This window comes from Camelus ferus, chromosome 9 (genome assembly GCF_009834535.1).
Source record: "Camelus ferus isolate YT-003-E chromosome 9, BCGSAC_Cfer_1.0, whole genome shotgun sequence".
Taxonomy (NCBI): Eukaryota; Metazoa; Chordata; class Mammalia; order Artiodactyla; family Camelidae; genus Camelus; species Camelus ferus.
Window position 1 is genome coordinate 36447835 of NC_045704.1, and position 64835 is coordinate 36512669.

Consider the following 64835-nt stretch of genomic DNA (forward strand, 5'->3'; position numbering starts at 1 on the left):
CTGTGGCTCACGGGGTGCCTGTGCCCCATCTCAGGGAGCTCCTGCCTCTCAGCCCAGCAGCTGCAGCCACACAGGAGTGTGAGCACAGCAGGGTCTGAGTGCTGATTTCTCAAGAGGAGGAAATCCACATTTTTATGAGAAAACTTCCCATTATTAACTTTAGCAATGCATTAAATATAGTTTTTAAAGCATCATGTGAGCCAAAGCTGACGCTTCTATTCGCAGATGTTGCTACCACGACCAGCGGGACGAAGGGCTGTGAGCAGGGAGGCAGCATGATTTCTAGGCCCAGAGAATCTTGCAGTTCGGAGTCTGCAGCTGGGCTTCCCCTCCCAAGACGTTGATTTTCCCTTGTACAACGGAGGTGGGAGGCCAGACCCTCTCCTCACTGCCATTCCCAGGAGCGGCCCCGCCCGCCGCGAGGGGCTGTAATGGGGCCCCGCTCAGCACTATCTTGCTGGAGGTGCCAGGGAGTCTAGGGGATCCTGCCGTGCCGGACGGTCTGCTCCGTGTCTGGAATGGCAGGTCCGCCTGGGGGCCTGCTCTCAGGGCTGCTGTCAGTGAGCGCCTGGCTCCTGGCTCCCAGGGGTCAAAGGGCAGCACTTTCAGCCTCTTCTGGGGCCTGCTTCCTGTTTGGGAGAGAAAACAGAAAGACCCCTTGCAGGAAATGGTCCTCTTTCCACAGCACCTTTCTGCTGGCCCTGGCATGTGGGGACAAGCCCACCAGGGGAGATCCACGTGGCTGGGTCTCACCCACTCCATCCTCCCGCCTCAGAGCCCAAGCCAGGACCTGGAGCCTCTCTGCCACAACAAACCCCATGTCTTCAGCATGGTTAGTTTATGCTCCGCAACAGGGGGCATGTTCAGTTCATGTATTTATGACCCCCCGTGCTGGGTTCCTGGGCCTGCCTCTCCCCTCCTCTCAGCCTTCAGGGCTGGTGGCACCTCATGGGTCCCAGTACCACCACCCCAGGGGTCCCTCAGGCTGGGCCACGACAAGAGAGAAAGTCATTGAGTACAGCTTCCCACCCCAGGTAGGGAGCCCCTTTATCCACAGAGTTTAACTCCTCTTCGGCGCCAGGCCCCTGCTCCAAGCCCAGCTTCTCCATGCTCACCTCTGAACACAGGGAACTCACCATCCCCCGCCCGCTGGAACCGCTCCGACACTGCCTCCTCCTGCAGAAGGCAGGCCCCGCTGCTGAGAATTCATGGAAAGCTCCCATCAAGGGCAGGTGTCTTGAATGCCACCTGAACTTGCAAAGATGCAAAAATGTATGCTACCGTGTTTTTAATAACATTTCTCACCAGATTTAATATAAATCGGCTGGTTATAGAAGGTTTCAAAATTAAGCATCAAAAATAAAATTACCTGTAATTTCACTACCTAGACCAAGGCTAGGGGAATAATAAAAGAATTCATTATTTGTTGTGTTCAAACCTACCTCTGGGTAAACTCCTACCAGTCAGTGGCCTGAACATCATCCCTTATGGCAGAACCCAGATGGCAAATCCCTCCTCTCCAGGGCATACCTTCAAATATTTCAATAACAACTAACCTTTACTGAGCTCCAGATGAACTCATCTAATTCTCATGATGGCTCTATGAGACGTCTAATTTATAGGTGAAGAAACTGAAGTTCAGAGAGGGCAAGTAATTTCCCCAGGGTTGCACAGCCAATAAGGAGCAAAGCAGAGATTTGAGTTTATTTGGTGCCAGGATTGAAGTCTCCTTCAGATTAGACATGGGCCATACCATCTCCTTCCCCTCATAGGAGCTGGATTCCAGACCATTCAGTGGTTGGTGTTCATTCACTCATTCTTTCTCACAGTCATTCATTAAGTCATTTAGGGACTTAATAACAACATTCTTGAGCTCAGGGTCAGTGCCAGGTGCAGGCTAATCCTGTCTGTCCCCATGCCACCTGCCCACATTTGCCACATTCTCAGGACTCTGCCCTGAGAACCCAAACTCCATTTATTACAAAAGACTGGGTTTATCACATTGTGCTGTGTAACAGCCACAGTCCCCACCTTACCCTCAAGGCTCAGAGAGACAGCCTGGGTGGAAGCCCCAACAGCCTTCCTTTGATGCCCCTTCCCCCTTGATGAAGGTTCTGGGTGGAACAGGGCTCCTAGACTGAGTCTTGGAGAGGTCCTATGTTTATAAAACCAAATGGGTCCAAGGACCCCAGGCACATATATATATAAAATATATATATATATAAAATATATATATATATAAAACATGGGCATGGCTTCCTTTCCACGGCGGGTAGGAAGGTAGGACCACCCATGCCCACTGTGGGAGAGAAGGAAGTCGTCCGTGGCACAGACAGGGGTCTGCTCTCAGAATGAGTACAGGCAGCTGCATCAGTCTGAGTGGCTGGTTGGCCTGGCCACCCAGAGGCCTGGGCTGTGGGCCAGTCCTGCCCAGCCCTGGGAGCTCTAGGCCACCTGGATCTGCAGGTCCTCATCCTCGTCCAGGTCACTGGCTCCGTCTCCCGCCTCCTCAGCACCAAAGCGAGCACTGCGGATCTTTCCAAAGAGGGGGGCGTTCTGCTGCTGCCTGCGGAGCCTGTGGGGTGGGGTGGCAGGCGGGTCAGGGACGAGTCTAATCAGCTGGTGCTGACAGCAACTACGTCTTCCCTAGCACTTCCCTGCTGCCAGACACCAGACTGGGCCTTTTACAAACATTACCTCATCTCACTTCATCCTCCTGGGAGCCCCTGGAATGAGGGAGGTGCTACCGTCAGCCCCCATTTTACAGACAAGGAAACTGAGGCACAAAGCAGTCAAGGAATTTGCCCAAAGTCCCACAGACAGCAGAGCATGGGGCTCGGCTCTGAGAGGTGAAGCATCTGGCTCAAGGTCACACTACTGGGATACAAACCCAAGCCAGGCTCCAAAGACGATAGGGAGAGAGTTGGGGGGTGGGGGTCCTGAGTGGCCTACATCCCCAATGTCAGAACGTGCTCCACCCTAGTTCTTCCCCACGTTAAAATTCCCAAAGCCAAAATTTACGAGGCAAACTTCGCCTCTAAGAAGAGCTGGTAGAGGAAGCGCCCATCCCCCCTCTCCCCTGGCTCCCCACCCTCCAGCAGAGTAGCCGCCCAGGATGCATCTTACTGGAAGGCATGAATTATTAACATGGCAGGGAGGGGCACAGGCGGGGGCCTCCATTACTGCACTGTGATTTAGTGAGCTGTCCCCGGAACATTAAAGCACAAAAAGTTGGGAAATAAAACAAGGCAGCGGTCCCGGGCAGCCCCACCCTCCCTGATGGAAGCACTTGAGAGGCCAGGCAGAGCCAGCCTGCCCATTTTGGGAGTTTATGACTCCCAAAGAATGTGGCCAAGACTGCGGGAAAGCCCCAAGGCTAGGAGGCCTTTTGAGGGGTGTGTGCTGGGGAGTCGGAGTGGGCAGAGCTGGCCAGACCCTAGGCCTGACTTGGACTCATGCCTGCACCCCTGCACAACCCTTTACAGGCAACATCTCAAGCAGATGGGGAAACAGCCTCAGTTGGCCAGGTCACCCAGATGTTAGGTCTGGCTCCGTAGCCTGCACTCTTAGCCATGGAAACTCAGCACACGTTGTACGTGTACTGTAAATATAAGGGCTCAGGTGACAGACGGCCAGGGGCCGGGCGATGTGGCCTGACCACTCACTAGCTATGTGGCCGTGGAAGGACTTACCTCTTGTGCCTTAGTTTCCTTGTCTGCCAGCCCTCCAGGAAAAAAAAAAAAAACGTTCCCTTCCCTTCTCTCACAGGAGCGTGGTTCTTGGAGCACAATATCTGACCCAAATACAAAAGCCCTGCTACTATTTGGCATTTATTATGTGCCAGGTATTTTTATAAGCACAGATCAGCTCATTTGAGTCCCACAACCAAGAGGTAAGAATTGTTATCAGTCCCATTTTACAGGTGAGGAAACTGACACCGAGAGGTTAAGTAAGTGGCCCCAAATGACACAGCTACTCAGTGTAGAGCCAGAATTGCCACCACCCAGGCAGTCTGGCTGCAGAGCCTGGGCTCTGTCTATTCTGTGAAATAAGGGAATATAAGTAAGTGCCTCTGCTGGGCTGGCGCAGGAGGAGTTAGTCGTGGAGATGGCGTCTCTCAGATGGGGGCTTGTGAAACGGGGAGGGGCTTGAACTGAATGTTCTCTGACATCTCATAGCTCTAAGGGGAGTCAGGGAGTGTTGGGAGGGAGGCAGGGGAGGAATGCAGAGTGGGTCCCCCAGACCCTCTGGTCCTCTCTCACTGAGGCTGATGGGGCCTGCTTGCAGTTGAGGTGGGGGGCAGGGCTCCTCCATGGTTCCTTGCCCTCCAATCCCTCAGATCCTAGCTGGCCTGGGGTTGCCCCAGCCTGGGGACCCTGGGGCTGCTTGTTCTTTTTATCAAGACTCCCCAGACCAACTGGCCCTACCTGCTGCCCCACCTTGGCCCTGACCTCTTCCTATCCTCTGGCTGCAGGAGACAATTCCAGGGCTCCAGCTGGTCTTACTTCCTGCACTCCCTTCCCAGGTTTCCTGGAGGGGGCAGGATTCTGGCCCCAGGGTGCCCAGATCTCTTCCTTCTCTGTCTTCCCCACTAGCCCAAGAGTTCCGGGCTCCAACCCTGACCCGGAGGCTTCCCTCAGCTGGAAGTGTCTCTGCCCTGGCTGGGCATCCTCTCCCCAAGGGGCTGCAGGCTGGGGCCCACCTGGACTGCACATGCTCCAGCTGCACTTGGAGGTTCTCACTCTGCTCCGTCTGCTCGTCCAGCGATCGCTGCAGCTTACGCGCCTGGTTGTGAGCCTCGTCCAACTGGGGGGTGAGCAGGGCAAAGAGCATGGGGGTCACCTTGGGTTGGGCCAGCCCAGCCTGCCACCTGCTTAGGACCAGCCACTCCTGCCATTCCTCTGTGAGAATGTCCTTCCTGGAGAGTAATTCCTCTCTCTCCTTTGAGGCCCAGACCAAGGCCCACCTCCTCCAGGGAAACATCCCTTTTGCTCCTTTTCTTCCCTGTTGCCCCTCCCTTCCAAACCTACCCAGCCTCCATTGCGCCAAGCCACTGATCCATCTATCAACCCACCCACTCATCTATCCCAATGAATCTGTCCATCTGACCATTCATCCTTGGAAATATCCATCTGCCCAGTGATATACCCAACGATGCACTCATCATTCATTAATCTATTTAGCCACCCATTCATCCTACCCATGTGTCCTTCCACCCTCCCATGCCTAATTTTCCATCTATCCAACCTTCTGTCCTTCTTTCCCTCTGTCCATTCATTCTTCCATCCACTGACCCAGTCAGTTGTCTGTCCATTTTTCCACTGTCCACTCAGTCATCCATCATCCATCCATCCATTTACCCATTTTCCTAGCCATTCATCCATCCATACATCCACCCACCTATCCACTTATCCACCCAATCACGCATCAGACATCTGTTGTTATATTTCATCCATCTATTCTCTCTCCCTCTCCCTTCCATCTGTCCACCTATTCCTTCACCTATCAGTTTATCCAACCGTGGAGTTATCCTTCTGTCCTTCTACTTAACCACCTCCACATTCATCCACTCATCTATTCAACCACTCATCCACTTTATCTGTCTATTTTTCTTCCCATCCTCCTACTCACACACCATCTGTCACCCACCCACCCGCTCTACCCTGGGTGCCTCCTGAGAGTTAGGCTCATGCCAGGCATCAGGGACCTAGCACTGAGTGACCCAGGAGGGCCCTGCAGCCCATTCCCACCTACCCCAGCTGAGGTCTGCGGGCTGCCCTTTGGGCCCCAGAGGGTGCTCACCTCATCCTCAGCCTGGGCGAGCTCCTTCTTGAGCTCCTCCACTCGCAGCCGCAGCTTCTTCACCTCTGCCTCATGCTGCTCCACCCGCCGGTTGGCGTGTGCCAGCTCTGCCACCTTCTCCTGGAACTGTTTCTTCAGTTTGCCGTGCACGTGCTTCAGGTCGGCCAGCTCCTGCCAGGGAGCAGAGATGGGGGTAGGGCTCCATGGGGGAGGGCACCATGTCAGGGAGCCCCAGGTCAGGCAGTTCTAGGGGTGCTGGTGTCCCTTCTTCCCAGAACCTCTCCACCTGCTGTCTGCAATACTAGCACTGCAGTTGGCTGAGCAGCTAGAGGCTAGAGGGGTCATCTAGTGAGGTGAGAAGGCTTGGGGGGCAATGAGGGGAGAAGTGGGTGGAATCAGGGGCTCCATTCTGGACATGTAACTTTGAGGTGCCGACTGGAGATGACATGGAGGTGTCCAGCAGCCTACGAGAGCTGAGTCAGGTTTTCTGGGGAGGGATGAAGTCAGGATTCTTTGGTGTGCATTTAAAACCCTGGGTCTGGGGATGAGTGAAGCTGGTGAGTGGATATTGGAAGAAAAGATATTAGAAGCCAGAGTGTCTGGGAAGAGGATGAGCCACCAAGAAAGGAGCTGCCCACCTCTGAGCTCTGTGATTTCTCTGAGCCTCAGTTTTCACATCCATAAAATGGGGGTAGGCACTACCTAACGGTCTCTTGAATCCAGCCTCTTTGTTCCATCTCCACCAACCTCAGCCCAGTCCTGGCCTCCATCATCTCCTGCTGCCCCAGGAAATGGTGACAGACTCCCCACTGCCCTGCCCCTCTATCTGCCTTACACACAGCAGTCAGTGAGCACTCAGAACCGCAACTTGTTCACACTTGCCTCTTACTCTTCACAGGTGGTCCCCAAGCTTCTGCCTCGCCTAACATGTCCCCTTTGCCCACTCCCCTCCAGCCACACTGGCTTCCCTTATTCCTCCAAAGCTCCATGTATCTGTCACCATGGGATGTGTATCCAAGTTATTTTTAAATCTTCTCCCCAATCAGTTCGCCACCAGTCAATTTCTGCTTTTTCTTGAGATCTCAGCTCAAACGTCACTGCCTCAGGGAAGCCTCCCCAGGACACTGGACCTAAACCAGGCCCCCTGGTATTCCCTATCCCACTTCCTGTCGCCAGCCATGGAGCTGTGTGATCAGCGTGAGTGTGTGACAGAGAGAGCGATGTCTGCGTTCCCCTGGGCCATCAGGTCCATGAGGGGAGGCCATGTCCATCCTGTCTGTTCACTGCTCTGTCCCCAGCACCCAGAACAAGGCCTACAAATAGCTGGTGCTCAATAAACATTTGTTGGGTAAATAGAAGAGATGTTGAGAGGGTCAAGTGATATAATGGACAAAAGGCACTGACCCAGAACCTGGCCTATAGTGGTGCCCAATAAATGCAGCAGCTGTGATTATCCCTGAGCCTGGCCCACAGCGGGTACCCAGGGGAGCAGCTTGCAGGACGATCACTACATCTGCCCTCAGCTGCTATTCCAGGGTCCCGGGCCCCCTGCGAGTTGGAGCTGGACACACAAGAGGTGCTCTGCCCAGCTCTGGCTGCGCCACCCACTGCCTCACCTTGTTCTTCTCGAAGAGCGCACTCTGGCTGGCCCGCAGGTCGCAGTCCAGTGCGCTGGCTGTCTGCCGCCGCCGCCGGGCCAGCGCCTCCTCCAGGTCCCCGACCTGCGCCCGCAGCTTCTTGTTCTCCCGCTCCAGGCCCAGCTTCTCAGTCTCCAGCCGCTCACGGCGACCCCACTCGGCAGCATTCTCTGCCTGCAGCCGTTCCATCTGCAACAGGGCACGACAGGGGAGGATCCCAAGGGAAGGGGCATGGAAGGGCCTGAGCTCGATGCTCCCCCACCCCGCCGCCTCCTTTAGCCGGTTTTGGCTCCAGGAAGCAGGTCCAGCTGCAGTGGCTATAATTAGCCAGGGCTTATTTCACGGTGTGCAGGATGTGAGGGCGCTTCTGGTCTGTGTGGAAGAGAGGCCCATCCCCTGAAGACTAGAGCACCCTCGGGGTGTCGCTGGTTCCTCCTCAGGGCAAAGGCCCGGTTCCCACCCGCTTGTGAGTGACTGACTGATGGAGACAGGGCCCCTGGCCCCTCCAGCCCCAGGCCCTCCCAGGCCTTGCTGGTGGCCTCACCTCACCCCTCAGCTCTGCCATCTTCCGGTCCATGCTGGAGCGCGCACCCAGCTCATCCTCCAGGTCCTCAGACATGCGGCCCAGCTCATCCTGGTGGGCCTCTTTCAGGATGCTGAGCTGCATGAGATAGCACAGCCTGGTTATGGGAGGACCACCAGCCCTGGGGGATGGGCACTGGTTCAAGAGGGCTCTGCAAGAGGTCAAATAGGCCCCCAGAACAGACCCCAAATCTGACAGCTTCTGCCTCTTCCAGCATCTCTCACCTCCTACCTCATTATTTAGTTTCCCAGTGTCTACTCTTAGACTACCCACGACCCCTCCACCGTCCGTCAACCATTTTCTGTAACAGTAGCCCAGGGTGAGCTTTTGAAAAAGATAAATCCAATCATATTCCCATCCCCAGGTTCCTTCAAATAAAGACAGACCCCTCCCTATGGTCCCACGAAGCCCTACAAGACTGGACTCCTGCCCATCTCCCCTAGACCTCATCTCCCATCCCCTCCCTTGAGTTCTCTGTGCTCTGGGCACCGCAGCCTCCTCTCCAGTCCTCAAATACACAAGATCCTGTCCACGGCAGGCTTTGCCTGTGTGGTTCCCTCTGCCTGGTACCGTCCTTCCAAGGTATCTTGAAGAACTGACTTCTTTCTCAGGTCTTGCCCTAAATGCCCCTTCTTAGGGGAGGCCTCTTTTGTCCTCTCTGCCTAGAGGGGGTACTTCTCCATCCCATCCCCCACTAGAACGACTGCGTGTCTGCCTGCCCACCTTTGTATCCCTATATGGCCTGGGCACAGGGCAGCCCTCAGTGAACACTGGCCGAATGTACCCAGTGGATGCAGGTGTGCCTGTGGATGTGGGGCTGGTCACATTAGAATTGCCTGGTGTGCTTTTAAAATACTGCAGATTCCTTAGTACAGCAGAAAAAACTGGCAAACTCTTTGCAGTGACATGGATGAGCCTTAAACACTTAATCTTGAAGGAAAGAAGCCAGATATACAAGAGAGTCTTTATAATTAAGTATCTGTAAAACCGCACAGTTGTGTTTTACTCACTTTTCTTCAAAGGATTACACAATTGGAAAAGATTAAAAAGACGGACTCTTGGACCCAACCCTCAAAGATGCTGACTTACAAGGGTGAGGGTGGTGTCTGGGAAGCTCTATTTTAGGAGACTCCTTAAGAGAGTCTACTTAAAGACCAGTCTTCCAGGGCAGTTTCAGGCTCTGAGGTCTGTGATCCTCCTGCCTTCTGGAAAAGCAGGGATCCAGCTCTGATTTCCTTGGGTGGCTGTGCCCCCTGGTGGCCATCAGGGCCTGCACAAGTAGTAAGGGAGGCCCAGCCTGACCCCAGCCAGCTCCAGACTCCGAGTGGAATCTCCTCTCCTGCCAGCTGGAGCTTCAGTTTCCTCATCCGTAAGATAGGGGCATCAGGACCCAGCCTCTTTGACTGCTGTGAGGCTTCAGCAAGATCTCGCACCCACTATGCACCCACTGAACATTACATCCAGACTTTCCCCCTCTGTCTTGGTCTACAAGGCCTGTGGGATTTAGCTCCCCTTGTAATTTCATCTCTCACTAACCTCCAGCTTCACTGGCCTCTATTTCTTGAATACACCAGGCTTGTTTGGCCTCAGGACCTTTGCACTTGCTGTGCCTTTGTCCAGGAATTCTGCTCCCATCTCTTCTTGAGTGCCTTCTTTCTTTTTTTTTGGCTCCTCTAAATTCAGTTTTATTTTATTTTTAAATTTAATTTTATTTATTTATTTATTTTTTGAGTGCCTTCGTCTTACCACTTTGGGTCTTGCCTCAAATGTCACCCTTCTAGAGAGGCCTTTTATGACTCACCACCTCATCTCTTTGATTGTGTTTTGACTCTTTCACAGCTTCTGAATTTATATACCTGGTTACTGTTGGTCTCCCCACCCCCCTGACAAGGTGAGTTCCTGGAAGCAGGTACACCATCTGCCCCAGCACTCAGAACAGTGCAAGGCACAAGGCTGGTGCTTGACAGTGAATGAATAAATTCTCTTCTTTCTTATATTCCTATTGCTGAAATTCAACAGTGCAGTACTGCTTCCTCCAGGAAGCCCCCTTGGTCTCCAAGACTCACTTGCTTGAGCATCTCCTGCTTGGTCTTGTTCAGCTCCTCATACTTGATCTTCCACTGGCTGAGTTCCCCCTCCAGCTTCTCGATGTTCCTGCTCAGTGCCATTTTATCCCTGGGGAGGGGAGGGAGGAGGAAGGGGCAGACATGGGGGTGAGCCACTGGGGCCTCTGCTGAGTCCTCCTGTGCAGTCTTTACCTGTCAAGCTCACATCTAAAGTCCTTGCCTCAGTATTCAAGGCCCTGGCACCCCACACTGCAGCAGGCACCCGGTCTTGCATTTCTCCCTGCACAACTGCAGGTGCCCAGCTCCCAGTGTGGGGAGGCGAGCAGTCCTCCAGGGCGCCGGGCATCCCCAGCAAATGCTTTCCTCTCTCTGGCTCTGGGCTCACCTGCCAAATGAGACCCTCATTCTTTCCTATCTGTTTTATATACTGTGGTCCTCTGTAAGGCTTGGTTTGGAAACAGTTCTGCAGTTGGAAAAGCCTGAAAACCTTTCCAGTGACTTGCAGAACTTGGGCTCCCCTCTTATCATCATCACTGGGTGGGAGTCCCATGTTCTCTCATGACCCCCACCCTGCACTCTGCCCTGCATGGGCATGAGTCGCTGTGGGTAACAAGCATGGTGCCTGGCCCTGGGACACGGTGCTCCACACTGCACTGGTCTCCCATTCTGAAAGGTTAATATTTTACACCTCTAACATGGGATCTCAAAAGAGATGAGCTAGCCTTTAGGAGGCATGTCAAAAATCCGTGGCGGTATTTCTGGTTATCACAATGTCTGAGGGTCAGTTAGTGGGCGGGGACCAGGGATATGATGCCCTACAATGCCTAGGACATCCTGTCCATCAGGAATTATCCTGTATTCCATATAAGGAGTACATGTCCCACTCCACAGCCTTGGGGGTGAGAATGGCCTAAGCCTAGAACCTCACTCCAATTTACATATAAAGAGAAAGTACCTTTTGTACAGAGCTTTCCAGGAACGGAATCTCTGTACACACTGAGGGAAGATTGAGCTTTGCTTTGTACAGAACTTTACCAAAGGCTGTCCATCTCTCAGGCAATCTCGTCACCACAGTGACATCATTCGTGTATTTGAGTTGCCAACACCACACAACTGTACCTACTGCTTTTCTAGCTGCCCTAGTGGTGACTTAAACTGGTAAATACACATAAGGCTCCAGCACAGGGCCTGACTTGGAGAACGTGCTATGGAGGTATTTGCTGGTATGGTTAGCATCACCACTCTTTCATATCAAGGCACAACATACCCAACTGCTTCATTATTTCTGCTAGTGGAGCATTTCCATGTAACAATACACTTACTATAAACTCCTTTCCTTTCTACTTTATATTCCAGTTAGTACAATAGGTTGAGTTTTGTTTGCTTTGCTTAAACAGAAATTTACTGTCTCACAGTTCTGGAGGCTCGAAGTCCAAGATCAGGGTGTGGGTGGGGTTGGTTTCATCTGAGGGCTGTGAGACAGAATCTGTTCCATGCCTCTCCCCTTGCTTCTGGTGGCTTGCCGGCAATTTCTGGTGTTCCCTGGTTTATAGAAGCATCAACCCGATCTCTGCCTTTATTTTCACCAGGGCATTATGTTTATTTTGGAAAGAATTATGCATGTAGTTAAGTTATACTATCTATGCATTTAATTTCTGGACAGAAAAGGGGGTGTATAAAATATTCATCATAATCAGGCTTGTGACCTGATCTCACTGGTGACCTCCACGTTCTAAATCCACTGATCAGTGCTCAGTCTTCTTCCTACTTAACCAGCTAATCACTCCCTCCTCCATGAAATGGTTTCCGCTGGTTTCTCTGTCCCCTCACTGGCTCCCTTCTTTTGTCTCCATCACTGCTTCCCTCTTTCTCTAAACTTGGTCGGCTCCAGAGCTCTAACCTCTGACCTCCTCCTTATTCACTCTCACCCATGCACACAGCTTTCAGTATCATCTATTTGCTGATGACTCTTGAATTTTCACCTCCAGCCCAGACCCGACTCATGATCTCCAGACTCATTCACGTCCCCAGCGGCATCCCTGCCAACTCAAGCTCATTACGTCCAAAGCCAAATTCCCAGCTGCACTACCTCAGCCTCCCTATACCTCCTCTCCAACTTTTATTCTTGCCCTCGGCTCTCTCTCCCCATGAAGGCAGGGATTTCTGGTCTTATTGCTGGCTGTATCCTCACTGCCGAGCGCAGTGTCTGATCCAGATGCCCAACGTGTATTATTTGAATTAATTAAAAAAAAAAAAACTTGCATTGGGTCCCTGGGGAGAGCACCACTGCTCTAAAGTTCTAAGACTCAAACAGCACCATTCCCCTTCAGAGAGCATCACCGTCTGTGACCCATCCCCCACCCTGGCCCCTGCCTGCCTCCTGGGACTCACTCTCGCTCCTTGAGCAGCACCTTCTGGGACTCATCTAGCCGCAGCCGCAGGGCGGTCAACTTGGAGGCATCCTCCTCGATGGTGGCAGTGTCTTCCCAGGGCAGCCGACTGCGTTCCTGGCGGCCCGAGCTGCTCCGTGGGGCCCCAGCCCCAACACTGCGTGCCTCCCAGCAGCCCTCAGGCTCCTCCGGTCTGCTCTTCAGCAGGCTCTCCACCAGCTCCAGCTCCTGTGGGGATCAAGGCGGAGGCTGGACCAGTGGTCACTGAGCCCTCATCCTCTTGGCCTTCATCATGGCCTCTCCCAGGCCCAGGGTCTGGGATCAGCTTGGTGGGTAACCTTGGGCAAGTCACACAGTCCTTCTGGGTCCCAGTTTCCTCTTCTGCTGCCTGCCTCTCCATCTATGGAGAGGGAAGGACACACCCTCCTCTGGGCCTCCTCCTTCACCTTCTGGAACTGCACACAGAGTCAGCCACTAAGGTTCCCGAAATCCTAGAAGATTCCCCAGAATAGGTGGTAAGCTCCCTGTCCCTGGAAGTATGCAAACATCTGGTGTGACACTGGTGTGAATGAATGTAGAAGCAGGGATTCCTACAATGGATGAGGACTAAATTCCCTCAAAAGGAATTCTGGCTTGAGGATCCCATTTTTCAGGTGTAAACACATGATACATGATAAGTGACATGGTAAAAAGTATACAGTAAGGCGGTCTCTGCTAGCGGAACCAGCTCCCAGACAGGAAGCAATGAGGGATTATTAACCCAATGCTGAACCCCCTTCCTCTTTGCCAGGCTCCCCTTCCTCTTTGTCCTTGCCTGCTGGCAAGGCCTGCCTTTGATCACAGACCCAAAACACCCACGGCCTCTATTCCAGCCTGGCTTTTCCCAGTCTTTTCAGATGAGTCTGGGCCAGGTCCTTCCCCTTCCAGCCCTCGGCTTCCCTATCCAGACTGGGACACTGTCCCTCAGGCCTCCCTGAGGAGTGAGATTCTACTCCTCCTGTATCTCAGTCTGCCTGGGTGGGGTCCTCTGATGCCACCTGATCCAAAGTCCCAATTCACAAATGAGGAAACAGAGAGAATAAGGGATTTGTCGTGGGTCACAGAACACAGACGTGGCAGGGCTGGATAGCAAGCTCAGGCTGCAACCCCAGGGCTCCCGCCACTCTACCTGCCACCCCCTGGACTGTGACTCACAACCAGAACAAGGAGAGGACAGGAATAGTGCTATGAGGCTGGCTGGTATACAGGGGCTCTCACCCTCTGCCCCAAAGAAGAGCAAGGAATGCCACCTCCAAACAGCAGACAGGTCTGGGGAAGAGGAGTTTCAGCCACCAAGAGGCAGTAGTGCCCACTCTAGCCCATAGGGTCCAGGGGGCTGGGCAGGAGAGGGGAGGGGGCAGCCAAGGATCTTAGCTAGAGGAACTGGCCTGACTCAGGGTGGAGTTGGGAGCAACCGGAGCCTGAACTCTGCCCCTAGATGGCCTTCTGGTGACAGGCCTGCTGGTTCAGACAGGCTGCCCTCCGCACCCACTAGTAATGTTCATGACATGGTATTATCACCAAAGGCTCTGGAGCTCACCTGGGGTCAACTATCCAGCACTCCGGTCACCAGCTGGGAGCCATAGGTACTTAACCTCTCACTGCCTCAGTGTTCTCATTTACAAAGCAAATACCTCTTCCGGTTGCTCTGAGAATTAACTAGATAACGCAAACGCAGAGCTTAGCGCTCTGTTTTGGTGCCCATCCAAGGATGGATGGCATTTCCCAAACTTACCAGGCACTCTCAGCCTCTTGGCTTTTGCACAGAAGTACCATCACCAGGAACGCATTCCTGCGCCATCCTGCTAGTCTCAGCTTAAATGGGACTGCTTCCAGAAAAGTTTCTGTGAAGCTGCCTCCTCAAAGCCGGGATCAGGGATCGCCTCTGTGCCCTACTGCCCTGACAACACCCATATCTCTAAACTTTGACTGACACCTGTTATAAAAATTCACCCCTTGCCCTAAATTCAAATTGAACGAATGAATGGATTCAGCTCTGCTACTAATGGGTGCCTTCCAGGTAAGTTCTTAGAACCTGTTCCTGCTCAAAGGTGATTTTTTGGTACTGTTTATTACTTAGGTGTGAGAGTGGAGGAACCACCAGCACCAGGGACCCTGTGCCCGGGGGTCTCCGGAAGAGAGGTGACCTGGGGCTCTGCAGGTGCAGAGCCCTACACCCAGAAAGAGTGAAAGCTCCCTGTGGACCGGGCCCTCACTGCCCTTACCTTTCTGAGCCAGGCAGCCACGGCTTCGGCCCCTGCCCCGGGACAATCAGCCCCTCCCACTTCTATACCCCGCCCAGCAGCTCCGCCCCACGCCGCATACCTGGCTGCTCTGAGGTCTCTCAGATCCGACGTCCCGCACCGGCTCCTGCTCCCTCTCTGGCTCGGTCTCAGGACCGTCCGGCGTCCTGTCGGCAGTCCCCCGGGCGCCCCGTAGTCGCGCCAGCTCGCGGCCGCGTGCCTCGCACTCGCCCTGCGCCTCCTGGCGCTCGCGCCGCGCGCCCGCCAGCTCCTTGGTGAGCGCGTCAAGGCGCTGGCGCAGCTGGCGCACCTCCTCGCGCGCGCGGTTGCGCTCGGCGCGCACCTTGCTCCACTTCTCGCGCCAGTTGGCCGTGCAGTCCGACCACCAGCGCATGGTCTTCTCCATCTGCGCTGCTCGCGCGCGCGCCTCTTCCAACTCCCGCAGTCGGAGCTCCTCGCGGCTCTCCCAGTCCCCGTCAGCCAGTAGAGAGGGCCCCGGCGGCAGCGGCAGTGCTGGCGGGGGCCCGGGCGAGGGCGTGCCGCTGGGCGGCGTGGGCGGCAGCGAGTCCGCCGGCCCCATGCGCTCGGGCGACGGGCTGCCCAGGATGGTCAGGAGGCTGCCCTTGGACAGCTGCGGGGACTCGGCCAGCCGGGGGCTCGGCCCGTGGCTCATGGTACAGCCGCGGGGGCGGGCCCTGGGCTCGAACTCTGGTACTCAGGGGCGGCGCGTGGGATGTGTGGCGGACGTGATACCACGGTGCATGATGGCCACTGCTACCCGCTGCTCTCCCAGCCACAAGGCGAACCTGTGGGAGAACACAACCATTATTAGGCTGTGGCCTAATAGTTCCTCAGAGCCGTTCAATGATCCTACTGTATTTCTCCAGTCCATTTTGTTTATCGTCTCTGCCTTCACCAGCCACCAGCTCTAGGCCCAGCTCTGTCATCAACCTCATGTAAACCACTGCCCCTTACTGGGCCTCAGCTTCTCCACCTATAGAATGGGGATGAGGGGTGGGGGAGATAAGTGCTTCTGGATCAAGGGGTCCTTCAGATTCACCTGGACACTTGCTTAAAATGCAGTTCCTGGGCCCTAACCCCAAAGAGTCATGTAGGTGTGGGGCTGGAAATTCACATTTAAATCGTCCAAGTTTGGGACATTTGAGTATTTGGTGATGCCCTGTCACCAATCATAGTTCCATACACACAAACATGTGTGTCTCAACCCCAATAACACCTGCATAGACAGAGTTATGCTCCGAGACACAGCCATACAGACCTAGGTTCCAGCTCCCTGAACATCCCTGACTCCCCAAGGGATCCCTGGCAGGCTGAGTGCCCTCTGTGACTCAGTCTCTCCACATAAGACGGTAGGCCAAGATTCCATGTACATGCACAGACACATGCACATCCAGACACACATCTGCAGACACACACGCAACCCCATACACGTAAACACAAAGAGACACGGGCAGAACCATGCACACTCAGAGATGGCCCCATATGCACACACAACTACATGCACACAAAGAGACTTGTAGACACAGTCACAGACACACCTGAAGACATACACATGGCAACACAGATGAATATACAGATGTGCAAAGACACAAATTCATCCCTAAGGCAAGTAGATGCACACACTCATACATACACACGAACACACATACAGACACACTCCTCCTTTCCCATTTTCCTGGCCCAGCTCTACACAGAGAAGCTCTTGGAAAAGAAAAACAATGTGAGAGCCTGTGGGGGAGGGGAAGGAGGCAGGAAATCCCAGTGCCAGCCCAGCAGCCCCACCAGAGCTGTGCTGGGAGTGGGGGTGGTGAGAAAGGGGTCCTTGGGGCCGGGCTCCTGTCTGCTGGGCCCTTCCTGAAGCCCCTGAACCGAGATGATGACAGGGAGGGGGCCACTGCCACAGCCTCTTTGCTTCTGGGAACTGCCAGGCCTGGCATGGGGCTCAGCAGGGAGGGGGTGGCCCACTCCTTCCAGGAATCCCAAGCCTGTCGCACAGGGGAAGGGCGGGCGCCACCCAGGCCCCTAATGGCTTCCAGGCGCCCACGCTAAAGGCAGGGGTGGGCTCCAGACTCAGCTCCTGTTCCCCTCCCAGTAGCCTGGCTGGGCCCATCCTGGGGGCTGGCGGAGGGGAAGTGGGGACAGAAGGGCTCTGAGGAGCCCTCCTGCCTTTCTTCCTACAGGCCCAGGGTCCCCTGAAGTGTAAGTATGCACATGTGTGGGAAGGGATGGAGGTCCCAAGGTTGGTTTTCTGGAGAAGCCCACCCCCCAGCACATCAGGAACCCTGCACACACACTCAAGAGCAGCTAGACTGCCGAGTAACGCCTCCTCTAACCCCCATCCCACTCACATAACAGCCTTGGGGACACACTCACACAGTCCTGGTAATGTACACACTCACCGAGGATCAGATGCAATACAGAGGTTCCACTTGCAGCTGAGGACAGGCTCCAGCTGCTCTGCCCCGCCTGCCCTTCCCCACCAGGCTCAGGGCCTTTTTCTTCCTCTGGGGGTGTGCATATGTGTGTGGGGTGGCCTCCTGATTCCCGCAGGGTGTCACCAACCCCCAAGGAGCAGGTGGAGGAGGGACCAGCCACCACAGGCCCACAGAGCCTTTCCCACCGAACCCTTCCTTCTCCTGCCTCCCACCAGCCAGACAGGTCTATTCCTGCTCGAACCCTCAGGGTCTCTGCTTAGGCTATTCCCCCACTTGGAATGCCCACCTCAAACTCTGAAACCCCCACCCATCCTTCAAGCTCAGTTCCACCACCTCCAGGAAATGCGTTGATCTCCCCAGCCCCACTCCTTACCTGCAGAGCACAGCCCTGCAAACTTCCACAGCCAAATCTGGCCAGCTGCCCTCTCTCTTCTTGCAGGACAGGCTTCCTCCAACTCAGACAGGACACTTGTACCACCCAGAGCCTCTAGGACTGGCCCTGCATACAGGATTTGCTTTAAGTTGGCTAGTGGGCTGGAGAGCAGAAGGCTGAACTATGACTGTATCCCCTTAGCTAGGCAGCAGGGCTGAATGGAACTCAGCTCCTGAACCACAGCCCCACAGCCATCCTCACTGCTCCAGGAAGCAGCTGGCCACTCACAGGATAGAAACAAGAATGTTTTGATTTGATACTTGCTTCAGGCTAGGTCCTCATCAGCCCTGTCTACAGAAAGTGACCAGTGGTTCCTGCTGCTTGTGGACCTGTTTGGAATGTCTCTTTCTGCTTTCTTTCTCCAGCAGCAAACTCCTATACATCCTTCAAGATCCATCTTTGGTTACCCCTCCTCTGGGAAGCCTTCCCTGACTTCGTACTCAGAGTACGTTAGTGCTCCCAAAGCACTAGCACCTCCCTGTTCTTCAGCAATGGCCACACTGTGAAGTCCACAAGGGCATCTCAGTCTCACTGGCTGTCAGCAAGGGCTCAGTATATAGCAGATGCTGCAAAAATGCTTTCAAGGCTGATGGTTGGAAGATGGACAGTTAGGGGTTCCCTATAGCCACAGAAAGTTGAGCCATCCTAAGGATCAGGAGTCACTTTGTGGCCAAGCTCTGAGCTAGGTGGGTGTTTGAATCTGTCTGTGGCCAAGGTCAGAGTGAGAGGTCATCTCATGGCCAAGTCAGGGGTCAGGCCTCTTACCTGAGGAAGCCTAACTGGCTCACAGGGGGACAACTATGAGTTTTGTCCTTAGCATGTTTAGATGACTCTCAATATGTAGTGAAAGGAATAAGCAATGTTGAGGTCTAGATGAGGACCAGCTAAGGGGATTTGGCGGGGGGCGGGGTGGGCGGTGCTTGATGGCTACTCTTCCTTCCAGCTCAGAAACCCCCTATGTCCTCCCAGAACCTTTCAGGTGGGGCTCTGGGGCTGGCCTATGGCCACAGGCCTGGCTGTGGGTAGGGAGCAGAGCCCGGCAGGAAACCACAGAGGACAGCCTGATTGGTTAAGTACAGGGTCCAAGACTGGTCAGCCCACAAACTGTGGCTGCCTCTCCCCCAGACCTGCTGCCCAGGCTTCAGCCAGTGGACCTCCAGGAGAGGATTGAGAGGGAGGGAGGCAAGCTGGGCCTGCAGGTTGAACCTGAATCCTGGGATAGGCACCCGTGGCCTGTTCCCAGGTACCCCAGTCTCAGACCGTGGAGCCACAGATATCCTAGATCACTGATTAGAACTCCTTTCTTTACAAATGGGCCAGCTGAGGTCTAGCTGCTTGTCCACATCCACACAGAGGGCTAGCAGCAAAGTAGAGGGGTGGGGAGAGGGCGCTAGAGTGCTGGGATTGGATGTCTCCCCTCCTGGGTTGTGATCACCTGAGGGGCAAGATGCCCCTGGGAGAAAGTACACGATGGGGTCCTCAGGCATCAGGCCAAGTGGACAAGCATAGCTGGTATGGGAGAGGGTGTGTGGGGCTTTCATGAGGGTGGACCTGAGCCCCTGGCCTCTCAGCAACTCCTTGAACTATTCACTTTTGTTCAGAAGACCTCCCACTAGTCCCAGCTCTGCCTTTGATACTCTGTGTGATATCTTCAAGTCCGTGCCCTCTCCAGGCCTGTTTCCTTACTGGTACGAAGGGGAGAGATACTAATAGATTTTTAGATTCCTAAAAGCTCTGTCCAACAAGTGGGCAGAACTAGTGCCAACAGGAACTAATCCAACTTCCACAACAGCCCTACATAAACCCACACTTAAGACAGAAAAACTGAAGCCCCGGGTGGGGAAGGGGCTTGCCGGACATCACTTGTTCACACCATGAGAACGGTGGGGCAACCAACGCCCACTCCCTTCTACTTGCACTGAGCCGTCACTCCACCTGTCCCACTCCTTTCAGAAATTCGCTTTCTGTCCTCCCAAGACCAGGAGTCGCCTTAACCTCCCTTCCTCGCCCCTTCCCCAGCCGCCCCGCTCCCCCTAGCGGCTGGCAGAGAGCACAGGGGCTCTGGGTCCTGGGCGACGGGGTCCCGCCCACCCCGCCGCGCAGCCCCCCATTGGCAGCCGCAGCGGGACAGGGGCAGTAGCGCCGTGCTCCGATTGGCCCACGCCGCCCGTCCATCCCGCACTCGCCATGGTGACCACGTTGGGTCCCCCGGGAGAGTTCCAAATTCCGCCCCCGCCCGCCACGGCCCCCCTCTCGTCCCAGCCAGGCCCACTGCATTCCGAGGGCGGTCCTGACCTTCCCCCAACTCCCGCAGCCCCTTCACTCCCGAGGCCTGGGGCCCCAGGAGGTGGGGGAACCCGAGGAGGAGGCTAGGAAGTTCTGCTGGGAGTTTGAGGGTTGCTGCGGACGCGGGAGCCCCCGCTGCTCCCCTCTCCTCCAGCACGCCCCTCAGCTTAACCCCTTCCCTCCCGCGGAAGGTTCGCGGCCTAGAGGGAAATCCCGGGACGCGGTGGCTTTCGGCCCCCTGCACTGCTGTCCCCTCTCACCTCGGCGGGGGACCCGCGGGCTCCGGACGTCCGACCCGCCGCGGCTGGGCGGAGCGGGCACGGGGCTTACAGCGGCCGCCGCCGGGAGGGCCGAGGGAGGGCCGCGGAGTCTCCTCCTCCCTCCCGGGGGGAGGGGAGGGAGAGGGAGAGGAGACGGCGGGGCGGGGGTGGTAGGGCCCTGGCGGGGTTGCGGCCTACCTCTGACCCTGGCCAGGGGTGAGGAACCCCCGCCTGATTTGGGGGCGAGGGTCGCGGGCCGAACCGGTGGGATCAGCACAGAGCGGGCCGGACCCCGACAGAGGCCCCACCCCCAAATGGGGGCCGAGGGTTGGGGGACGGAAGGCAGGGTCTGGGGGCCTCCGCAGGGTTCAGCTTTCCCGCCTCAGGTTTCTTGAGGGCCAACAATGTGCTCAGCGCCCAGAGGCAGAATTGGATACTGTCTTTCCGGGCTAAGCACGTGGAGCGTGTTTACCAAGTGTTGACTTTTGTTACCTGCATTTTTCCCAGGGCCAGCTCTACTACCAAATGGAGGTGGAGCGGCAAGTCGCTGCCCCTCATTAGGCCTCAGTTTCCCCTTTGTACGACACAAGGGCTGACCAAAGTAGCCCCACGGGTATTGAGAAGCGTGGTGGGGCACTTGGCCCGCTGGGTGGAGGTATTCCCGGATGTGCTAGGGTGCTTCCTGACCCCGAGGGGCTGCGGCTGGCGCGTTGGTCGTGGGCAATTACATTCATGTGCCCTTCCAAATGAACTGCCATTTTGGGGCTTCCTCTCTTGGGAGTGGGTGTCTGCGGTTTTGGAGCGAGGGGGAGGCGGGTGCCAGGAGGCCCTCTTCTTACTACATCCTGTCACCTGGAAGGCCGCTAAGATGAAACCATCTAAAAAGAGGACCAAGAATTAACAGAGATAGTGGAGGGAACCTTGAGTATTGAGACTAAAATGATCTAAAATTTTAAAATGAAACTAAAAATGATCAAGATAAGTTAGTTTGAACCCGTGGTTAACAGTTGAGAGCTGTCTCTTTGTTCCCCTTCATAAGATGTTGAGGGGTTTTGGTTTTTTGGTTTTTTACAAATTGAAGGTTTGCGGCAACCCTGTCTAGAGCGAGTTTCTTAGCACCAACAGCATTTGGTTACTTCCTGTCTCTGGGTCACATTTTGATAATCCTCAAAATATTTCAAACCTTCCACCAGCAAAAAGATTACAACTCGCTGAAGGCTCAGATGATGGTTAGCATTTTTGTTCAATAAAGATTTTTAAAATGAAGATAAGTACATTTTTTAGACATAATACTATTGAGCACTTACTAGACTGCCATATAGTTTAAACATAACTTTTACATGCACTGAAAAGCCAACAAATTCATGTGTCTCACTTTATTGCGGTATTTGATTTACTGCGGTGGCTTGGAACCAAACCGGAAATATCTCTGAGATATGCCTGTGTTTAGGTTATGATTGCAGCCATGTACACATTAGAATGAACAAAGAATTGGCTCTTTGCAGCAAGAGGATCATTTTGGCAAAAATGTTTGAGGGTTTCACACTCAAGGCTCACTCTGAATCCTTTGATAGTCAAATAATTCATTCTGAAATTTCCTGGTCATTTCTCTTACAGAAGTTCTCTTCCTCTGTGGTCAGTGTCTGCTCCATTTTCATAGCATCACTTCTGTCAACTTCATGAAATCCCACACTTTTTTGCGAGATTTGCAGTTTCGCTTATCACCACTTGCATTGTATTTGCATAGGTAATGTTGATAGCCACTGACAATCAGCTAGAGACAGATTTTGGTGGGAATATGTGGTGTCTGAGAGGGAACTAATCTATAAATGTTGCAGTGGCTGGCCTTTGCTTCCTGTGTACTTTGGACCTGTGAGATGCAGATATTGAGTATTCAGAGGACTGGAATATCCCCATTTTAAATCTGGGGAAATGCTCAGGGAGGCTGTTGGCTCAGACTTACCCAAAGTTTCACAGGCAGTAAGGACAGCCATGGACCAAGAGCCGAGAGTTCTTTCCCAGAGTTCTGGAGGTGGCGATATGGATAGAGAAAGTGGAGGAGGCTGAGTTGATGGTGAACCTAAGCTCCCATCATGTCATCACAGTTGGGCCCTCCCTCTGAAGAGAAGCAGCGAAAATACTGTCTTAGAGGTGGCCCTTGTAAGGGGTGGGGTAGGAAAGCTGCCTGCTCATGGAACCAAGACGTGTGCTGACCATAAGCTTGCCAGTTCACATGAATTAACTCAGTTTTATAGCCATCTTTTGAGCTGGGTGGTGCCACCACCGTCTCACAGTGAGAAAAATAACGATCAGAAGACAAGTGAGAGGCTCAGGACACACAGCTGAGAGGTCTGAGAGCCCTGACTTTCAATCTTATTATTCTCACTTCTGTTCTTAAAATCACACCTCCAGCCAGCTTTCTAGATGCCCTGCTAATCTGGTATGAGCTGCTCAGTGGCCTCCGAGCGGTTTCTTTACCCAGCTTAGCACAGTAGAGTTTCTGACTGAGGCTGTGTTCCTATATCCCGCACTTCAGTTGTTCTCTGTCCTGTCTCTCTGCCACCACTCTTTGCCATCAACACATAGCACTTGTGCCATTATTTACTTAGCATTTTTCTTTAAATTAGTTCACTTTTTTAGGACATATATGTATTTCAGGCTAAATAGGAAATCTGTTATCAGTTGCCATGAATAGAAGAAAATCATAAAAATAAATGTCATCCAAGTAAACATCATCAATCTAGCTAGAAACTTTCTCTTTGTTAAAAAGGGATACAATTTGCATACCCATGTTCATAGCAGCATTATTCATAATATCCAAAAGGTAGAAGCAACCCAAGTGTCTGTTGGTAGATGAATGGATAAACAAAATGTGGTCCATGCTTTCAAAGCAATATTATTCAGCCTTAAAAAGGAAGGGAATTCTAATATACTCTACAACATGGATTTAACCATAAATCGTGTTGAATGAAATAAGCCAGTCACAAGCCCTGGTGGTTACCAGGGGCTGCAGGGAGTAGGAAATGGGGAGTTACTGTTTAATGGATACAGAGTTTCAGTTTGGGGAGATGGAAAAGTTCTGGAGATGGATGGTGGTAATGGCTGCACAGCAATGTGAATGTACTTAAGTCACTGAACTTTACACTTAAGAAAGGCTAAAATAGTAGATTTCATGTATATTTTGCCACAATAAAAATCATTAAGAATCAGATATCTTAAAAAAAATCAGATATCTTGTTTTCTATGTCTAATAAAAAGTTGAAGAATGAAAATCAAAAGGATAGAAGGCAGTGGTAGAAATGGAGTAGACACAATTTAGCTCTAAACGGATGCTTCTTCTTGATGCCACCAGGATTGAGAAAGATTGAAAAGGAAATGAATTTTTCCTGGTGTGACTCAGTTTATCTGATGCCCTGTTGGGGATGCCACTTACTGCCCTTGGGCTGATCGCCAGGGGAAACATGCCCCACGTGGAGAGGCTCTTCACTAGGACTGGGGTGTGGTTCTCCCAGGGTGGCTTGCCTCCTCCCTGCCTGGGCGACTGAGCAAGGGCCTGGCATGCCTCCTAAAGTGGAAGCATGTGGAATGTTTTATCGGGGAATTGGAGGCAGAGAAGCCTTCCCAGAGGAGACAGGACTTGAGCTGGGCCCTGAGGGATGGAGAAGAGCTGGAGCATCACCCAGGTATGTACATGTAACAGCAGGAAGAGAGCAGGGAGATGGGTATGGTTATGGCAGGCACTTCCCGAACTGGGTGGAAGTAGAAATTGGATGGGGCTAGACCATGAAGGCAGTGGGGAGCCACTGCTGGCTTTTGAGCTGGGGAGTGTCTTGGCAGTGAGTTCCAGGATCTGCAGTGCAGGGCTATGTAACAGTACCCCCAAATGAGGTGGGGCACAGTGAGCCTATTACAGCTCCAGGATGGAAAACAGAGGGGTTTGGGGTGAGTGGGGCCTCCTCCTGGGTCCTGGAAGCAGCTACTGGTGTTGCAACCCTAGAGGTGGTCAGGAGACCTCAGAAAGGAAGGGCCTGGAGGTCAAGGGCTGGGTCATGGTTGCAGAAAACCGAAGTTCAGAGGAGGGCAACAGTTTGCCCAAGTCACCCGGGAATGTGGCCAAGGAGTCAGGACACAGGTGCTAAGGTGTCCCTGCAGCTGGGGTGGGGAGCCTGCATGTGTGGACTTGTGCTTTCCTGAAATCTCTCTGCCCTGCAAGGAGCAGCTCCCCTCCTTCCTTCCACAGAGGCCACCTGAGCTACTTGTGGGCTGGGCTTGGGTGGATGCTGCAAGGGCCCCAGTGTCGGGGCAGAGAGGAGGGAGACCATGTTGGGACCTCCCTGGTTTCTCCCTGTTGCTGCACCCCCATCTCACTCTTGGGGGTAGGCAAGCACATTCCTGAGTCAGAATTTTCCCAGGGATTCTGGCTGGGCCCCAGGCAAGAGATAGTGCCCTGTCTCCCCACCCACACACAGACACTTCCCCCTGTCCCTGAGGGTTCTGCAGAGGAAGTGACTGGTGTAGGACAGGCTTGTCTAGACCTTGGGCTCAAGGAGAAGCTGGCCAGCCTTCTCATAGTTTTGGTCATGTTTTCTGAGTTCTGCTGCCAGTGAGGCCTTTCTCCAGAGGGCTCTGTGCTGGGTAACTCTGGGCCAAGCCCTTTATCCTCCCTGGAACTCTGGACCCCCCTCCCCCCACCATCTGTGAAATGAGGGCTTTATGGAGCATTTCCGGTGACTGCAACATCACCTTTTATGAGCCCCACCACCAACTCACAAGGTGGTACTGTCATTATCTCCATTTTACAGAGGGGAAACTGAGGTTCAGAGAATTTCAGTCACTTGCCCAAATTACCCAGCCAGGAAGTGCTGGGCCTGGTATTTCAACCCAGGCAGCTTGACCCAGCCCTGGCCTGAGATCTTCGCCATTAACCATCTCATTGATCATCAGGTCAGGCAGGGATCATTCTCCCTTTCCTACATACAGGTGGGGAAATTGAGTCTAAGAGGTGACATCTCTTGCCCAAGGGCGCAGAGCTGAGGTGGGTCTTGAACCCTGCTGGGTGCTGTGTTGGCCTGCCCTCCTCCCTCTCCCACTGACGCCCAGCACCTCTGCAAATGTGTAGCTGCCCCAGGAAATGCTGCAGACCCTGGAGGTTTGAGGTCAAGGGATGAGCTGGGCATGCCCGGCACCTCAAAAGAAGCAAAAAGGCTTCTGCCAGTGAGAGGAGAAGTGAAGTCAGAGTGTGGGGTGCGGGGCATAGGGTGAAGAGAGCAAACAGGCGCTGGCAGCCCAGAGATTCTCGACTTCCCCTTCTTCCTGCAGAAGGCGGCGGGAAGGCAGCCAGACAGCAGCACGGCACAGATCAGCCGCTCTGGGCCTCTCCCTGCCCCACTCCCCAGAGGTTCTGTCCTTATCCCCGGAACTAGTGACATCCCTGGAGCAGCAAGGTAGGTTTTTTCCCTTCACCAGTTCCTGGGCCCCTGGTGGCAGCTCCAAACCTTGAGAATGGAGAGATTGATGTTTTTGAAAAAAGGCAATTTAAATTAAGGGGTGGCTAGGCATAGGGTTCAAATCTTCACTCCTCTCTATGTGGCCTAGGGCAAGTTACTGGACTTTGCTTTTCTGGACCTCATTTCCTCATCTGTGAAATGGGGCTAGTCCAGTAACCTCCACGTCAGGTGATAGGGGTGAGGGCCTGGCCCAGAGTTTGTGCCTGGCAAATTGGAGTAGCTGCAGTTCCTCTGAGTGACCTGGACTGGAGACTGGGGACAGTGTGTCTCAGGGCGGTGGCTCTAGATCTGGCTGGGTCGCAGACTCTCTGTTGGGTATTGATGAGGGCCCCCTTTTCCCTGCCTGTGATAGTAGCTCCTGTCAGGACTTCCCTACAGAGACTACAGCTTCTCTTTTCATCCAGGCCAGGGTGAGGCCAGAGGTGGGGACTCTAGCCTGTGGTTGGCAGGAGCAGCTGTTGAGGGGCAGGTGGGGCTCTGTCCAGGAGTGCATGGGCTTAGCAGGCCTTGGTGCTGTTGGGGAGAGGGTGGGCTGCCAGAATTCATAGCCGGCTCAGGAGAGGAAGGCAGGTGTTCCTAGGTCTCCTAGTCAATGTATTTCTGGCTGGGAACCTGGGGTGAGAACCTCAGATTCCTAGGAATGTGGATCATGGAAATGCTTGTTTGAATCTTTCTCCCTGGGAAATAGATCTCATTTTACAGATGAGAAAAACTGAAGCGCAGGAAGGTCAAGTTCCTTGCCTAATGTCACAGCTTGTGCACTGAATATTGGAACTAGTTATCAAATTTACATCTTCTAAAGGCTCTGTTCTGTGCTCCATATGTCTGCTCACCCTCTATTGGCCTAAATAGGGTTTTGTTCATCCATACAGCTACTCAGCCACCCAGCCATCTTTAGGAGGCTGCAGTGCACCACGGGAGAGCGCTTGAGGTGAGTTTGCGTCTCAGCCTGACCACTGGCCTCCTGAAGAACCCCAGACAACCTTGTGCGGTACTCAGTTTCCCCACGGTCAGCTGGAACCATCTTGGGAGTCAGGTAAGGGATTCCTGTTTCCCAGAGGGCCCCAAATAACGGATTGCAGAAAGAATGAGATAGTCGAGAGTGCGGAGTAATGGGGAGTGGTGGTCTCTTTGAAAAAATGGAGAGGAGGATGTGGGGGGGTTGTAGGCAGAAGTGAAGATTGTGGTTTGCTCTGAGAAAGTGGCTGGAAACCACAGCTTCTATTTGGGGTGCTTGGGGGAGGTGTCACTTCTGCTTTGCCCTTAATTTCTCCAGCTGGGTGGTGAGGTTAAGCCCCTCTCCCCTCTGAGTCTGCCTGGGAGCAGCATGGCCAAGGGCCTGGGGACCCAGCCTTCCCGTCCAGACCCGGGCAGTCAAATCCACACCACTGTCTGGGCCTCAGTTTCTCCATTCGTACCGTGAAGGGGGTGGACATTTTCTGCACTGTCAGCTTCTCAATTTTCTCACCTGAAACATTCCAAACAGTTTCATCGAGTGGCTTCCTTTGTCTTCCCAAATCTTTTCCCTTGGTCTGAGGTTCTTTAGGGTAAGCGAATTGACCAATGTAACACAGCCAGATAAATAACTTAATAGCCAAAGAAATAAGAACTCAGCATTCCACAACTCCGAAGTCTTCATTCTCTTTTTGTTTGTTTTGGGGGTGGGGGTGGGGGTTTGCTTTAGTTTTGGTCATTCTCTTTAAAAATAAACACTCATATTAATAAGTAGTGTTAACGCAAATGGATGACCACCAGGAGAAAAAAACTGAATCCATATTTCACACTCCAGGATCATTGCAAATGGACTGTAGATTCCAACGTGAAAAAACGAAACCTTTAAAGTTCTACAAGAAACTTAGGAGAATTTCTGTGTAATGTTGGAATGGGGAGAGTCTTTCTAGCTACAACTCAAAATCCAGAAGCCCATAGAGAAAACACTGGTAATTTTCATCACATAAAAATTTTTTTATTTAAAAAAGACCTACATGGCAAAAAACACCAGCTGTAATGTCAAAAGGCAAATGACCAACTAGGAAAGATATTTGCAACTCATATGACAGACAAAGAGCTAATTTTCCTATTATGTAAAGGGTTTCTACAAGTTGGTAAGGAAAAGTCTAACCCAATATAAAAATGGGCAGATGATGAACCTGCACATGTGGGGAACTGATGCAAATACCAGCACAGCTGTACAGTTTGTAAGAGCAAAAGACTGGAACCAGCACAAATGGCTATTAACAGGGGACTGGTTAAAGAAACTGTGGTTTCTCCCTACATCAGACTGTACAGTTGTAAAAGAAAAAGTGGAGGCTCTCCAAGATGCATTTTCAGGTGAAAAAAGCTAAGGTCAAAACAGTATATAGAGTGTGCTGCTTTTTTTTTTTTATAACATGGAGGAAATCATATTTGCTTGTATTTGTGTGAAGGAACCGGGAAAGACACACAAAACGCTAACAGCAGTGGTTCCCTGGGAGTGACTAACTGGGAACCCAGTGGTTGTGCGACGCAAGAGGCAGGAATACTTTGCATTTTATACCTTTTTTTATGTATTTACTGTTTGTACTTGAAAGATTTCAATTTATTATTTTTAATTTTTATTTATTTTTTTAAACATGTTTTTATTGAGTTATAGTCATTTTACAATGTTGTGTCAAATTCCAGTGTAGAGCACAATTTTTCAATTATACACGAACATACATATATTCATTGTCACATTTTTTTTCTCGTTGTAAGCTACCACAAGATGTTGTATATATTTCCCTGTGCTGTACAGTATAATCTTGTTTATCTATTCTACATTTTGAAATCCCAGGAAAGATTTCAATTTCTAAACCATCTGAAGAGTAAATAAAAATTGAGAAATGTATGTTTATAACATATGGGGTAACTTCATAAACATAGACAAACAACACAAATTGGCCCAGAATCTCACCCTCCCCTTCCCCCAGAAATGACCTTGATGTGCGTCTTCCAGATTTTGCATACATAAAAAATACAATTTTTACAAGGATCGGGTTACATTACTTTGCAACATTCTTTTTGTTTTTTGTAAGCAATATGTCACTATTATTTTTTTCTATAATGATTAATAGTCATTTGGAGTATTACAAAAATCCTAAGCATTAAAAATTTGCTTTTCTGTTGTGAAGGTAATACATATTTTGTTGTAGAAGATTCAAACAATACAGGAAACATAAAAAAAGAAAATTACCCCTCCCATAACATTATGAACATTTTGGTGACCATTCTCCTATGTATCCTCATAGGCTTAAATATGCATATAAAGATAATTTTCCATAAATATGATTATATTATACATATTATTTTCAATGTGCTCTTTCCACTCTATATGCTGTGTTCCTCTTCTATGTGGCTATCTTCATCATAATTTTTCTTAGTGAAATGTGATCCATTGTACTGTAATTTTTTAACTTTTGATTTTGAAAAAAATGATAAATTCTCAGGAGGCTGCAAAAAAAAAAATACACAAAAAAGGTTTTGTCTACCTTTCACCCAGTTTTCTCCAATGGTAACATCTTGCATATCTAAAGCACAATATCAAAACCAGGAAATTGGTACAACTCACTGCCTTTATTCAGATTTCATCATTTTTTTTTGCCTTCTTACTAATAAATGTTTGTTTGTTTATTGTGTGTATATGTATATATTTGAAGTACAGTCAGTTTACAATGTGTCAATTTCTGGGGTGCAGCACAATGCTTCAGTCATACACGAACATACATATATTCATTTTCATATTCTTTTTTACTGTAAGTTACTACAAGATATTGAATATTGTTCCCTGTGCTATATACAGTATGAATATGTTGTTTATCAGATTTCACCAGTTTTTATGCACTTATTTATGTGTGTGTATGTTTAGTTCAATGCAATTTTACAAGCGTAGATTCTTGTAATCACCACCATAATCAAGATACAAAACTGTCCCATCACCACAAGGCTCCCTAGTGCTGCCTCTTTACAGACATACCACACCGCCCTCCTCACCACTGGCAACCACTAATCTGTTCTCCATCTCTATAATTTTGTTGTTTCAAGAACATCATATAAATGAAATCATATAGTATGCAACATTTTGATGCAAAAGACATTGGCACTTTCTTTCTCCCCCTCAGCATGATTCCCTTGAGACCCATTCAAGTTGTATGTAACAATATATTTTTTTACTTGCTGAGTTGTATTTCACGTTATGGGTGTACCTGAGTTTATTTAACCATTCACCCACTGAAGGCACAGTGGGATTGTTTCCAGTTTCGGGCTGTTTCTTGGAATGGTCAGTTCTTCAGAAAAGGATTTTCTCCTGCCTTGGAGTATCATTACCTGGCTGCTGCAGTCTTCTGGAAGCTGGTTGGAGGAGGAAGTGGAGAGGGGATGTGGCTTAATTTTCCTGCACTAGAAAGGCACCCCACCCTTTGCCTCAGATTCTCTATGGTGCACTGTCTCCAGGGAAGGGATGAACTTTGTGTTGAGGTGGGGTTGGGGATGGAAGGGTAGTGCGGAAGGCTCCTGGATGCCCTGGGGGGCAGAGGAGATCCAGGAACCCAGCTGGTCATTTAAAGACTCACAGCCAACAACCCCTTGTTTTTAGCCTCACCCTTCATCTCACCTTCAGAAGTTCCCGATGCCTCCAGTTCTCAGGTGCTTCTGTGGTTGTCAGGTTTGACCTAGCGGGCTTCTTCCTGCCTCCCAATGCCCCCAACCCCAACCCCACACCTCTGCCCACTGCAGGCACTTGGGCTCAATGTTTTATGATCTGCTAATTTTTTTTTTTTAACGAGGTGGCCACCTGCTTTGTAGCCTCCAAAGTTTTTCTGGCATCTCTCATCTGCTGTTGTCTTCTTTCTCTTTTGTGACTTTGTGTGTTTTATTCATTCACTCTCATTTTAGTGGCATTTTGGGAGGTAGACATACATTTGCTATATTTAAGCAGAAGTTTATTAGTTCATTTTAAAATCAAGGAAAATGGAGGGAGGGTATAGCTCAAGTGGTAAAGCTCAATCCCCGGTACCACCATTAAAAAATAAATAAATAAACCTAATTACTGCCCTCCCCCCACAAAAATAATAATAAAATAAAACCACAGAAAATGAGAACAGAGTGGGATAGATTCTTGCCTGAAGTCACGTGGTGGATGAATGACAGGGCTGGACAGGATTAATGACAAGCGTCTCCCAGTTTTCCTCTGGGTGAGGTCAGAGCCCTGGGGAGGCCCCTAGAGAGACCACTTTTGGGGAGGGGGAAGTGTCTCAGGCAGAGCTGCAAATGGCGGGCATTACCAAATGGTCAAGGATTCTGGAGTCACAGAGACCTGGCTTCAGGCAGCCTCAAGCAAACCAAGACCCCTTGTTCTCTGAGCCTCAGTTTCCTCATCTGTGAAATGCAGGAGTATTGAGGATCAAATACAATACTGCACATCCTGATCTTGGGATATGCCAGACACCCAGAGTTAGAGGCCGCTCTTTTACCACGATGCCGACGGGATGCACCTTTTCCAGGGCAGGAGCTGGTTCTTGGAGGAGACAGAGCACAGGACATGGATCACCATGGGGTCCTTTTCCTCTGCCTGTGCCTCGTGACTTCTCAGAGCAGGACAGTGGGTAAGAGGGCTGTGCTGAGCTGTGAGGGCAATCCTAGCCCAGGCCTCTGGCTGTGATGTGAAGGGGGAGGCCTGAAAGCAAGGGAGATTGGAAGGGGGCACTTAGGTCTCCTGGGGGAGCAGCAGGCTGGGGCGGAATGCCCGGAGGCCATGGGCTGGGGGCAGCTGCGGACAGAGGCTGAGGCGGTGGTCTGACTCTTCCCACAGAGGCGTCTGAAGAAACCCTGCTCTGGATGAAGAGAATGGAGACGGTGACCAGGAGCCGGAGCTTGACTTCTTTTGCTGAGTGAGTTGGGTGTCCCTCCTCATCCTCCCAGAGTCAGCTGTGCCTCCACCCTCAGCTTGCACCTTGAATCAATGATCCGGGGTTGATCCAGTGTAGACTATAAATTCATCTATTCAGCATGCATTTATTGAGTACCTAGTGTGTGCCCAGCACTAGGCTCTGGAGATGCATGATAGACACACTTCTATCCTCATCAAGTTTAGTGTCTGGTTGGGGCCCTTAACCATGGATGCCATGAAACCAGGTACAGAATCATGGGTCTCCATGCATTTTTCTAAGAAGTGTCTCTGAGACTCAGGTTGGGCTCTCTAAGGTCTATGACCCAAAGGCCAAGCAGTTCTGGGTGAGAGGCCAATGCTGATGGCTAACCAGGGAAGCACGGGGACTTTAGGGCACTTTAGTCAGCCAGAAGCAGCCAGGGAAGGCTTCCCGGAGGAGGCGCTGACAAACTGGGACCCAAATGAGAGTTAATTGGGAGAAGGGGATGGGTGGGGTGGGGAGGTAAGAATGTCAGGAATACTGTGTGTGCAAATGTCTGGAGATTAGGGTATGGGATAGGGGAGGCTGTGGAGAGCCCCTCTCACCTCCATCCTCACTCGGGGCTCTGGTCATTTCTCTTGCCTTCAGGCTCATCCATGGCCTGGAGTGTAGGCTGCTCAACGCCAGCTTCGGGGGCCACAACCTCACTTTGCAGACGAACACCATCCAGACACTGGCCTTCAAGCTGGGCTGCGACTTCACTGGCCTCTCACTGAGCAGTGCTGCTCTGGGGCGGGTCCCCCAGGTCAGAGGTGGCTGGGGATGGGGGGTGGCCAGTGCCTCCACCCCAGAAATCCTCCACGGGTTTAAGGTCTGGACCTTCCCCAGGGTCCATCACCCTCCTCCCCACCAATCCAGGCTCTGCTCTAATAGCTGTGAATTGCCTCCTCTGTAAAATGGAGCTGATACTCTTCATGTGAATGATGGAAAAACGATGCTTATAGCCCCTCAGAAGCAGCATCTTCTTTCTGCTTTTGCAGGTTCCTGAGGGGAGGCTGCTGTGGGAGAGGCCAGGGAATCTGGGCTCCTTTGAGGATCCTGCTGTGATTCCCGCTGAATGCCTGGGTGCTGGGGCCTAAGGTGCTCCATCCTCAAGCTCCAATTGGGTGGGGTAAATAACCCAAACTCAAGACTGGAGCAGCCTGGGGGGACGGCCTGGAGGGAAGGCCTGGGACCTCGGGAAGTTTGGGTAGAGGTGCAGCCTGGCAGGAGAGGGTTCTGTGGGTAGAGGCTCCAAGGTAGGAGATGCTCAAGGCCAGGCTGGGAAGGCTTCACTAGGAGTGGGAAGCAGTGAAGGTGTTGCGGTGAGTGTGGGGTCTTCAGACACCAGGCCCAGCCTGTCTTTGGCTGTCTGCAGGCCCCAGCCCAGCACGCCATGCAGTTCCCAGCGGAGCTGACCAGAGATGCCTGCAGGACCCACCAGAGGGAGCTGCGTCTCATCTGCATCTACTTCTCCACTACCCACTTTTTCCAGGATGGACCAAGCAGGGTGGGAGCTGGCCCCTTCCTGAGGGCATCACAGGTATCCATGCCACCTCCTGGCCTCTGGGCAGGGACCAGCCTACTGTGCAACCTCAGCCAGTCAGTGCCCCTCTCTGGGGCTCAGTTTTAGCAGAGTGATAGGGAGGCGCAATTCCAATGGGCAAATGAGACCTAAGAAATCTACTGTGTCTGTGCCTGTCTCCAGATGGGAGGCAGACAAGTAGGTCACAGATCCCTGCCCTTGGAGAAATAGCTCAACCATTAGACCAGGAGCTAAGAGACTTAATTTTAGCTCAGGTTTGGTTATAACCGTAGAGATACAACTTCTGGAGGAGGTGCCTTTTAACTTTGGTTTTGAAAGTGAATTAGGGTAGGGTGAGGTGGAGGGTATGAGGCTGGAATTCATTTAACAAATGGGAGGTGGGGGTGGTGGTGAGAAGTCAGCTTTCCAGGTGGAGGGGGCAGCATGTGTAAAGACTGGGAAGTGGCCCAGCTGTACACATGAAAACCATGCCGCTTTTCTCATCCAGGGAGGAGGGGGGTGGGTCTTGGACCTCATCCAAGGTCTCCTCATGTCCCCCAAGTCAGCCCTTTTTCTCTGCCTTTCCAGAAAGACATCAACTCATCTCTGCTCAATAACTATGTCCTGGGGGCCCAGCTGGGCCATGGACATGTGCACAACCTCAGTGAGCCAGTGAACATCAGCTTCTGGCACAACCAAAGCCTGGTAATGTTGGGGACACCCCCATTTCCACCCCACCCCTGCCCCCTTGTGACTGTCCTGTTGAACATTGGTTTGAGGAGGCCCAAACCTGTGGAACCATCTGGGAAACTGCTTTAAATTCATCACACTTTGGGAATTCCTGCCAAAGAAATAAGAGAGAGAAGCTTTTAATCACTGCATTAGTCAGGATTCTTTGAATTGCAAGTGGTAGAAAACCAACTCAAGCCAGCTTAAGCAGTAAAGGGACTTTATTGGCTCATGTACTTGAAACATCCAGGGCTGTTCTAGCTTCAGGCATGGCTGGATCCAGGGGCTGATATGATGCCATATAGCTCAGTCTCTATCTCTCAACAATGGTCTCCTGCCTTGGCTCTCCACTCTGTGGCAAGATAACAGCTGAAGTGCTGGACTCCTTCCCCTCTTCTCAGTAGGCTCTTTCTGACTAGTGCAAACCAAGATCTATAATGGATCCTGAAGGTCCAGCTGGGTCATGTGTCCATCCAGAACCATCAATGTGCCCAGGGGCATGGGACAGGTGGATTGGCCAGACCTGGGTCACATGGCCCAGAGACTAGGCTGGATTTATTTGACCTGATATTGGGGGATGGGTGGGTCCTCCAGGAAACTGCAGATGTTGATACTGAAAGAAGAAGGGCTGCTGGGTAGGCACAAGCCCTGATGGTATTTGTGAAAAGCCTAGAGCCTCTGCAGTCTGGCCCTATCTTCTGTCTGCCTCATCAGGACCATCTGCACTCCCAATTTTCCCATCATGTTTTCTTTCATTCTGGAATTTATCCCTGTGGTTCCCTTCACCTGGTACATCCTTGCTCCTCTTCTGTTGAAATCTGATGCTTCTTCTAAGGCCTCAGTGCCCCAGTTGTCCCTTCCTGTCTCAGGACTTCTCTGTCACTTCCTCTGTGGTATTTCATGGCACCTCTCCACCCACATGATTTGGCATCAGGGTTGTCTGTGGATGACTCTCTCTCTCCCCCACTGGGAAGGGACTGGACCATCACTGTTCCCTAAAGGGAGGCAAGGGAAGGGGACAGTTGATTATAGAGCACCTACTGTATAGGCCAGAGCTGGGTGCTCAAGATTCCTCATTGCCTTTGATTGTTCCACATCCTTGTGACTTGGGTATAAATGATCCCATTTTGCAAATGAATAAACTGAGGCTCAGGAAACTTCTATGACTTCCCAGGTCACTCTCAGAGTCCATGGTGGAGGTGGGGCTGGAATCTGGGTCTGTCTGATGTCAAAGCCCAGCCAGTGCCTGGTAAAATGTTGACCAGGGTACAGATGAGTCACCTTTGGCCCCCACAATTTCCAGACCCTGATCCACAGCCCTCCCCTGCACCCCTCGGATACACCCAACTCCAGCATCTCCCCTTAGGAAGGCTACATGGTGACTTGTGTCTTCTGGAAGGAGGGAACCAGCAAACAGCACTGGGGGGTCTGGAGCCCTGAGGGCTGTCGCACAGAGCAGCCCTCACCTTCCCAGGTGCTCTGCCGCTGCACCCACCTCACCTACTTTGCTGTTCTCATGGTATGTACGCATCCAGCCTGGGTGAGGGTGGTCAGAACTGCAGAGAGCCCCATGTCCAGGACAGAGGAGAAAGGCAAAAGCTGATTCAACAGACAGAAAATCCAACTCAGATGGGCTTAAGAAAAAAAAAAAAAGAAATTTATGGGTTCATGTTCCTGAAAAGGCTGGAGTTAAGTCCTCAGGCACGGCTTGATCCAGGGGCTCAGTAGCACCAGGATAGGATCTATCTCATTCTATCTCTGTCTGTCAATTGTGCTTGCTTTGTGCTAGCTTAGATCTCCCCATGGGATAATAATATGGCTGCTAGTAGTCCCAGGCTCATGTCCTGCAAGCTGTCAGGCCAGTAGACCGAGAGCTGTCTTCCCAATTCTGCCAGCCAAAGTCTTGGGACTAAGTCTCACAGGCCTAGGGTGCATCACATGCCCATCCCTTAATCAGTCACTGGGGGCAGGAGGAGGGATAGGCCTGACAGTCCAGGCCTGGTACACCTGACTGCACGTAGTGGGAGAAGTGGAGGGTCTATGCATGTGCCTAGAGCATGAGGGAGTGGAGGGGAGATGGGACTTGGGAGGTGGAAAGGCCACTATGTCTGCTATGGCTGTTTTCAAGCCAGGACTACAGCTAGGATTGTAGGGTGGGGTCTTAGAGGTAAGGTCTTGGTAGATCTCTCCAATTCAGCCTGGGGAGGGTATTTCCATGCTTCTGGCCCTCCTTCCCTCCCACAGCAACTCTCTCCGGCCCCAGTCCCTGCAGAGTTGTTGGCGCCTCTCACGTACATCTCCCTGGTGGGCTGCAGCATCTCCATCGTGGCCTCACTGCTCACTGTCCTGCTGCACTTCTATGCCAGGTATTCCCCTGCTCTCCTGCTGGGCCTGCCCACCCACTGATGCTCAGCCCTCCTCCTTCTTTCCTGCTCAGTCCCCCAGAGTCTGGTGGGCTTCTCCAGAGGGCAGATCCTGGGAGACAGGAGATCAGCCTCCCGGTGTGGCTGCTCTTGGGTCCCTGCCCCTCTCGACCTGTGTCCTGGTCTTTGTGTGTCTATGAGCCCAGGGAGTGGAACTGCCTGGTGATGTCCAGGTCACAGAGGGCCATGCTCCCACCCACAGGAGGCAGAGTGACTCCATAACACGCATCCACATGAACCTGCACGCCTCTGTGCTGTTCCTCAATGTCGCCTTCCTGCTGAGCCCAGTGCTGGCCATGCCCCCCGTGCCCGGGTCAGCATGCACGGCCCTGGCTGCCATCCTGCACTACTCACTGCTCAGCTGCCTCACCTGGATGGCCATTGAAGGCTTCAACCTCTACCTCCTACTTGGGCGTGTCTACAACGTCTACATCCGCCGATACGTGCTCAAGCTCTGTGCCGTGGGCTGGGGTAAGCAGAGTCTCCCTCCGCTCTTGCTTCCTGAGGCTTCCAGCCAGACCATATGTCTGCCCCTTCCATCCTTCCTTTTCTCTTCCTCCTCATCACGGTGACTGCTGCCAAGACCACCCGTTACCCCTGCCAACACCCACCACCGCTTCCTACACTGCTATTCTCATTACCACTTCCACCTTCAATACTTCTATCATCACCACCTCCAGTACCACCATCACCTCCACCATCACCTCCACTTCCATCACCACCGCCATCCTCATCCTTACCTTCACCACTGTCTCTGGTACCACCATCGTTGCCATCTCTATTGCCATCCTAGCCCCTCACTTTATTAGCTGCTTCCTCACCAGTTCCCAAACCCTCTCTCCCATTACCTCCGAGCCACCACCTCACATTGTGACCATCACTACAGCTGCTACCATCCCACCTTAGGGCCCTCACTCATATCACTTTGGAGACAGCCTTCTCTAAGACCACCAGGCTGATTGCACTGAGGCTGGATCACGTGACAGCGGCTGGAAACAGTCTCTTTCCCTCCGGCCACTTCACTTGCCCAGTGGAATTCTGTTTTAGGAGCCCCAGGAACTCACAGCCAGCTCACCTCTGGGGACTTCTGACAGATTCTGAGCCTCTGTCCCACTCCTCAGGGGTCCCAGCTTCCCTGGTGCTGCTCCTTGTTGCCGTCAAGAGCTCAGTTTACGGACCCTACGTGATCCCTCTCTCCAACAGCCAGGGAAACAGCACGGGCTTCCAGAACATGTCCATGTGAGTGTGCTTAGGGCTGCGGCAGCTCCCTGGCTCTGACAGCAGGGCCACTGGGCCCTGGGGCTCCAGACGGTGGCCTGCAGGCAGGGCACTGGCTGTGGGGCAGGGAGGGGGCCACTTCTTAGACAGGGGGCAGTTTCCAGGGGGCTTGGCCACAGCCTTGTGCTGGAACCCCAAGACCTCTCGCGGGCCAGGCTCATGTTCTATTCTGCCACTGGCTAACTCTAGGACTCCAGTGCCCACACACGGCCTCCTAGGCCAGGCCTCCTGGCAACGCACAGCTGCAGGCCAGCACCACCCCCCATCCCTGGCCCTGGACTCTCAGGCCCTCAGTGGAGCTCAGCCTGCCCCTGGCTCTTCCCCACCGACCACCTTGCTTCGCCTGCTCAGGCTCCGGCACTGGTTCCCCCAATCTGTGCTGGCATGGCACTGCCAGCCCTCAGACACTCCTAATCAGCGAAGAGAGTGTTGTAGAGGCTGGGACACCCCAGGGACTGGGCTCAGAGTGTGTGGGGGTAGGGGGCCTGGGGGAGTTGGGGGACAGACTCTGCTGCTGCTTCCTGTGCTCTGGGACATTTACCTTTTCTTGTTACGAAAAGTTTCTAACAGCCAACAGAGCAAGCCTAGCTTAACAAACCCCTGTAGACCCATCACCAGCAGCTGGCCTTCTGGCCTTTTTTCCTTTCCTGGCTGACGTGAGCTCAGGATTGCTGAGGGCTGATGCTGTTGGCAGGCCTGTGGGTCAGCCTGTTTAATCCTCACAGCAAGGAGTAGGTCCTATTGTCAGCCCTTGTGGACAGTTAGGGAAACTGAGGCTCAGGCAGCTGAAGAACCCTGCCCAAGGGGACCCAGCCCGTTAAGGGTCACAGGCAGGCTGGCTCCAGAGTCCTGCCCCCAACTACCGCCCCTCCCAGCTTCTGGGAAGTGGGGGCTTGGCTCGGAGTGGAGCTGAGGTGGGGTTAATTCCTCTCACTGTGAGGGTTGGGTGGTTTCTTAGAGGAAGTGTGACTTAGGATTCATTAAACAGGGTGTTTTATTATCTAGTATGTGACATGGACAAAAGAACTGAAGTGACACACCAGCCCAGGAAGCACATGAATGTAGGGATGTTAGAGAGCTCCCGCCCTGAGAACCAGCTTCTCTTTAGTCTTCCTCACCACTCCTTCCCCCTTCTTACCCCGGATCTTGTGACTTTTATACTCCTGCGTTTAAAAAACCCTTACTGCGTATATATGTATTCTTTAACAATTAAAAAATTTTTTTTAACTTTTTTTAATTGAAGTGTAATTGACATGTAACATTATATTAGTTTCAAGTGTACAATATACTGATTAGATATTTGTATATATTGCAAAATGATCACCACAGTACGTCTAGTTAACATCTGTCATCATAGTTACAGAATTTTTTTTTCTTGTGATAAGAACTTTTAAGATCTACTTTCTTAGCAATTTTCAAATATGCAATACAGTGTAATTAACTGTAGTCAGCATACTGTCCATTACATCCTCAGGACTTATTTATTTTTAACTGGAAGTTTGTACCTTTTGACCTGCTTCACCCATTTTGCTCCCACCTCCTGCCTCTAGCAACCACCAGTTGGTTCTCTGTATCTGTGAGTTTTTTGTTTATTTTAGATTCCACATGTAAGTGAGATAATACGATATTTGTCTTTCTTTGTCTGACTTGTTTCACTTAGCATGATGTCCTTAAGGCCCAGCCATGTTGTTGCAAATAGCAAGATTTCCTTCTTTTTATGTCTGAATAATATTCCATCGTGTATATATACACCACATCTTCTTTAACAGCAATTCTAAAAAACCTTGAAAATAACTCCAGTACCCACTGACAGGACACCAGATTAGTAAGTGTGATAGAGCCACCCTTGCTAGACAGTGGAAAGGAATGATCCAGCACCACCCTCATCCACTTGGCTAATTCTCCAAGATAATGTTCAGGGACCCTGGTGTCTGCAGTGGCAGGAGCCCACAGTGAGAGCCTGAGCAGGTGATCGTGACAATCAGGGATGCAAGCTCTGGGCTTAGATCACAGGGCTTCAAGTCTTACCTTTGCCTCTTACTAGTGTCAGTTCCTAAACCAGAGCCTCAGTTTCTTCATCTGTAGGATGGGGATGATTACGCACCTGCCTCATAGGGTCATCATGAGGACTGAATAGCTGATTTACAGAAATCACATGACCTGACTGGGTAAAAGGCAGCACCTGTCTTACAGTTGTCTGGGGGAAGCAAAGGGAGTGAAGACTTCAGGGAGGGCAGGACCAGGGATGCAGCCTCTGTCAGGCATCTCTCTGGCTCTTTCCTCTGCCCTTGGTGGAACTTTCCCGCTGCTCCCTCTGCTCCTCAGTCCACACATGGAGAGCGCCCCTCTACCAAGGCTCGTTGCAGCAGCTCATTCAAGGCTCAGGGAAGGGCAGGTGGCCCAGTATAAGTGGAGAGGGCATCCTAGGGCCATTGCACAAAGATGATGATGAGATGGTGATAACGATGTGGTGGGTAGAAGAAGTTTCCAGACCAATGATCCAATCGATAGCATACCAGTTGATGGTTGGGCTGGCCGTAGAAGCAGGAGGAGAGGAAGAGTTTTCAGGTGGGTAAAGGCACAGAGGAGTGAGAGAGACTGGTGTGGCTGGAAAGGAGGTGTGCCAGGGCTTTGGGCAGGAGGCCAAGGTAGCAGGTGGGTCCTGTTGTGGTGGACTTCACCACATGATGAAACAATATGTCTGGGCTGGGAAATAGGACCAGGTTCAAGAGGCAGTCCAGAGGCCCAGGAGACTGCGGCTTTCCCTCCACCAGCCTTGGGAGCCACACCAACCCTGGCGCTTCACTCATTCCCTGCAGATGCTGGGTACGGAACCCCGGGGTGCACAGTGTCCTGGTCATGGGCTATGGTGGCCTCACGTCCCTTTTCAACCTGGTGGTGCTGGCCTGGGCGCTGCGGGTCCTGCACAAACTGCGGGCAAAGGAGAAGGCGCCAGGCCCTCGGGCCTGCCGGGACACCGTCACCGTGCTGGGCCTCACCGTGCTCCTGGGCACCACCTGGGCCTTGGCCTTCTTCTCCTTTGGCGTCTTCCTGCTGCCCCAGCTCTTCCTCTTCACCATCTTCAACTCGCTCTACGGTAGGGCCTATGGGTGTCGTGGAGGAAACCCCAGGGGCGTGTACAGCTGGTGTATATTTATTGCTGAAGGGCTTCAGGTCAAGGGGACGAGCTGGGGGCTGAAATCTAGCCTCTGACAAGCTTGTTTGGGGCTACATCTACCCATAGAAAGGGGCGCCACCTTGTAATTTGCACAAAGGCACCCAACAGGCTAGTGGTGGTTGGGTCCTCCAGCTCCTGTGCTCTGCCCTCTTCTGGCCTCCAACAGTAAGGGGTTCTGAGAATTACTCCTGGGCCTCAGGGAGGCCCAACTCACCTCCCAACGAAGGAGGTGCTTAGATTCTGGGGGAGGTGCCCCACTGCTCCCATGATGCTCCCACTGACCAGTCTTTTGCTTGCAGGTTTCTTCCTTTTCCTATGGTTCTGCTCCCAGAGGTGCCGCTCAGAGGCAGAGGCTGAGGCGGAGATGGAGGCATTCAGTTCCTCCCATACGATGCAGTAGTCTGGACTGTCTGAGCCTCCTGGTCCAGAACCCCCAGCCTATCTGGCTGCCTGCAGCCCGAGACCCTGGCTTCTACCAGAGAAGATGGCAGGCCAGCTGCTGGACACCAGAGACCACTGTGCCCTCCAGGGGTGCTTTTGCACCTCCATAACTCCCCAGGCCCAGGGGGCAGGGTGTTGCTCTGCTTCCCCTAGCATTCTGCTCTGAGGCAGGTCCAACCCCACGTTGGGGCAGCAAACTTTCTCCTGGTGCCTGGGCTGATCTGGCCAGGCCTATGGCCAGAGCACTGGCCTGGGAGTCAGGAGATCACATTTTAAGGCCTGGCTCTGAGTGTCCCTGTATGACCTTGGGCCTGTCATTTCTCATTGACCCTTGGTTTTCACATCTGTGACATGGGGGAAGATGGCTCTGGCCCTGCCTAATCCCAGAGCTTTGTTCAGGATGAATGGGACCAGGAAGGAGGAGGTCACAGTGGGGTGGGGATCCCCACCCTGGCCCTATTACCTCTACCTGTCTTTTGGGGGCTGGGTATTGGCCAGCCTCCACTGGAAACACCTGATGGGCCCTGCTCCCTTCCTCTGGGAGAGAGTCAGCCCTGGCCAGGGGTCCTCAGCCCAGTGCTTAGAGACCCACTCACTGAGACTTCACCAACCTATGCCTGAGGCCTCTTTTCCTTTAGCTCCCAACTTATGGTGACTTTAACTCCAAGCCTACCTTTCCCAAAGATTGGAAAGTCCCATCCTTCCCAGAGGGTCCTCCTCCAGGGCTCCTAAGACCCACATAGGACCCCCATATAGACCAGAGACTGGGGCAATACAGCTTTCTGGAGGTAGAAGCAGGGCACCTCTTTCCCCTCCATCTGAGCTCCAGTCACCCTGATATTTGATGACTGGGCAGGAATGAATTTCCTCTGGTAGGCAGGCATGAGGGTGTGGGTTCTAAATCCCACGCTCAGGTCACAGTTGTAGAGAATCACCATTGCGCTTGACCTGTCCTGTCTGACCAAGCCAGGGACTGCCCATGAAGCCAACGCCTTTCCAAGGATGCACACCAGGGGGCGCTGTTGGCACATGCTCAGAAGCCCTTGGCTCCAAAACCATGCCTGGAGAGGCTGTGGTCGCCTGTCTGTGGACATGACACACCAGATGGAGAGGCCCTCCCTGCCTCCAGGACTGCACTTGTGGAGTGACTGGCAGGAGGAATGCTAGCACCATCTATGCAGCCATTTTTCTTTTCCAAAGCAGCTGCCCGCTGTAGCTCTTGGAGTCTTGTGCTCTGGCAGACCAGGAACTAGAGTGGTGGGCTGGGGTAGGCTCCCAGGGCCCCACTCCAGGCCATCAGACAGATTTTAATGACTTTGAATGTCACAGAGAGGGAATTGGAGCCGGATTCCTTTTCTCCCTGGGGATCTCCCTCTGCCCTTTGCTCATTTCTTGATGTAAATAGCCCTTGTGGAGAGTGGTGCAGGCTCTGGGAGCCAGACTGCCTGGGCTCAAATGCCAGCGTTGTCATTTGTCAGCTGTGTGACTGTGGACAAGCCACTCCACCTCGCTGTTCTTCAGTTTTCCTATCTGTAAAATAGGGGTAATAGTAGTACCTATTTTGTATTTAAATAAAATAATCCATAGAAAGATGCTTAGCAGAGGGTAAGTGCCCAGTAAGTGGTTGTTGTTATCGTTAACGTTTTTGCTATTATTATTAATAGTGTTAACTCAGTCTCAGAGGCCCACACATCTAAGCTCCAGGCCCAGCTCCTCCCTCAGAACATCCTGCAGTCCCTTGGCTTTGCCATCTTCTCTCCCACTTTCCCCAGAGTGGCATCTGCTCCAGGCATGCTGACCTTTTGTCATTTTAGAAACATTTCCCACACAGTGCAGCCCATAGGTCATTGCCACCTGTCTCCCTACCCCTCAGTTCTCCAGTCCTCTAATCTATTTAAATTCCCACTGACTCAGCTGGCTTATACCAGGCTCCCTAGCCTTGGTGGGTCCTTGTGCCAATGAGGGTGATCGTGGGAACCTCTAGCCCCTCTCTTGGGCGGCTCCAGGGAGCGGTAACCCAGGCTGCATCCATAGTCCAGTGAAGCAGGGCCTTGCCTGGTACCCACCATCCCCTGCCAATCCCTACCAATCCCTACCTTAGCCTGGGTCTGGCCTGTTAGATCATACCAAGCCCAGGGCTACCCAAGGGAGGATATGGCCACAGTGACACAAGATGGGTCTGGTAGTTCCAAGAACAGCCCCAGACATGTGGCCCTGAGCCCGTTTGGGGTCCAAGCTCTGGGCAGGGACCACTTCCTGGAAATGCCCCAACCGGGTGTAGGGGCAGGGATGAGAGAGACGTTGCTGGGCCTTTGTGCTCTCCCCCCCCTCTCGGCAGGGTCCCGGCCTTGCCAAGACTGGGCTGGGCTCAGCTCTCGGGGGCTTCCAGACTAGCAGGAAGATGGAATGGGTGGGGTTTGGGGCCACTGTTCAGGTCCAGAGTCTCTGAGGAGGCATCTGGTGAAGAATGACAAGTAGATGTCAGAAAGGCCACAGACCAGCAGTTTCTGTGTCGCTTTGCTGCTTTTTTTCAAAAAGGCATCGTGAGTGTATTGTTGGGGGAAGAGGGGTCCTGTAGTAAATGAAGGTTGCCAGATAAAATGCAGGATGCCCAATTTGGGGGACATACACTAAAAAAATGTTCACTGTTTATCCGAAATTCAAATTTAACTGGGCATCCTTTAGCTCTCCCCCTCCCTATCTTTATTTTTCTTTCTTTCTTTTCCTAAGTCTTGCAACACTCTTAGAAAGGAGCATTGGCTTGGGAGTCCGAGGTGTACACTTTTCACCCTTCAAATGAATACACATGTGGTGCCTGGGGAGCCCTCTGCCCACTGAATGAGCCCCACACTCAATTTGAGGCTTCTCCCCAGTGGCTTCCCTTGTCAGCCAAGGTTGCCACCAGGACACTCAAGGGGTCTACCTCGTGGTGCCCTCCCATCAACCCTGGTCCAGACCCAGCCTCCATCCCTCACAGAGCCTCAATACAGGCCTCCCTGCCTCCCCATTCCCAGTCCGAGCTTTATTTAGAAACTTAAGGGAATTTTCTGTCCTGTGGACTGAACTTCTCTGATGGAACCCTTCCACACCCTCCACCATCCTTCTTCTCAAAATCCCCACTGGAGCTAGAAAGGCCCTGGGGGTCCCACCTGTGCTCACTTCTTCTGCCTGACTCCCACCATTCCGTCCTCGTCCTCCTCCATCCTGCCATCTTGAACTGTTAAGTTCCCCAAACAGGTCCTTTCTCACCTTCAGGCTTTGGGACAGCTACCTGGAACACTGGCCCACAGATCTTTCATCTGCAGAAAGATGACAACACACCCTTATGAACTTGGCTGCCCCTGATCTCCAAAATCTAGGATGGAGCCTTCTCTCACTCCACAACTTTTGCTCTCCCCACCCCCGCCCCACCCTGACAGTAGTTATTTCTCTCTCTTACGACTGTCTGTATCCCTGTCTGTCTCAGCTGCCAGTTTAGAAGAAAACATAGGCAAAATATTTGTGGCTTGGGTCAGGCAAAAATTTCTTAGGACACAAAAAGCATGCAAAAAATGGATAAATTAGGCCTCATTAAAATTGCACACTTTGGCTCTTCAAAAAGGCACTCTTAATAAGATGAAAAGATGAGCCACAAACTGTAAGAAATTTGCAAAACGAGTCTGACAAAGGGCTTGTGTCCAGGGTATATAAAGAATTCTCCGAACTCAGAAATAAGAAAACCAACAACCCAATTAAAAATGGACAAAAGAGTTGAACAAACGCTTCAACAAAGAAGGGATATGGGTGGAAAATAAGCATGTGAGGAGATCTCAATATATTCAGTATGTTTAATCATAAAAGAAATGCAAATTAAAACCACAATGGAAAAATGCTACTCACCTATTAGTGAAAACAAAACAACAGCAAAAACCTGACTATACCAAGTGCTAATGAGGATGTGAAGCAACAGGAACTGTCTTAAATTGTTGGTGGGAATGGAAAATAGTACAGCCACCTTGGAAAAGTCTGTCAGCTTCTTACCAAGTTATATATACACCTATCTCATGGGGCAGCAATCCTACCCCTGGGTACTTACTCAGAGAAATGAAAACAAGTCCATGCTGCCACTTGTATGCAATTTTTTGTTGTTGAAGTATAGTCAGTTTACAATGCTGTGTCAATTACTGGCGTACAGCATGATGTTTCAGTCACACATATATATACACATATTCGTTTTCATGTTCTTTTTCATTATAGGTTATTACAAGATATTGGATATAGTTCCCTGTGCTATACAGAAGGAACTTGTTATCTATTTTATGTATAGTAGTGAGCATCTGCAAATCTCGAACTACCAATTTATCCCTTCCCACCCCTTCCCCACCAAAACCATAAGTTTGTTTTCTATGTCTGTGATTGTTTCTGTTTTGTAAATAAGTTCATTTCTGTCTTTTTAAAAAAATAATAGCTCTATTGAGGTATAATTCACATACCATAAAGTGAACTCTTTTAAAGTGTACAATTCAGCAGTTTTATGGTATTTACCAAATTGTGCAATCATTACTACTATCTAATTTCAGGACTTTTTTATTACTCCAAAAAGAAGCCCCGTATTCATTAGCAGTAACTCCCCACTCCTCTCTCCTCCCAGACTCTGGCAACTACTAATCCACTTTTTGTCCGTAAGGATTTGCCTCTTCTGACCATTACAAATCAACGGCATTGTACAATCGGCACTCTGGTTTTTGGCTTCTTTCACTTAGCATGTTGTCAAGGTTCATTTGTGAACCTTGTAGCAGAGAACCATTGTAGCAGAGAAAAGTGTGAGTGGCCTGTCCCACCACCTGGCAGGATAAACAATGTTTCAATGGGCTGTATTAGGCACCTTGCTCACGGATGTCCTCAGCCACTATCTCTAGGCAGCTTCTAACAGGACTTGGCCAAGAGCGGGCCCTTCCGAGTGTGAGCGAACACCCGGTCCAGGTTCTGTGAGCTGTATCTAAGAACGTTCAGATGGCAGCCTCAGCCTAGGGACCAGGAGGTCAGCATCTGCCCTGACTGAGCACCGGCTGGGGTTGCCAAGCCAGGTTCTGGGGTAGTCATTCCTACAGTGACCACCAGGGGTCAGAGGTGGCCACATCTGCCTTCCTTGCTGGTCCCAGAGCTCATGGGCAGTGTGCAGAGGACATCCGCGAAACCCACATTCCTGTCAACTGCAAGATGGGCTGTGTCCAGCAAGAGTGCTTTTGAAGCCTTGACTTGGCTTTCTCACCTGTGTTAAAGAAGACAATTGGTGAGTTTTTGCATCCCTCTGTTGGACTGTCTGCTGTTCTTTTATCCACCCATCCACTTGCCTCTTTGTCCATTCACTCATCTGTTCATCCATTCATCCTTCTGTCTGACCATCCATCCATCATCCCTTTATTTTCCATTTGTTCATCTGTCCATTCATTTGTCCCTTTATCCAGCCATCCACCTGACCATCCATCCATCCATCCAACAACTGTCTGTCTATCCTCTGTCTATCCCACATTCACTGAGTTATCAAGGCTGATACTTGGGGTCCTGGGTTGTTGGGTGGCCTCTCTGTAACAGGAGTAGAGAACCCACGAAGGGGGAACAGGTGGTGTGTGTGTGTATCAGTTTTATTGATGTAATTCTTTATTTTTAAACATTGAAAATGGTGAACTATAGAGAATTTACTGGCTATACACACAATTTTAACAAAAATTATAAAGCAAATCCCCTGGCGATAATGTAACCCCCTCTCTCCACCCAGAACCCCCCAGCCTCCTTTCTCCATCACACCGGAGAGGGAAACATCTTGACATTTAGAGGCTTCACTTCCTCACTTGTATTGATAATTTTACCACCTGTTTCTGTATCTCTGAACAACTTCGTTTTGGTTTTTCCTGTTGGAAATTTATATAAGCAAAACCCATGTTTCTTCAACTTACCATTAGGTTTGTAGGATTCATCTGTGTTGTCGTGTAGGTACAGTTTATTCAAGTTCACTGCTGTATGCTATCCAGTACGTGACCACACGACAAGCTGTGAACTCATTCTCCTGTTGATGGATGTTTCGGATGTTTGCAGGTTGGGGCTATTGTAAGGAATACTCCGATGAGCATTCTCGTATGTAAGTAGAGGTGCAAATATATACGTGTTTCTCAAAGGTGTATGTCTGGGAGTGGGATTTCTGGGCTACAGGTCATAGGTATCTTCAACTTCACCAGATGATGCCAGTCTTCTGAAGTGGCTGAACAAATTTACAGTCCCCCTCTGCTTGGCTGAGCGTTCCCCTTGCTCTCTGGTGCCACACTTGGCATTGCTAATTATTGGCATCCTGTTTGGTGTAGTGGCATCTCATTGTTATTGTATTTCCAAGGCAATTTAATGAGATACAGAATTTCTTCGTATATTTATTGGCTGGTTGGCTGGTTGGATTCCCTCATCCTGCTTTTTTTTTTTTTAAAGTGTCTATTTAAATCTTTTGCCTTTTTCCCGTTGGGTTGTTTGTAGCGTACGTCTCTGGTGCCAGGGTCAATCTGATTTCAGCTGCTGTGTGGGGGACAAACTTGGAATGGGGGCATAATAGCTGATGGGCAGGTGCTCCACCTCCTGACCTTCATGGAAACAGCTCTGGAGCTCCTCAGAGGTCCTGGAGGGCCCCTGTCTACAGCACCAACCTTGACAACACCCTTATATTGGGGTGTCTGCCTGCCCTGTCTCACTCTCGCCACCCCTCACTCCGCCTCTGGCATCATCTTCTAGACAGCCAAGCCCTTGTCTCAGCCTCACTTCTCCTCTTTATTTTTGAGTTTCATTGTTTCATTTTACTTAATTTTTGACATAAAGGAAAATCAGCCAACATTAGGGTCAGAACTATACTCCTTTATCAGTGTTAATGGGGTGTGCAATTTATTCACTGAGTGGGATAGAAATCAAGCATTTATCCGTGGTCTGACTTTGTGACACTATGGTGACGGAATTATAAAAACCTACATTGGATTTTGCAAGGCCTACCGAGGTCGCGCGCGAGAGGCGGCAGCCGGCAGCTTCGCGCTTTGGGCCCCCGCGCGGCCCGTCGCCCGGCGTGGCGGGAAAATCCGACTGGGCCTTCCCGGCCGAAGCCTCTTTGTGTCCTCGAGCGCCTCCCAGGGACCGCTTGCTGTGATGATGATGGAGGATGAGGAGGGGCCTGAGGAGAAGCAGCGGTTCTCTTGCCGACAGGTACAGGCGGACGCGGTCCTGGCTGGGCTGGGGGAGGACGGCGTCGAGATTCTGGCGAGGAAAAGGCCGCCCGCGTCAGCCCGGCCTCGCCTTGGTGCCGGAGTCCCGGGGGTGGAGGGCGTGCTCGGGCCGCTTTCGGCCGCCTGGCGTCTCCTCCTCTTTTTCTTATTGATTTGTAGGAGATATTTATATATTCTGGATACAACTCCTTTGCCATTTATGCTATTGCAGTTATATTCTACTCTGTGATTTGTGTGTTCACTTTTTTCCACTGTAGTCTTTTGATGAATAGAAAATTTTCAGTTCAGTATGTTTTAATTGAGTTCATAAAGTATTAAACATCTACTTTATGGTTAGTGCTTTTGTGTTCAAAAAATCCATCCTTGATACAAGTCAGAAAGACATCTTTCTATATCATTGCCCAGAAGTTTTGGAGCTTTTCGTCGTCAGGTCTTTAATTTACCTGCAGTTGATTTTCGTGACTGGTATGTGCTAGAGTCGAATTTTGCTTTGTTTTGTTTTTTTCCCACATGGATACCCAACCATCTGAGCACCATGTATTGAAAAGTCAGGTCTTTCCTTAATGCTCAGAAACGCCACCTCTGTTGTAAATCAGGCAGCCTCCTATGGATGGGACTGTTGGTGAGTGCTCTAGACTATTTCTGTATGTCCCAACTAAGTTTTAGAATTTTATCTGAATTTTGCATATTTCTGCTAAGATTTATTTCCACGTACTTGATATATTTTGATGTATTGTAAATGGTGACTGTATTGTTATCTATCCACATGTGACTGATTATCCCAAAACTCAGTGGCAAAAACCCAAACATTTATTATCTCCAGTTTTTGTGGGTCAGGCACCTAGCTGTGTCGCTCTGGATTAAGGTCTTTTATGAGGCTGCAGGCAAGTTGATGGCTAGGGCTGTGGTTTTATCTAAAGGCTTGACTTGTGGAGGGGACCCGTAGAGCTGCCTCATGACCTGGCAGCTGGCTTCCCCAGAGCACGTCATCTGAGAGAGAGGGAGAGAGAACCAAGATGGAAGCCACAGTCTTTTAAAAACCTGATGTCAGAAATGACATCTCGTGATTTCTGCCATATTCTATTCATTAGAACTGAGTTACTAAGTACAGCCCACACCTGGGGAGGGGATTACATACAGGCATGACTACCCGGAAGCCGGAATCATGTGGGGCCATCCTGTAGTGAACAGAGCCCATTACATGATCGTTTAAAAATTTCATGTAGTATTGTATAATGATGTTTTAATATTGGTTTTTTGTATCCAGCAGCGTTACTAAACTCTTACTAATTATAATAGTTTATCTGTAGTTTTAAAAAATGTATTCATGTTATCATAATGAATGATAAAGTTTGTTTTTTTTCCTTTCCAAACGTTGTATATTTTGCTTCTCTTCCTTTTCTTATTGCACAGCCTAGGTCTTATAGAAGCATGCAGAAAAGCTGCAGTAATAGCAGGCTTCCTTATCTTGCTACCTATCTCAAAGGGAAAGTTTAAAAAAATTTTTTATTCTTTTTACTGAAGTATAATTGATTTACAATGTTGTGTTAATTTCTGGTGTACAGCATAGTGATTCAGTTGTACATATATATATTCCTTTTCATATTCTTTTTCATTATAGACTATTACAAGGTATTCAATATAGTTTCCGGTGCTATACAGTAGAACCTTGCTGTTTATCTATTTTATGTATGGTAGTTAGTATCTGCAAATCCCAAACTCCCAACTTATCCCCTCCACCGTCTCCTTCTGCCCCGGTAACCATGAGTTTGTTTTCTATGTCTGTGAATCTGTCTCTGTTTTGTAAATAAGGTTACATGTGCCATATTTTTTAAATTCCACATATAAGTGATATCATACTGTATTTTTCTTTCTCTTTCTGGCTTACTTCACTTAGTATGACAATCTCCAGTTCCATCCATGTTGCTGCAAATGGCATTATTTTATTCTTTTTTATTGCTGAGTAGCATTCCTATATATATAGGGATATATGCCCAGGAATGGGATTTCTGGATCATAGGTTGAGTCTGTTTTCAGTTTTTTAAGGAATCTCCATACTGTTTTCCATAATGACTACACCAAACTACATTCCCACCAACAGTGTACGAGGGTTCCCTTTTCTCCATACTTTATCCAGCATGTATCATTTGTGGGCTTTTTAATGATGGCCATTCTGACCCATGTGAGGTGATACCTCATTGTAGTTTTGATTTGCATTTCTCTGATAACCAGCAATACTGAGCATTTTTTTTCATGTGCCTCTTGGCCATTTGTATGTCTTTATCAGAGAAATGTTTAGGTCTTCTGTCCATTTTTGGATTGGGTTTTTTTTGTTATGAAGTTGTAATGAGGTGTTTGTATATTCTGGAAATTAAATCCTTATCAATTGCATTGTTTACAAAGAGTTTCTCCCATTCTGTAGGGTTTTTTTTGTTTTATTTATGATTTCCTTTGCTGTGCAGAAGCTTATAAGTTTAATTAGGTCTCATTTGTTTATTTTTGCTTTTATTTCTATTGCCTGGGTAGACTGCCCTAGGAGAACATTGCTTCCATTTATATCAGAGAATGTTTCGCCAATGTTCTCTTCTAGAATGTTTATGGTATCTTATCATATTTAAGTCTTTAAGCTGTTTTGAGTTTATTTTTGTGTATGGTGTGAGGGAGTGTTCTAATTTCATTGATTTGCATGTGGCTGTCCAGCTTTCCCAACACCATTCACTGAAGAGACTGTCTTCTCCACTGTGTATTCTTGCCTCCTTTATTGAAAAGTAATTGACCATAGCTGTGTGGGTTTATTTCTGGGCTCTCTATTCTGTTCCATTGATTGATATGTCTGTTTTTGTGCCAATACCATGCTATTTTGATTACTGTGGCTCTGTAGTGTTATCTGAAGTCCAGCTTCATTCCTTTCTTCACTATTGCTTTGGCAGTTCTGGGTCTTTTGTGATTCCATATAAATTTTAGCATTATTTGTTGTAGTTCTATGAAAAACGTCCCGGGTAATTTGATAGGGATCCCATTATAACTGTAGATTGCTTTGGATAATATGGCCATTTTAACAGTATTAATTTTTCCAAACAGAGAGCATGAGGTATCTTTCCATTTCTCAAAGGGAAAGTTTTTGACAGTATATCTGTTATAGAGTTTTTTTAAAAAAATACCCTTTATCAGATTTGTTGTAGGGTTTTTAAAAAATATACCCTTTATCATATTTAGGAAGTTCCTTTATATTTGCTAAGGTTTTTTAAAAAATCATAAATAGATACTGAATTTTGTCAAAGATCTCTTGCATATATTGTGATGATCCTTACGATTTTCATCTTTGATTTGTTAATGTTGTGAATTACATTAATTTTTCTTCTAATGTTAAATCTGCCTTGTACTGGTTAAACTTAACTTGATCACAGCAGTATCCTTTTATATGTTCCTGGATTTAGTTTGCTCACTTTGTTTAGAATTTTTGTCTCTGTGTTGTTCAAAGAGAGTCATAATTTTTATTTCTCATACTGCCTTGTTGGGTTCTGATGTCAAGATTATGCTAGCTTCATAAAATGAGTCTTCATTAAGAGGTTGGGCCAACTTAAAATTATAATTTCATCCCAGAATTTTCTGTGGTATTTGCCAGTGAAGTTCTCTGATCTTGGGTTTTCACTATGGGAAGATCTTTGACTATAGATGGAAGTTATTTAGTATATAGGACTATTTAGGATTTCTGTTTCTGTTAAGAATGTCTTACTTCAGATTAAGTAAGCAAGATTTCCCTAGAACTTTTATAATATTTAATTATATTTGATTAATAGTTAAATTTATGGGCATAAAATTGTTCATAATATTCTGTTTAATATGATTACTGTTATAGCATAAATGATGTGTCTCTTTTCCAACCTGACACAGGTTTTTGGGCCTTTTTTTCTTTGACTTTTATCAGTTCTCCAGAGGTTTGTCAATTTTGTTGGTCTTTCAAAGAGCCAATTTTGATTTTTGTTGATTTTCTTAGTTGTATGTTTGCTTACTAATTTACTAACTGGTGCTTTTATCTTTATTATTTTTCTGCCTTCTACTTTTTCAGTTTTAATTTATTGTTCTTTTTCTAACTCCTTGAGGTAGATGCTTACTTAACTAATTTTAAGCCTTTAGTTTTTCTAATATATGCTATGTATTTCCTTATAAGTATTACTTCAGAAAAATTTCCTAACAGGTTTTGAATATATGATGTTTTTATTATTATTCAATTAGAAATATTTTAATTTTTAATTGTGATTTCTTCTTTGACCTGTATGTTATAAAGGAGTATGTCTTTAAATTTTCTAAATATGTGGGGATTGCCTAGTTATATATTTTATATTGATTTCCAACTTAATTACATTGTGGTCAGAGATACACTATCTGAATGATTTAAATCCCTTGAGATTTATTGAGATTTGCTTTATGGCCCAGCATATGAGCCATATTTAGAAATGTTCTAGATGTGTTTGAAATGGGTGTTTTACTTTTGTTGTGTACAGTGTTCTATTTATGTTTATTAAGTCTAGTTTATTAACTGAGTTCTTCAAATCTTATATATCTTCATCTTCTTTACTGAATTGAAAAAGATACTTTAGAATCTACTGTGGCTGTTGATCTATTTTTCCATGTAGTTCTGTTAAATTCTGCTGTATGTATTTTGAGCTTATGTTATTAGGGATGTACAGATTTAATATTATTCTGTCCTCCTGATGGAATTAATGTCATTATTATCTTTACCTCTGGTAATGTGTTTTGCCTTAAAGTCTACTTTGTCTTTTAAAATATAGCTACATTAGCTTTCTTTTTAGTAGTATTTCTGTTTTATTACTTTACACTTTTCTCTATTTTTATGTTTCAGATGTGTTTGTTCATTTTTAAACAACATAATTTCTCTCTATACAGTCTGAAGTTTTTGCCTTTTAACTAGAGCATTTAGTCCACTTATAATTAATGCATATGTACAGGTAAGTGTAAATGTAATGTGTACCTACTGTAAATATTTGGAATTAAATCTGCCATCTTATTTTGTGCTCCTTATCTTACTCATTGTATTTTTTTCTTTTCTTTCTGGCCTTTAAAGAGTTGTTTGCCTGTATTTAATCCATATCCTTTATTTCCTTAACAAGTTTGGAATGATATATTCTGTTTCTGTTCCTTTAGTGCAGAGGCTGGCATCTTTTTTCTGTAAAAAGCCAAATGATAAATATTCCAGGCTTTGCATGCCACAGACAGTCTGTCACACATTCTTCTTTGTTTGGATCTTTATAACCCTTTTAAAGTATTTCGAGACCATTTTTAGCTTGCAGGCTGTACAAAAACAGGTTGTAAGCTTGTTTGAGCCATGTGTCAGTGTCCTGACCCTTGCTTTAATGTTAACCCTAAAAATGATAACTTGCTCACTTAATTTATCGAAGGCTAAAATTAATCAAAACCTTTACCCTTCCCTGAACATCACATTGATATTATAACATTTTGATTCTATCTACTTCCCACTCCCAATTTATGTGTTATATTGGCCAATATTTTCATTTTATTTTAAATTGCACGAGACTTTATAATTACTGTTCTATACAGTAAATGTTTTATACATTTGTCCATATTTTTACTACTTTCTCTACTCTTTACTCTTTTTTTGTATCTCCAACCTTCCATCTAGATATAATTTTCCTTCTGCCTCAAGTACGTGTTTTAGAATTTTCTTTAGTGGGGGTTTGCTGGTGATGAACTCAGTTTTCGCTTGAAAGAAAGTGTCTTTATTTTGCTTTCATTCTCCATCATCTTCAACCTGTTAGCTTAGAAAGAGCCCTAAGGGGTCTTCAAAAGCTTGGACTTGCATATGATCCAGCTAAGTATAGAGTCTAGGTTGGCAGGTATTTTGCTTCATCACATTAGGGATTTCATTCTACTTTTCTATGGTTTCCATTGTTGCTGTTGAGAATGATCTGTAAATCTAATTGCCACTCCTTCGAAAATAAATGGTCTTTTCTATCTGGCTGGTTTTAATATTTTCTCATTGCTTTTTCTGTTTCTGTTAAATATCAGTTTCTTTGTTCTGTTTGAGATTTTTCTGGGCCACTGGTATTTGTGGCCACTTGTGTCTTGCATCAATTCTGGAAAATACTCAAAATATTCAGTCACTATCTCTTTAAATATTTCCTTTGACCTATTTATTCTCTTTCCTTGAGATTCTGATTAAATATATGTTAGATGTTCCCCTCATTATATCCTCCATGGTTCCCTCTTACCATTCTTTTCTTTTTTTCTTTTTTTCTTTTTTTTGTCTGTATGGAGTACATTCTAGATAATTTCTTCTGATTTATCTTCAAGTTTCTAGAAATTTCCTTTGGCTCTTTAAAAAAATGCCATGTCACTTTCTGTAGTTTACTATTCTCTGAAGTTATTTTCAGCTTGTTCATTTTTTTAGAACATAGTAAGGGTAATTACTTTATCCTCTTTGTCTGATAATTACAGTATCTTCAGTAATCATGGCTCTACTTCTGTTGGTTCTGACTTATAGTCCCTCTTGTCTTTATGTATTTTGTCATTTTTGACCTGGTTACGGTTACTGGCTTTGAAAAATTATTTGTGGGGCTTTCCCCAAGGTCTGGAATGGACGTGGCCCCCTCCAGCCTTGTATTTGTTTCTTATATAGGCAGTTGGGACACTTACAGGTAGAAAAATTTCAGACCAGGTTCACAGCTTGAGGTTCCTTGTCTCCCCCAGGCTACTGTGCCTGGGGTGGCAAAGCGCATGCGGGTCAGTCTGTGGCTACCAGTTCTCAGACGGGCTTCTTCCCCTGCCCCTTCTCTTCTGCTCCTCTCAGTCCCAAATTGCTTTCTGGAGGCAAGAGGAGGGACAGGCTTTAGTTCTGGCTTACCCTTTTCCTGAGGAAGGGGTCCTAACCTACATGGGGAGGGTCTGCTTTAAGACTCCCCTCCCTTGACCAACCCTTGGCCTTAACTTCTGTCCTGCTTCCTCTGAAAGCCCCCAGACTTAAGGCCAAGTGGATGGCATCTGCTAATACCCTTCATACAGAAGTGACTTTGGTGGTTCTGTTATTTTGCTTACCTCTCTGGGGTTATATTTTCTCTTCAAATTCAGCCTGCTGATTTCTCACAATCCTTTTAGCACTGTAATTAAAAAAAAGTTACTCAGGATTTTAAACTGTGTTCAAGGGGAAGAGAAAGTGTGGCATCACTGGAAACAAATATCTTAAGGTCAGTTTTAGTTCCACTGACTTTGAGGGTCTGAGGGGACTTTTTGTGTTGGGTTGCATAGAAGAAAATGTTCTCTTCGCAATGGCAGTCTCTACATACATCCAGCCTACATTTTGTCACCTCTTCAGTGTACTATTGCCAGGAGGCTGTGTCCTCTGAGGTGGTGTGAGCAGAAGTGAGTTAGATACGGCCAGCAGGACTCAGGGAAAGATCAGATGCCTTCCCTTCCTTGGGGAGGTAGGAGGGTGGAGCCCAGCTCCCCGCCTACTGGCATATCTCCAAGTGACCTCACCTATGTCCACCTGTTCCCAGACTGCTGCCCTAAGGACCTCCTGCCTCCTCCTCCATGGATGGGCACAGGGCCGTGGGCTGATGAAAGCATTGGCTGGTTGGAAATCCCAGCTCCTTCACGTTTGAGCTGTGTAACCATGGGAAGTTATCTACCATCTCCAGGCCTTAGTTTCCAGGTCTGCAATATGGGATAATCATAATAGTAACTAGCTTATAGAGTTGATAGGAGAATAAACTAGTTACTAATTGTAATGCTCTTAAGAGAGCACCTGGAACATAAAATCTTTTTAAAAATTGTATGATTAAAAACTGTTTCATGCACTTCTCCACGTAAACTGAAAAGAAGAGACATGATACTAGTGCTGCCTTTGCTCTTTTAATCTCATGCAACCCTTCATTTTAGAGATGAGAAACTGAGACCCAGAGAGGGCAGAGACTCCACCAAAGCCACCCAATAGGCCACTGACTGGCTCCCTGACCTGGAAGGGGGCACTCCAGGGTTCTAGTACCAGCTCTGCCACCACTGACCACCTGTGTGACTGTGGCCTGGTCTCTTCCCTCTCTGAGCCTTGCTTTCCCTGTTGGTGAACCAAGGGGAAAGGCCAGTCATCCCTCTGCCTGCCTTCGGCTCCGTCTCACTGGCAAGGGGTGTTCTGACCAGGCCTCAAGGTTTGTGGGGTTTGGGGATCCTAGTTGCTGAGGTGACTCAAGGAGCCGATAGGGCAGGGCTGGGAGGATGTTGGGTGGATGATCAGTTAAAGCTGCCTTCCAGGAACCCGTCAGCTGAGAACATGCAGCCTCAAACCAGCTGCCTTAAGAAGGTGTTACCCCACAGCAGGCTTCGGTGAGTAGCTTCTCGCGAGGGGGAGGGGTGAGAACTCACTGTAGCCCCCTGGCTGGGCAGCCCAGGCTGGCGTGTCAAGCCCTGCTCAAACTGTATTCCCTGAGCTGAGGTAGGACACCCAGGCTGTGGCTTCTGACTCTGTGCCTCAGGCCAGTCCCTGCCCCTCTCTGGGCCTCAGTCCCCCATCAGTGAAATGGGACCAGGAACAGCGTACATAAGTCTCAAGGGCCCAACATGGCCTGCCCATCAGGACATGTGTCTGCCCCTCCTGGTGTGTGGTCCTGATCTCCGCCTGCCCCCACCACAGGGGAAAGGCAGCACTGAGTGTGGGCACAGGGAGCACTGCCCTGACACCTCATTGTCTGCCCTCTGTTAGCCTCAGTGCTCCTCACCTGTGCATGGCCAGAGCAGCAGCGCCCAACATGGCAGGCCAGGGCTGGAAGAATTACCTGAGATAATCCCCCCAGGGCCTGGCACAGCTCAGTGCAAAAAGTAATTCCCACTCACCAAGGCCCCCTCTGGCCAGGCCTCAGGGGCTGGAGTCAGGCCCCAAGCCTCTATATCCAGAGACCTCGGGATAGGCCAGAGCAGGTGCCTCAGCAACCCCTCCTGTGGCCTGGGACCCCATACACCCCAATCCTGTCCTGCCTCCAGACCAATCCCCGAATTAATTACCATTTAGTTAGGGCCACCAGCCTGCAGGCAATTAATTGCACCCATCAGCCAAACAGGAAGAACTTTAACGAGCAATTCATTAATGAAGCTGGTGACTGCCAGAGCCGCTTCTTTCAGGAGGGACTGATTTCATTAGCTACTTCATCACTTAGGCAAAGGCTGATATCTGTGGTTTGCATCCTCAAAGATCTTAGAGAAGATAAAACATAAGTGATTCTCATTTGCAGAGAGCCAACTCTGTGCCAAGAGGTGCGTGTGCTTTGCAAACCTCATCAGCTCAGTCCTTAAAGTGAGGTACTATTGTTGTGACCATTTTACAGGTGGGGAAATTGAGGCTTAGAAAGGCTATTCTCTTCCCCAAGAACACATGACTAAGTACAAATGGATCCTGGTCTCTCTGACTCCAAAAGTATTTTCTTCTTTAGTGACCCTTCAAGTACATGTTTCCTTTTATGGTTGGAAGGTCCCAGAACCTGAGAGCTGAGAAACTGGTACCTGACTTCCTCACAGGTTTACAGGCAAGGGTGTGTGGACTCAGGTCTGTTCCTAAAACAGCTCCACTGCTTTAGTGAAAAAAAGGCCTCCGGTCCTTAGATCTGCTGAGGCTGCTTGTCCCCTGCAGCTACGCTTCTGGCCCTCAATTCACAGCCTCCACCCTCAAGTTCCAGATTCTTTCTCTGCTGCTCACTTACCTCTTCTGTGTCGGCAGCTCTCTCCATAAGAGGCAATATGAATGTGATTTTAGGTGGCACAGGGAGATTAATTTTTAATTTTATTCTTACGAATAGCTTTTCATTAAGTATGGCATAGGATCCTGGTCATTTAACAAAGGAATATTGTGTTTTCTTTTAAAAGCAATGATTTGAATTAAATTTAAGAAGAGCCATAGTGGGGTGGGTACAGCCCAGTGGTAGAGCGCATGCTTAGCATGCATGAGGTTCTGGGTTCAATCCCCAATACCTCCATCAAAAAATGTTTTTAAAAAGATCCATAGTTCTAAAAGAAAATATTAAGTGAATGTTTGGCAGATTTGATTTCTAGACTTGGAGGAAAAAACGACAAACTTGCCTGCCTGAAGTTGAGGAGACCTGGCCTGGGTTCCCCTGTCACCCCCTTGACCCCCTACCCTCCTTAACCAAACAAGTCCAAGGAGGTGTTTGTCAGTCTCAAGAGAGTAGTCCTTTCCCAGAGGGGAAGTTGGTCTTCCTCCACAGCCAACAGGCTCCTGCTGCAGCTGGGTTATTTATATCTCTAAAAATGTTATCAATGTACTACATGCACACAGTTTAGAATCATAGTTGCCTGCGGTGGGAGTGGAGAGGAAGTTGACTGCAAAGGGGCATGAAGGAACTTTCTGGAAAGACGAAAAGGCTCTATATCTTGATTGGGGTGTTTGCTATATGAGCATGCACATTTGTCAAGCCATCAACTTGTACACTTAAAATGTGGAAATTTTATTGCAGGTAGATAAAGCCAATTTGAAAACAAAATAAAAACCAAAGTCACAAATATGCATTTATGTCAGGGGCCACTCATATTCACTGCCAGTTCTAACTTCTGAGACCTGTGCTTTGCTGCATGATAGTGTATGCTGGTGTCACTTAGCTGTCACTTCAGTTACTTCCAAAGTCAACATTTTATAGAGTTCTGTCATGTGCCAGTCACAACAAGGGTGCTTAAAATGTCAGAGTTACATTTGGCAGAGGGACATCATGAGTCAGCCAGGAAAGGATGGATTAATCAATAAGTATTGTTTGGGACAATTGGTTCTTCATTTAGAAGGAAATAAAATTAGATTCCTACCTCATGCCATATATACACTTATAAGCACTCCAGATGGATTAAAGATGGATGGATTAAATGTTAAAGAAAAACTATAGAAGTATTAAAATAAAATATAGAAGAATATTTTAAATAAATTCCAACCAGAAAAAGCTAAGACACAAAGGCCGAAATTCATAAAGATGTTTGACAAAAAATAATGTGAAACTTTTTATGACTAAAGACATAGAGAATTTAGCTAAAAGGTATGCAGTAGATCACTGGAAAATGTTGGCTCATATGTAATAAAGAATTAAGTTTTTTCCGTTTTTTTTTCTGTTTTTTTTTTTAATTGAAGTACAGGCAATTACAACATGTCAATCTCTGGTGTACAGCACAATGTCCTAGTCATGCATATACATTCAAAGAATTAAGATTTTTAATATGAAAAGAGGTCCTACAAACCTGTCAGAAAAATAAATCAGGGACAAAAAGCCCAATTGAAAATGGGTAAGGGATGTACATATTTGTTTCACACAAGAAGAAAACAAAGTGGAAAGTAAAATATGAAAAGATATTTGATCTCCTTCACAATTATAGATAGGTACATGAAAATAATGACATTAGCCCTCTCCAGATCAGCAAAAGTTAAGAAACATTGGTGTGAGTATGGGAAAAATCGGCACTTTCACACACTATTGGTGGGAATCTAAATGGGTACTATTTAAGGAGGGCAATTTAGTAGTATCTATAAAAGTTTTTTTTCTTTAATTTTTTTGTGGGGAGGTAATTAGGCTTATTTTAATTTATTTTTTAACGGAGGTACTGGGGATTGAACCCAGGACCTCATGCATACTCTACTACTGAGCTATAAAAGTTTATAGAAGTTTTAACTGCACAAACTCTGACTCAGCAGTTCCTCTCTTAGGAATCTATTCTTCAGAAATAGCCACACATGTGCCCCAAATATATGTTCATTGCTGCAAAGCATATTGTACTAAAAATTGGAAACTGCCTAAATTTCCTTCAGTAGGAAGTTATGGATAAATCAGTTCTACATTCTGTGCAATGGAATTCTTGCCTCAATTAGAAAGAATGAAATAGGACTCTACGTACTGATCTGGAATGATATCCATTATATCTTGGCAAGAAGAAAGAAAGCAAGTTACAAAAAACTATGTATAGCATAATGATCTTATTTTTTTAAACCAATTGCATATATGAGTTATAGATCCATAATAATAATGTCTCACAGTTATATATGCCAGCAGCATGGAATGTAGATGAGGAAATTGAGGCACAGAATGGTTAAGTAACTTGCCCAAGGTGGCACGCTAGTCAAGTTGCAGAGCACGGATTTGAACCCCAGCAGCCTGACTCTACATCTTGAGCACTTGAACTGATTTTGGCCTTATAAGCCCCAAATACTTCTGTTAAGAGTGGTGACCTCTCAAAACAACATTGGAGAGGCTGAGTCACTTTTTAATAAATACTTTTAAGAAATAGATATTAAAAAACATGAACTGGTGATAAAGGACTTACTTATCAAAAGGCCCAGTTTCCTGAAAACCCCTTCCTCAGAGCCAACCACTTAACAGTTTTAATTCATGTGTGGTTACCTCTATGGCAATAAATAACATGCTTTTACTGCTATTTCTTGATTTATTAACCTTCACATTATTTATTGACTTCAGCAAGCACTGGAAAGAAGAAACAGCTTATCTTTTTTTTTTCTCTTCCTGTTGTGGTGCTGTTTGCTGCTCTAACTCTAGGCTGGACCCTGGGCTGGGCACTTTATTTACCGTATTGTTGCTAAGAAAAGGCCCACTGCAGCTCAGTCGAAAGGGACTTGCCCAAGGTCACTGCAAGTCAGTGATGGAAGGGGGACAGGACCCCTGGTCTGCATGTCTCCAGGGCTGGGCTGTTTCTGTGATGTCTTGTGGCCCACCCCATGGGTGACTGTGCTGCATTCTTGGCCTGTAGCGGCCCCTCTCACTCTGGCAGAAGCTCAACAGGGCTGGGGTGGGGTGGGCCTGGCTGAGTGCCTGCTGGAGGCTGACCCTGCGGCTCCTGCTGCTCAGAGGCGTGTTTGTGGAGCAGCAGGTGCAGCCTCTGAGTGTTTGGCCAGCCAGGGTTTCATTGTCTACTGCTGACGGGCCCAGACTTTGACCCTCTGGGGCCTCTTCCTTCCGGATCATTGCCTCCAGGTACCCTACACCTCCAGGGGAGAGGCTGAGCCAGTGACTGAGGCAGGTGGAGAAATGGGAGCCTGACACCTGACCCTCGGGAAGAAAACACCACCCTCCCCCTTCCCTGACACTAGAGTTGAGTCACTTGGTGGGAGAGGCGTAAAAAAAATTACTAATGCTGGGTACCATCCAAAACCAGTTAACTCAGAAACTGCGGCGGGAGGCCTTGGGTCTGGATGCAGAGGTGCCCAGAGAGGGCAGTGATTTGCTAGAGGTCACACAGCTGCCATGGGATGAGTACCCAGGAGTCCAGACGTGGAGGCCTCTTCAGCCTGGAGAGAAGCAGTCTGAGTGGGGAAAACAAGGAAATGCAGGGCTGGGGCAGAGCGGGAGGTGGCCGCCCAGCCCAGGGAAAAGGCAGGTGAAAGAGGCGGCAGAGCTGTGGTCAGGTCTGTGTGTCGTGGGGTGGTTTTCCTTGCAGAACCTGACAAAGATGGTGGGGGAAGGGCAGGGACAGCCACCAAGGGGGTCACATGGACTGTGTTCCAGCTGAGCTGGACCCTGGGTTACTTCATCCTCAGCAAGAGCAGTGTAGGGGTGGGTGGTAGAGGCTGCGCCCCTCTCAGGGATAAAGGTGGCTTCTCTATGTGGCAGGGCCCTGAGGGATGGCATGGAGGAGGCAGTGGGGATGTTGGGGGTGCAGGTAGGGGGATGGGGGAAATGTAGGCCCACAGTCCCAAACCTCAATGCCTCCTCCTCTTCCTGAATTGCAGGGCTTAGCACCCCCTATCCCATCCTCCAGGCAGCCCAGTGAACCCCTCGTTCTGACTCACAGCAGATGGGGCATCATGTGAGCAAACCCAGCAGCTGGGGGGACCAGGACCCCAGGGACCAGGCAGATGGCAGGTGGGGGCAGGGCAGGACTGGCACAGAGGGGCCTTTTAAATGGGGTGGGGGTGATCCTGGCTGGGCCTCAGCCTCTCCAAGCTTGTCCTCTGCCAGTCTGGTCCTCACGTCCCAGCAGGAGTTCCTTGAGGCCCCCTGGGAGCCCTGCAGATTCAGGGTCAGGCCAGGGCTGCTCTGGGGAGGAGCTTAGGACACACGCTTTCTGAGCCCTTGCGGGTGCCTGCCTGGACACAAGTGGGCTGAGACATCCCTACAGGCCCCTCAAGACTCAAACTCTCCCTGGTTTCCTGGTGGGTCAGCTGGGCTAGAACAGTCCTGAACCTTCCAGCCTTCAGCCTCTGCCAGGCCCCGGGCTTAGTGCTTTACATGCACCTTTATGCCTGCGAGGCATGAGCTCCTGATGTGCCCACTTTAGAGACAGAGGACACTGAGGCACTGGAGGCTTACACAGGAGTGACTGCTTATCGTGGGGGCTCCAGAGTCTGGGCTCTTATCCACGGTGCTCTCCTGCCCCCTCACTGGGGAGGGGGCCTCTTGGCCAGGCCAGATTCTGTGCTGGGGACCAGAGGACATGTGGCCTTGTCTGGAACTCTATTCCTTCTACTGCCAAGCCCACACTCCTTTGGAGTGACAGGACTCTCCGAGATAGGAAGGCTGATTGCCTGGGGGAGAATCCTGGCCTTGTTCCTCTCTGGTTGTGTGAACTTGAGCATCTGCCTCATTTTCCTCATCTAGAAAAAGTGGATAAGATAGTATCTGCTGTGGGGCTACTGTGAGCCTTAAGGTGTTGCCATAGTAATGTGTTTACAACAGCATATAGATGTTAGCTTCTGTGATCTCCCTATTGGGCAGATAGATGCACTTGTGTAGCCACACTTAGCTGCAAGGGAAACTGGGAAATGATGTCTTTATTCTGGGAAGCTATGAACCCAGCTAAAAACATGAGGTTCTATTCCATTAGAAGGGGGCCAGTGGATATTGGGGAACACCAAAGGGTCTGACATGGAGTCCGGGGGTTGTCAGCTGGAGACCAATGGGCAGTGTCTGGCTCTATATAGGCTTTGACTCTCAAAGGGCTTTAAATCTATTTGAATTAAATCTTAACTGTTAACAATTTAGATTGTCATATAAAAATCAGATTTCTGACTCTTCTCAAAAAACTGAAGGATCAGGCCACACTGGGCCCAAATCCCTTCAAGTGACATTTGGCTGGTGCTGGGCAGCACTCCCCAAGATGGCCCGTACTCTCTAGTTCAACCCAGGCTTCTCCACTACCTATGGTCTTCCCCCCACCCCTGACTTCCCTCCTGTTCTCATGAGCTTGCCCTGTTTGGCCCTGGGCGGGGGGTTGGGGGGGGGCGCTGTGGTTTGTAACTCCTGCTCCAGTTCAGCCATCAGCTTCCCCAGACAATGAGACTGAAGCACAGAGACAGGAAGGGACTTGACCAAGGTCACCTGGTGAGCCTGGACAGAGTTGAGAGCCCAGCTCCAGCCTACAAACTCAGCTTAAGCATGCTGCCTGCCATGCCAGTCACCTGGGCTTCAGCCAGGTGTCATGTGCCCAGGGAGAGGATGGCTCAGTCGTTAAGCCAGTGGGCACGGCAGCCTGGTAGGTCTGGCTACACATCTTGGCTTTGCTACTTTCCAGGGCAAGTAACATTCTGCTCTCTGAGCCTTGTGGTTTGTTTTGTTTTGACTTTGAGATGAGATAATAACAGAGTCTGCATCAGAGTCCCAGGCGGGTTAGAGTGAGGTGCAGGGTTATTGGCACCTTTTTGTACCCTAGGTACCGCTCCCTCTGCCCACCCTGCACAAGACATACTTCATACTAGGTTAGGAGTTCAGAGACAAATGAAAAAGCAGATTGGGAGAGCGTGGCTGCCCCTTCTGTGTACAGGAGCAGACCTTCCTACCTGTGGGGACATGGCAGTCCCAAGTTGCTGTCTGCAAGACAAGGTGAGGGCTGAGGGGAATGGAATCTGTGTCAGCTGTGGGGGTGGGGCTGAGTCGTGCCTGTGCTGGGCTTCCCCGGAAACAAAAGACACCCTCTCTGACTCAGGAGACTGCCTGCCTCCTCTTTCCTCAACTGGAGCTGCCTGCTCAGGTTTTAGCTCTGACATGGTTTGGGGTAACCTCAGCGAGGCCTCAGCTGCATCTCCTGTCAGCTGTTCTAATGGCAAGCTTTGGGGCCAGCCACCGCATCCGGGGAGCAGCCCCTCACTCCCCACCCCACAACCAGTGTAACATTTGGTTTCAGGCTCTATTTATATACATCCATGTCCGCAGATATGTATGCTTTTTGTTTTGCTTTGATTGTATTGTGCAAACAACTTTAGAGCAGCCATAATGGAAATAATTCTAAAATGGAAAAGAACACCCACAATCCTTCCAACTGACTTTGCTTCCTAACAGCATCGCTCAAGTGCTTGCAGCACGCCCAGCACGGTGCTTTCTGTGATTGATCTCACTGAAGCTACACAACCACCCAAGAGGGTAGGAACAGGTTACAGATGGGGA

At 49.4% G+C, this 64835-nt stretch overlaps 2 protein-coding genes across 3 annotated transcripts; one reads left to right on the forward strand and one right to left on the reverse strand.

Moving 5' to 3' along the window:
• Positions 1–1678: 1678 nt before the first annotated feature.
• Positions 1679–20337, reverse strand: CCDC102A (coiled-coil domain containing 102A). Of its 2 annotated transcripts, XM_032486403.1 has the most exons (10): positions 20196–20328; positions 17590–17715; positions 14843–15566; positions 12480–12706; positions 10089–10197; positions 7984–8100; positions 7419–7628; positions 5803–5973; positions 4703–4806; positions 1679–2575 (listed from the first exon to the last, which is right to left on the reverse strand). In XM_032486403.1, exons 3-10 carry the CDS (start codon positions 15431–15433, stop codon positions 2446–2448), a joined length of 1659 nt encoding a protein of 552 aa, XP_032342294.1. In that variant the 5' UTR covers positions 15434–15566; positions 17590–17715; positions 20196–20328; the 3' UTR covers positions 1679–2445. The 2 variants fall into 2 exon arrangements, with proteins under 2 accessions (XP_032342294.1, XP_032342293.1); XM_032486402.1 differs by lacking the exon at positions 17590–17715 and having other exon boundaries at positions 20196–20337.
• Positions 20338–23782: 3445 nt separating this feature from the next.
• ADGRG5 (adhesion G protein-coupled receptor G5) lies at positions 23783–42795 on the forward strand. Its single transcript, XM_032486405.1, has 14 exons — positions 23783–23878; positions 25515–25639; positions 26575–26738; positions 31219–31320; positions 31527–31605; positions 32233–32389; positions 33002–33166; positions 33737–33853; positions 35244–35396; positions 36122–36243; positions 36503–36771; positions 37422–37539; positions 40398–40675; positions 41056–42795. The coding sequence occupies exons 4-14, from the start codon at positions 31257–31259 to the stop codon at positions 41154–41156; spliced, it is 1623 nt and encodes a 540-aa protein (XP_032342296.1). The 5' UTR covers positions 23783–23878; positions 25515–25639; positions 26575–26738; positions 31219–31256; the 3' UTR covers positions 41157–42795.
• Positions 42796–64835: the final 22040 nt, after the last annotated feature.

Coding starts and splice junctions, on each gene's coding strand:
- CCDC102A (XM_032486402.1), bottom strand. CDS start 15,433: ATGAGCCACGGGCCGAGCCCCCGGCTGGCCGAGTCCCCGCAGCTGTCC. Junction 5,974..7,418: donor CGCTCTTCGAGAAGAACAAG/GTGAGGCAGTGG, acceptor GCTCCCTGGCAG/GAGCTGGCCGACCTGAAGCA. Junction 2,576..4,702: donor CTGGAGCATGTGCAGTCCAG/GTGGGCCCCAGC, acceptor CCCACCCCACAG/GCTCCGCAGGCAGCAGCAGA.
- ADGRG5 (XM_032486405.1), top strand. CDS start 31,257: ATGGATCACCATGGGGTCCTTTTCCTCTGCCTGTGCCTCGTGACTTCT. Junction 31,606..32,232: donor AGCTTGACTTCTTTTGCTGA/GTGAGTTGGGTG, acceptor TCTTGCCTTCAG/GCTCATCCATGGCCTGGAGT. Junction 36,772..37,421: donor GCTCTGTGCCGTGGGCTGGG/GTAAGCAGAGTC, acceptor CCCACTCCTCAG/GGGTCCCAGCTTCCCTGGTG.